Source organism: Dermacentor andersoni, chromosome 6 (assembly GCF_023375885.2).
Source record: "Dermacentor andersoni chromosome 6, qqDerAnde1_hic_scaffold, whole genome shotgun sequence".
In the NCBI taxonomy this organism is placed as follows: domain Eukaryota; kingdom Metazoa; phylum Arthropoda; class Arachnida; order Ixodida; family Ixodidae; genus Dermacentor; species Dermacentor andersoni.
In genome coordinates this window covers 155,234,181-155,306,269 of record NC_092819.1, presented here as the reverse complement: position 1 = coordinate 155,306,269, position 72,089 = coordinate 155,234,181, and the positions used below count along the sequence as shown (strand labels likewise).

At 44.8% G+C, this 72,089-nt stretch overlaps 1 protein-coding gene and 1 long non-coding RNA gene across 2 annotated transcripts; one reads left to right on the top strand and one right to left on the bottom strand.

Moving 5' to 3' along the window:
• Nucleotides 1-27,362: 27,362 nt before the first annotated feature.
• LOC126523749 (astacin-like metalloprotease toxin 4) lies at nucleotides 27,363-36,135 on the bottom strand. The gene is made up of 2 exons (XM_055066967.2): nucleotides 35,932-36,135; nucleotides 27,363-27,871 (listed from the first exon to the last, which is right to left on the bottom strand). Exons 1-2 carry the CDS (start codon nucleotides 36,125-36,127, stop codon nucleotides 27,648-27,650), a joined length of 420 nt encoding a protein of 139 aa, XP_054922942.2. The 5' UTR covers nucleotides 36,128-36,135; the 3' UTR covers nucleotides 27,363-27,647.
• Nucleotides 36,136-43,711: 7,576 nt separating this feature from the next.
• On the top strand, nucleotides 43,712-49,994 carry LOC140218837 (uncharacterized). The gene is made up of 3 exons (XR_011895026.1): nucleotides 43,712-44,404; nucleotides 45,459-45,539; nucleotides 47,836-49,994. It is a non-coding gene; the product is annotated as an uncharacterized lncRNA (long non-coding RNA).
• The last annotated feature ends 22,095 nt before the right edge of the window (nucleotides 49,995-72,089 follow it).

Below are 72,089 nucleotides of genomic sequence, written 5' to 3'. Positions count from 1 at the left end.
TTTCATCCAGCTGACGTGCCCACGCAGCTTTTGTACGCTTTGTTTGGTTGTTCAGGCATTTGTCTTCTCTCTTCTCATGCTTTCTGGGGATGTAGAGCCCAATCCTGGACCTGGGGCTGCGACTGATGAACTGTTAGTCGAACTACTTAATGCTCAGAAGAAAATAGAAAACGGTTAGGTGAAATTTAAATGAAACTAAAGGTGGTTGAAGAGTCTGCATTGGCCATTAAAGAAGTCAGCAAAAATGTCTCTGACCTCGAGAAAAGGGTGGAGAGGTTGCAGGACAAATTTGTCGAACTAGAAGATCGTTCCAGGAGGAGCAACCTCCTGGTTTTTGGGGTCAAAGAAACAGCTACCGAAACTCATGATGATCTGAAGCAAGCACTGTTAGAAGGCGTGTTTAAAAGCATTCTCGTTGTGCAAGTTTCTTCGGCTGAACGACTGCATAGGATTGGGCGCAGACACGGTACTAGACCACGCCCAGTCATAATCAAGGTTTTCGACCACCACGAAAAAATGGCCGCACTAAAGAATTGTTTCAAACTTAAAAACAAAAATGTACTAACTAGTGTGCGACAAAATTAGGATTAATGGCGAGCTATTCCGATGGGATGGCACAAGTGACAGAAGGATTCCCACAGGCAGACAAACTGAAGAAAGACCCCAGTGACAATGAATCTAAACAGATGCCCAAAAGCCCCTCCGTTTCATGAACCTAATGCACGTAGCGTTTATAATAAAGCTGATGATATTGAAAGTATCATTTTAAGACACAATCCACATATTCTTATCATCACGGCAACTTGGTTTCACCCCAATATCTCCAACGAGGAAGTAACACCACCAGGTTACGGAATTCATCGTAAAGATAGAAGTTATTTACCAACAGTCACTACTAGAACTATTTACCAACAGTCACTACTGGTTTCTAGGTTACCTGATATACCTGCAATTGAGTGCGTGCTCATTAAAGTATATTTCGATGGGCACACTGTAATTGTAGGAGCCTTCTGCCGCCCAAACTTCTTTCTCGAGCTTAATGAATCCCTTTGTTCTAGCAAAAGCTATTTTGGTAATTTCTTAATGGGTGGTGATTTCAATATGCCTTCAATCGACTTGAGTACTGATTTTCCTGAGCCCCTTTCAAGTCCTGCTGAACCTTTTGTTGACCTCGTAGTATTCCATGATTTGGCTCAGTTAGTAAAAGAACCCACGCGCATTCAGAATGATACAGCTTCAATTTCAGATCTATTCCTTGTAAGAAATTTAGTGCTCAGTCGTGATACTGAAGTACATATTTTGGACGGAATATCTGATCACAAAATGATATTGTTACGAATGATGTTTATTTACAGGGTGAAACGGTGAAACGAGGTCCGAGAGGGAAGCTACAGGTCAAGCCCAGCCGACGCAGAGTACCGCGAGATCACGCGCGCACACTCTACTTCTTCTTTCTCTGCCTCAGCTGTGCAGTGCTGCGACATTTTCCCCGGGGGCAGACGAAGCTCGCTGAGCGAGTTAAAGGGACCTGTGATGGCACTGCTTAAGTCTGCCACGTGAACAACTTGCGTCGCCCGTGGACGCCGATTGCTTGCCGTCACTTTGTCGACGACATAGTTCACATCACTCAAGCGGCTCAGTATAACGAATGGTCCGGTGTAAGTGACGACAAACTCTTGCGGTACAATCCCTTTTTGGGAACAGGTGTCCACAACCAAACATAATCACCGAAAGTAAAGCTGACGAGGATATGCCGCGCATCATAGCGAATCTTGCTGTTGCATTGTGAGGACGACGTCCTAAGATGCGCCAGTCGACGTGCTTCCTCAGCACGACACAGAGTTTGGGCGATGGAAGGATCTTCTTGGCACAATAAAGGTAGAATAGTGTCCAGAAAGCTCTGGGGTGCGCGGACGTACAGCAAAAAGAACGGCGAATATCCAGTAACTTCGTGCTTTGCACTATTGTACGCGTACGTTACAAAAGGTAAGACGGAGTCCCAATTCCTGTGGTCAGCAGCGACATACATTGATAACATGTTGGTAAGCGTTCGATTCGTCCGCTCCGTGAGGCCATTGGTTTGCGGGTGGTAAGGAGTGGAATGACGATATGCAGAACCACAAAGCCGTAAAAGTTCTTCAACGACGTCGGCGGCGAATTGCCGTCCACGGTCACTGATGACAACACGGGGAGCGCCATGGAGTATGACGTGATGCAACAAAAGTGAAGAGACATCTGCTGCAGTGGCAGATGGAAGTGCTGCCGCTTCCGAGTAGCGAGTAAGATAATCTACGCATACTATAATCCAGCGGCAGCCAGCTGACGTCTTTGGGAGCGGGCCAAGCAAGTCGATGCCGACTTTTTCAAAGGGTAACGTCGGTGGCTTAACTGGTTGTAAATAGCCTGCTGGGGCCGTCGTCGTTTGCTTGTGGCGCTGGCAAACAGTACCGCTGGCGACATACTGTTTCGTTGTTTTCCAGAGCTTGGGCCAGAAAAATGTCTGTCTAAGTCGGTGTATTGTGCGTGTAAAGCCAAGGTGCCCAGACGTGATATCATCATGCATGGAACGAAGGACAGCAGGGCGCAGGTTTTCGGGCACAACTAGAAGCAATGGGGGACCATCAGCCGAGTAATTTTTTTGTAAAGCAAACCATTACGAAAAGTAAACGGTGTTGTTCTTGCTGGCTCACGTGCAGCTGCCCGTAGGGATTTCGAAGTAGGGTCGCAACGTTGCTCGCTCTCGAAGGTACGCAGGTCTGGAAAGTCGGAAGAGATGAAAACTAGGTAAGCGTCGAAGTCATCATCCTCAGCTTTAGTGCGCGGTGAAGGGAGACGGGATAGGCAATCAGCATCCGTGTGACAGCGTCCGCTTTTGTAGTTAACGGAAAAGCTGTACTCTTGAAGGCGCAAAGCCCAGCGGGCCAACCGGCCAGACGGGTCACGCAGCCCAACCAGCCAACAGAGTGAATGATGGTCAATCATTATCGTGAATGCGCGGCCATGTAGATACGGATGGAACTTCTGAATGGCGAAGACGGCTGCTAAGCACTCGAGTTCAGTAACGGTGTAGTTTGTCTCCGCTTTTGTAAGTGTCCGACTAGCGTAGGCAATGACATGCTCACGGCCATCGCAGAGTTGAACAAGCACAGCGCCAACATTCACACCGCTGGCGTCAGTGTGCAGCTCAGTTGACGCCTCCGGATCAAAATGCCGCAGTACCGGTCCAGAAGGCAACAAAAATTTCAGCTGTTGAAACGCCGACTCGCAGTCAGCAGTCCACAAGTATGGGGTGTCTTTGTGAAGGAGAGACCTGAGGGGAGAGGCAAGCTGTGCGAAATTCTTGATAAAGCGTCGGAAATATGAGCAAAGGCCCAAAAAGCTTCGCAGATCTTTCACCGTTTGTGGCTGTTGGAAGTCGCGAACCGCTGCTATCTTTTCAGAGTCTGGTCGTATGCCGTCTTTGTCGACCAGAAAGCCTAGTACAAGGGCTTGACCCTCGCCGAAATGACATTTCTTCGAGTTTAAAATAAGGCCAGCTTGCTGGATACAATCAAGAACGATCGACAGGCGCTGATTGTGCTCGTGAAATGTCCGGCTGTAGATAATCACGTCGTCTAAATAGCGCATGCAAATTTCCCATTTGAGTCCGCGGAGCACGGTATCCATAAATCGCTCGAATGTCGCTGGAGCGTTGCATAAGCCAAAGGGCATAACGTTGAACTCAAAGAGACCGTCAGGTGTCACGAAGGCTGTCTTCTCCTTGTCTGAGGGGTGCACGGGAATTTGCCAATATCCTGACCGCAAATCAACAGAAGAGAAATACGACGCGGAGTGGAGGCAGTCGACGGCGTCCTCTATTCGTGGTAGGGGGTACACGTCTTTCTTTGTGACGGTGTTTAGGCGGCGATAGTCCACACAAAATCTCCATGAGTTGTCTTTTTTCTTGACTAGGATTATAGGAGCAGCCCAAGGGCTACATGATTCCTGGATCACTCCTTTCTGTAACATTTCTTCGACCTGCTCGGCGATGACTTTTCTCTCTGAAGGTGAAACGCGGTAGGGCTTCTGACCAATTGGCGTTGCCTGCCCTGTATGGATGCGGTGTTGCATAGGAGACGCCGGTGGTGTATGGGACGCTCGTTGGCCTTGAGCAAAATCAAACACTGTGGCGTAGCGAGCGAGCATAGCTTCCAGCAGACACTGCTCACTAGAAGACAGCGACTTGTTAATCATGCGCTTAAAGTCAGCAGAATTATGATGGTTGGAATCGGGGTTGGATTTTTTTTTTTCGGCAGTTGAGATTTCGACCGTTCTGACGCTGACAATGGCTTGTTCATCAAAACTTGCCAGTTTAAGTCCTAGCGGCAATGTTATGGATTGGGTTTAAACGTTCACTGTCCACAAACGAGTACAACCATCAGTGGTAACAACGAGGGAGCGAGGGACTATCGCATTTTTCTTGAGCGCATTGTTATAATCGGGCTCGGCTAAACCACAACAAGAACCTGTACGAGGGCGAGAAGTATTGACAGATACAAACGTTGCAGTCTTAGGGGGCAAACACACATCTTGTGACACGGAGAAAACGTCGGCGGCATCACTGGTGCTATCTGTCATTGAAGTTCGCACGTCGCAGCGAAGAGAAATCGCGCCACTTCCACAATCCAAAGTTGCCCCCCACTCACGCAAGAAATCAATTCCTAAAATAATGTCATGCGTTGTACTTGCAAGCACAGTAAATTCACTTCTATATGTCTGCTCCCCTATCGTAACTGAAACAGAACAGACCCCAAGTGGGCGTAACATTTCCCCGCCAACTCCACGAAAGGTGGCGTTCCGATCCCAAGAAAACATAACTTTTGGTCCAAGACAATTTTTGAAGGACAGGCTCATAACAGAAACTGCCGCCCCAATGTAAAATAAAGCAAAAGCACTCACATTGTCAACTAAAACACACACTTTGTTTTTAAACAATTTTACACAAGGGGGTCGTGATGAAGATGACATATTGCGGCCTCACCCCCGTCGGTCGCACCAGCTAGTTTCCCAGCGGCGGCGGTGATAACGAGCGACGACGAGGTGATGGAGAGCGTCGTTGTCGTGTCGGTGGTGGTGTGAGGCTGCGATCGGAAACGGGGGAGTCACTGCGGTTCGCGCGTCCTGGCTGCAGCCGCTGGAAGGAACTGGGATATGGCCAGGGCTCGTCAGCGTACACGCGGGGTGTGTAGGAATTAAACCGTGGAGCACGCTGCTGGCGGCGGTGGCAATACCTAGCAATGTGTCCAGCCACACCGCAGCTGTAGCAAATGCGGGAGTCGCGGCTTGTAGCGGGTGACACCGGTGACATGGGTGCCATGGGTTGAAATGTACTCTCAGGCTGGTTGTAGGAGGGAAGAGCCCGCGGAACAAATCGTTGTGGTGCATCTTGTCGGCGTTTCAGACTTGTCGGTTGCGGTGGCAAGTTGCTGCTCCCCGTACGATCAGCATAGGTCCCGCGAGGTTCTCGGAAACTCTGAGGTGCCCAGGTGGACGGTGGCACACGAGAACGATGATCAAATTCACACTGATGGCACGTATGAGCATCGTCAACGACTTTAAGGCGTTCAAGCTCTTCTTTAATCACTTGCCGAATCACCGAGGAGATGTCGTCGTGGGTTGGGACGGCCACACTTGCAATAGTAGTAACATTGTCCAGTCGTCCAAAATTTGGCCCAATCTTTCTCATTTTCAGCGCTTCAAACGCCCGGCAGTGTTTCTTAAGATCAGACGGAGTACTAAGATCTTCCTTCGTTATAAGAAAATAATAAACATCTTCAGCGATTCCTTTAAGCAGATGGCCTACTTTGTCTTCGCCTGTCATAGTAGCGCTGACGATTCCGCATAATTTCAGAACAGCCTCTATGTACGTTGTACACGTTTCGCCAGGTAATTGAGCTCGTCGGGATAGCGTCGGCGCAGCCTTCTTTTTCTTAGAGATTGGGTCCCCGAAGCACTCTACAAAATTATCCCAGCTCGTTAGAACGCTCTCGTGGTTTTCAAACCAGAGGAGCGCGGTTCCAGCGAGAAAAAAACCACGTTATCGAGCTGCTTCGTAGTGCTCCAGTGGTTGTGGCGACTCACTCTGTTGTAGTGTTTGAGCCAGTCGTCGACGTCTTCGTTGGCCTTCCCCGAAAAGGCGGCTGGCTCTCGCAGCGGTGTCCAGTAGCCAGCCTGACCTGCTTGATTGCTGTCTGGTCCGCTGCAGGTGGGGTCGTCATTGCCTTCTCCGGAATCGGCCATGTCCGCTGCTTGTGGTCGTAAACCGGCCAAGCGTATACTCCATCGGACAGTTGGTAGAGCTGGGTCGTCCAGGATCGTCGAAGATTTACCCCGCACGTGCACCAAAGATGTTACGAATGATGTTTATTTACAGGGTGAAATGGTGAAACTAGGTCCGAGAGGGAAGCTACAGGCCAGGCCCAGCCGACGCAGAGTACCGCGAGATCACGCGCGCACACTCTACTTCTGTCTCTGCCTCAGCCGCGCAGGGCTGCGACAATATCTTTAACAGTTCAACTTGGCCGTCCGACTGAAACCAACAAATAAAGGTGCCTCGTTCCAATCTTTGCCTCGCTAAGAACGTTGACGTATTGGACGCTATGGATAGTTCGCTGGATGATTTCATACTTCTTTCTGAATCGGGCACGTGCTGCGTGAACGAGCTGTGGTGCTTCTTTAGGATTCTAGTCTTAAAATGCGTCAGGGACTTTGTCCCAGTGATACTAAGCATTCAACAGCGCACACGCCCATGGATTACAGAGGAGATGCTGCGGCTGGAACTGTAGGCTAAACAAATAAGAAAATAGCACCATTAGTGTACCACAGAGGGCAATTCCAGTAAATTTTTCAACATACGTCTGCAACTAAAGGCAAACAATACAAAGCAAAGGAATACTATCAAAGTGTATCTTTGAAGAATTTTCTGCTGCCTTCCCCGGCAAAGTTCTGGCGTCATTTTTCTTCGAAAAAGCAACCCTTGTACAGTTTCTGTATCGACGGGGTTACCGTAACTGTTAAAGTATGATAGCAAATTTTTTCAATTAATTTTTTTGTTCGGTAATAACGGATGATGACGGTCGTAAACCAAGCTACCTTCCAGTTGATTGCGCGCCAATTGCAAATATCTCAGTGACCGAAGATGGCATTTTATCTCTCTTGTTAAACTTGAATACAAAGAAATTGCCTGGAATGGACGGCATACCTACTGCTTTTCTCGTGAGATGTGCCGAGTGGTGCTCAAAATATCTGTGCATCATATTTAGCAAGTATTTACCGCGTGCAGAAGTTCCGGATGACTGGAAGTACGCAAAGGTCACCCCGATACCCATATCATAAAACAGGTCAGTGATCACTTCGTACAGATCAATTTTATTGTTGCCCACACCGGCAAAAACCCTTGAGAATATTACATTTAATCATATTTCGGTCTTTATGAATGACAACAATATAATTGATCCCAGGCAGTATGGGTTTCGGAATGGACTGTCTACAACAACACAGCTACTGGAAACTATCCACGAACTCGCAGCAGTTCTAGATAAACAGGGCCAACCTGATTTAATCTTCATAGATATCGAAAAAGCATTCGACCGTGTGTCTCAGAATAAACTGCTGTTGAAGCTACAAACAATACTTAAATATGATTCTTTGATTTCATGGATTTCAGCATACCTCTCGTTAAGGCGGCAAAGTGTGTTTATCGACGGCGCGCGTTCTGGATCAGCACCGGTTCGGTCGGGCATACCACAGGGGTCCGACTTGGGCCTCTCGTTATAATCTTTGTCAATGACTTAATGAAGAAGTAAACGTGAAAATACGTTTATTTGCAGACGACTGCATACTATATCAAAAAGTTAATAGCGTAAATGATCAGGTCCGCTTGAATTCTTCACTAGTCAATGTGGAAGCGTAGTGTGCCACATGGCAAATGACTATTAATGCAAAGAAAATAGTTGCTATGTCAGTAACACGAAAACACCACCACTTAAAATTTTCTTACAGTTTCAGTGGTAATAATATACCTACGGTTAGTAGCTACAATTACGTAGGCCTCGTAATTTCATCGTACCTTAGATGGAACGGTCACATATCTCAAAATTCAAAAAAGGCATTGAGTCGTCTTCGTTACTTGAGAAGGTCGCTTCGACAGTCCACACAATAAATCCGTCTTTTTGCGTACAAAACGTATAGTAGGCCAATTCCTCAGCAGGCCTCGGTAGTATGGGACCCACCCTGAAGAATAATACTCAATTGGAAAACATTCAAAGAAAATCTGTTAGACTCGTATTTAACTGTTATAGCTGGCACGTATCTCCGACTGTCGTTATTAACAAAATTTACCTGGAAACATTAAAGTTAAGGCCATATAGGGACCGTGTGAAATACATGTATTTACTTTACCCTGATATGCTGGGGATAGATAAGGATATGTATATTAGTTTAGTCACTAGGCATGCAACACGATCTAATCATTCGAAGGAAATAAAGCAATTTTCTTGCAGAACAAACGTATTTAAAAACACGTTTTTTCCGCGGGCGATAGGTGAGTGCAATATGCTCTCTGCCAGTACTATGGAATGCCCTACCGTCCAGTCATTCTGCAACCGCTGAATAGCATTTAGACTTGGTGTTATGTGTATGTACGTGCATGTATAAATTTAATTTTTCTTTTTCCTTTTTGATTTACAATATGCGCAAGTGCTAATTTCGTTTGCTTGTCATTACTGTTTGTAGATGTTTCCGGCTCAACCTACCGAGTGTGCGCGATGTCTTTCAGCATGCCAGTATGAATGCGACTCCTTGTTATCAATATGCTGAGTACAGCTTTTTCGGTTCAGAGAATATCCGTATTTTAAGATATATTGAAATTTTGTGATGCTTTTTATGTTGGAATTCACTGTACGGCTTGTGCGGATCAGGGAATATGTCTTGCAATGTATTGAATTCTTGTAATGATTTTTGCTGTTAATTTTTTTGTTCATCTGCATATCGCGCTGTCCACTCCTGCCCAAGGCCAAAAACTAAGGCCCGCAGTATCCTGTAAATAAAATAATAAAATAAATTCTGATCAAGAAACGCCAATGTATGAAAGCCTCTAAACCTACAGCTAGAATAGAACTGTCAGAACTTTCCAAGTTAATCAACAAGCGTAAGACAGCTGGCATAAGGAAGTATAATATGGATTCAATTGAACATGCTCTCAGGAAGGGAGGAAGCCTAAAAGCTGTGAAGAAGGGACTAGGAATAGGCAAGAATCAGATGTATGCGCTAAGAGACAAAGCCGGCAATATCATTACAACTATGGATGAGATAGTTCAGGTGGCTCAGGAGTTCTATAGAGAGTTACAGAGTACCAGTGGAACCCACGACAATAATGGAAGAGAGAAAAGTCTAGAGGATTTTGAAATCCCCTAAGTAACACCGCATGAAGTAAAGAAAGCCTTGGGAGCTATGTAAAGGGAGAGGGCAGCTGAGGAGGATCAGGTAATGAACCGGTTATACGCGTACAAATGATTTTTTCTAAGCATTTGGAAAAAAAATGGAAGACCGGATATTGCACTGTAGTTTTTCATGGACTGATGATTGCCACCTTTGTGTATTACAGAAACCCTTGCTACCTTCATTTCTTCGGGGAAGGACGTAGAAGTTAGTGCATGGTTGAATGTATGCTTTAGCACGGAATAGATACATGCAATGACGTATTTTAGTGGCTTTATCTGCAGGTCATTTATATCTTAGGCCCTGCTGTTTTGCAGGATCATTAAGGTTCTGAAGTTTTCAGCTTCATCGGTTGCAGCTAAAAACAAGCCGTCACTAATGTTGTAATTCAAAAATTGCGCATGTGACATGTTAGTAGTTCTCTTGTTATAATCAGGCACTCCAGCATTCATAAAGTATGCGTTGAAGTGTTCAGCTAGATGTGTGCCAGTGATACTCTGACCATTGACTGTAATACTTTCTGGAGCGATAGGCTTCTTGTCTCGACCCAAGACAGAGTTCATCACCTTCGAAGCAGCCTCTGGGCGTTTCATAGTGATATTAGAGAAAAGTGAATGATAATAAGTAACTTTAGCACGGTTTAGCTCACTGTTTCGATTATTTCGTAGTGCCTTAATTTCTTTCAGGTGTGACGGGCACCATGTGCGTAGAAATAGATGATAGTTTTTTTGTAGCATTACTAGGTGTTCGCATGTAACCCATGCCTTCCTTATCTCTTTAGATTGTTTAAGGGTTTTAAATGGAAAATGCTTAGCGTACATTTGAATAACGGTTTCAATAAATCTGCAATAATCTTCATTTACGTCTCTTGTACGCATAACATGCGACCAATCGCACTTAGTTTTTTCATGTTTGAATGACTGCAAGGCTGTTGCAGATAAGTGCTGAACAACGAGAGGCTCGGGTTCGCGTTTTTTCTCACTTTTATACTGTCAAATACAGCAAATACGGGTTAGGGGCCGCTCAGACCTGATGCTAATTTTCTCGCATGTTGTACAACGTCAATCCAAATAGATCGCGAAGCTTCGGGCGAAAAGCGGTTCAGAACATATTGCCACTGACATCAGCAAGGGTAGTTATGGGAACAGCGATTGAAGAACGACTATGTTTGGATGGAACAAACATTGCGAAAGAAAAGAAAGTGTTTTTTATTTAATGCGAGATACAGTTAGATTCTTTCTACGAAAATAAAGTTCTTAATCAATTTTATATATGCGTAACGAGTAACGAAAAGACAACTCTTTGATTTTATCACAATGAATAAATACCTTTTTACAGCGCCCATCGTGACCTCGAGGTGTTGGGGCCGCTATCGCTTGCAAACCAATGCAGCTCTTGCAGTGTGCAGGAAGTCACACTCGTAATGTTTGCCTGTTACAATACGCCCCCTCACATGTGCTGCATTGCGTATCGACGTTTGTCTCAATTAGGCGACGCGAGTAGCTTCATCGTTTCTCAGCCTGTTCAGTCAAACGTTGTGTTACGACCGCCAGATAATTGCTTACTTTAGTCCTTCTCGTGCCACTGCGCAGGACAAAGGGCTTGGCGTCCGACGGTAAAACCAGCACTCTGCACCTAGAGCTTTCGTCGGCCTCCAAAGAAAGTGTGTTCAGTTCAGGAGTGCGATTTCGACACCCGTATGCCTGACCTTTTCTTGCATCGCTTTCCGCACTGAAAGCTCGAAACCCCCATCAAGTCGAATGGCGGAGTATTCGAATTCACAGCTCTAATGGAAGGCCACGGAAACAAATTTCGCGCCTTACAGAACAAAATGGCGTCACGTTTATTCGAACGGATATGGAACACTTCCGCCAGAAGTGTTCCCTCCATATACAGATGGCGCTAAGCCCCATGAATAGCCGAGGAACCGCCATGTTTTGAACGTATGGGCTTCTATGGAAGCCTTCGCTACCAGTTATAATTACCTTGTGTAGTACTCTGGTTTCGACGTTCGTAATTATTAAGTCGAGAGTTGACGCGGTAGTAAATGTAACTTGTGTCGCAGTACTAATATAAATTAGTGCGACCAGCAGAGCTAGGAATACTTTTGAAAGTGGTCGTTTCGCGTGTGTTCTATATAGATATTTATGTTGATGTCACCGCCACTAATAAGGTTGCAATTGTTTACTGAGATGTAATCTAGGAATCCTTCAAGGTAAGTAAAAAAATTATGCGTAGTGCCACGTGGTGGGTGGTATACGACATTTGTGAACTTTGTGTTGTCCCGCAGTGTTGGTATTTCGTAGTCATCAGTAACCCTGCAAAACTATGACACTAAGACATACGCTGGTCCTTTTTTAATATATATAGCGACGCGGCCACCTCGCTGTTGCGGCCTATTGACAAAGAAATTATTATATTCGGGCAAATTCAGCATAGTGCATCCATCATTGAACCAAGTTTCTGTGCTTAGTACAGTAGAAAACTGTAAACTAAATACAGTTACAAAATCCCATATTTCTTCATGCTTAGAAGAAGCTGAGCACGCATTCATGTGCAGAACAGAGCGAAGATTGACGTTAGCTGGGTTAATGTGACGTGGCAAGACAAAATCGTGATAATCTATTTTTGGAAGTTTCATGTTTCTGAGTAGCAATCAACATCTAGAGTATATTGTGAAGGTCAGCCTCATCTGCGATCTGAATCATGACTGCGTCATAAGACTGCCTCGCAAATATCCTGCCACCGAATGTCCACGCAGACTTCCACTTCTGTTCATGTTTACGTCTGATAGCTATGCCCATAAGCCGCTTCAGAATAGGGCACAAATGTTCATTAACGAAAACGGCATTCGAGCAGTTAAGCCCAACTGCAAGTTAATGAGCTTTGTCTTTTTGGCCTGTCTCAGCGTTATATCAGGTTTCGCGCGTGATTTAAATTGGATATTAATGATTGTGTTATCAGGATTTCTTTTCGGCACATGATGGCAGGATTCAATATCAAAAAGTGCTATTGGTTCGCCAATAGCTGTACCTAAAGTCCCTACATCCACGCGCCACCGCCACTCTTTCAAGTAGCCACAACCTTCGATGTGCGGCGCCTTTTCCCCTCACACGAAATCCAATTCCAGCCTTTCCGGTTTCAAAATTTCCCGTTCCGGCGTTTCCACTTCCTGCAGTTGCGCTGCGGGAATTTCCGCTTTGACTGCCGATGGTGAGACGCCCGCGCCTGCTTAACAGCCGGAGCTGTTAGCAGCACTAAGGGCAGCCATGAAATTGAAGGTAATAAAGAAGCCGGAATCGTTTAACATGGCCAGAGACTTGGGCCTCCAAATTGCCGAATCGAAGAGAAAGGCGGAGAACATTGAGGCGATCGATGCGATTGGAGCAGACGACGATGAACTGAAGGAATGCCTAGAGAGCATTGCGGTTAAGGAGGATGAGCGTAAGCGCCTAGAAGAAAAGGAAGAGCGTAAGCGCTTAGAAGAAAAAGAAGAGCGCGACCATGCCGCACGCGACGCACTCACAATGAGGCGCCAAGAGATCGAGTTTCTGAAGGCTCAAAATACCAGATCTACCACAGAGGCACGAGAAAGCGAGCGCTCAATGACAGACTTGATGGCACCCTACACAGTAGGAGGGGACATGTCTTTTTCTGATAGCTTGAGCGCGCGTGCGAAAAGGCAAAATGCTCGAGAAGCGCGTGGCTGCAACGCTTGCTTAGGTTGCTGCCGCGTGAGGTAGCGGATATCATTGTCCGCATGCGGAAAGAAGCAGCGGAGGACTTTGATAAAGGCAAAGCGAATCTGCTTAAAAAGTATAAATTATCAGCAGAAGCATTCAGACGAAAATTCAGGGAAGTCGAGAAGACCAAAAGTGAGTCATAGTCAGATTTCGCATGCACCTTGGAGGTAAACCTGAAAGAATATCTCATAGAAGAGTGTGCACTCCGCTATACAGAAATGACAGTGCAGTGCGTTGATTTAGAACAGTTGTACCGCCGGCTGCCAGCAAACATCAAGTATTGAGTTCAGGATGGGCCAGGTGTGGACACTATCACGAGAGCGGCCCATCTCGCTGAGCAGTACGTAACTCGCCGTACGTTCGAAGGCAAAGATGAAGGCTATGGAGGAGATGAATGAATACAGGCCCGACAAGCCAGAGCGATGGTGCAAGTGGAGTCAGTATGAATCAAGCTTCGAGAAGAAGACGACGAACCTGCTGCTAGCCTGTCTGAGTAGCTCTGCCTACATTTATCGTTAATTTCGTTATCGTCAGAACGGTTCAAGACGTCTGTCGACTCGAAAAGGTACCTTCCGTATCGGAGACCAACGGGTGCTGCGCACCCGCCGCCTCACAAGGTACTAGAAGGAACCAAGCTGGCACCGACGAGCACCCCGCCATGACCTCCCAAGGGCTGACACCGGGTCAGAAACGCCAGCTGGTTTGTACAAGCTAGCCTGACTGCAAGCGACAAGACACTGGTGAATCTGAAGACGAGTCAAGTATCATCGAGGACGACAACGTGGCGAACCCTTCAGACCTAGACATGGACGAGGGTGGTTTCCGAATTGTGCGCCATCGGAAAGACAGGGCGAAGGGCATTCCAGTGTTAATCACTGCAGCATCCGAAAGAGATGATTTAAGGCAAGTAAACCCTATTGTCCCGTATTCTGAGATTGAAACGATTCTCGGTGGAGCACCAGTGAAGAGCCACTTCACAGTACAAGAAGCATTGCTCTTAGATGTAGAGACAGAAGGACAAGCCAACGTCCTTCTAGAGACCAAGAATATCGGTGGCGTAGTCATATCTGCCCGTGTCCCTCACAGTTATATGAAAAACACGCGAATTGTTAGAGGAGTCCCTAAATGGTACTCGGATGAAGAGCTGCTCACCTACCTGAGACCTCAGGGAGTATTCCATGCAAGAAGAATCATCCATCGGGTCAAACCCTCATCATCTGAATGGGAGTCAAGGCGCACTAACTCTATGGTTCTAACATTTGCTGTAAATTCTGAATGCCCGGAGAAGATCAACCTTGGTTTCACCAGACACGAGCTTGTCGACTACGTGGAGACACCACCACGCTGTTTTAAGTGTCAGTGCTTCGGACATATCGCGAAATACTGGCGTGGGGAACAGAGGTGCAAGCGCTGTGGGGGACCTCGTGACTTTAAGACATGTGCAAGTAAAGACAACTTTGTGCGTGCAAATTGCGGCGGTGACCATCCTGCTAGCTACGGTCGATGTCCTGCACGGACAGCTGCTCAGCGAAGAAATAAGTTGTTTGTTCTGTTTCCAAAGAGTGCAAGCGCACCATCGAGCACGAAAAAGACGTCCAGAGCGCCACAACTAACTGGTTTGGAAACAGTACGCATCTAATTTCCCGCGTCTCACACGGTAAACGAAGTTATTGAGCCAACGCAAACGGTCCCAGCCGCTGAGAAACCTGTTCGAAAAGAGTCCGAAAAACGCACCTATGCGGCCGCAGTAAACCGATCTCAAGTACCACTTGGAAACAGTCAGCAGGAAAACTGCCAGCATGTGATACGGGCTTTGTTCAGGGCACTACGTTTCCACGTCGCGAAGATGCCTGCTAGTTCAACGAAGGATATGCTGGAAGCAGTGCTGGCTCTTGAGTCAGTAATACTCTGCTCTACTTGCACATACCCTCAGTAGCATAATAGCAATTTCTCGCCCACTTCGTCCATTCCGTCGTCCAAAAGTGCCCTTGATTATGCAATGGAACTGCGCCGGTATTCTACAGCGTCTTTCTGAACTCAGCCTTTTCCTTCGAGACATACCTATACCAATTCTAGCACTCTCGGAGGCCGGTCTTCCAAATTGAAGGGTGATCCCAGGGTACATCAGACATGGAAATCCGAGTATACCGTCATTTGCAAATGGAAGTGCTATGATATACATCAGGCGAGAAATACCTCACGTCACCTTACCAGTGCAAGACCTTTGTTCTACCTCCTTGGAAGTCGCCGCTGTGCAAGTGTGCCTAGGCAAACGAAAACTCAGTGTGGTGTCGGTGTATATAGGTCCGTGCAGGAAGGTCTCCATGGAGGCATTTATAAAGGACCTTTGCATTCGTCGCCCCTCTCCTAGAATAATTTGTGGCCACATTAACGCACATCATTTGCTTTGAGGAGATAAGACTGCAGATTCCCGACGCAAGGAACTTGTCGCAGCCGCGGATGCTGCTGACTTATGTATCGCGAACGATGGCAAACCGACTTTCTTCGGACAACCAGATTCATGGAGTGCCATAGACCTCGTGATCCATTATACAGACCTTGTCATATCGTCAACAACGGCCCCAGACAGGATAGGCAGTGACCACTTTCCGATCTTCACCAACATCACCGGAATTCACACTGCTGGGCGACAATTCTGTGCTGTGACACGCTGGGACACATACAGAGAAGTGTTGGATGAATCCCCTGGTGAGCTGTTCGCAGATATGCTGCGGAGCAAAAGAGTGGCTACCTCAGTGTTGAAAATGCCAGATCATTTCCCTACTCCTGATTTGAAACTAAACCTCTGCGCAGAGCGTAGGAGAGCGGAGCGAAAACTAATGAGAAAAACGGGAAATGCATCTGCCAAAACTGAATACAACAGGATAAAAGCTGTAATCCGTGGTCACACAAAAAAGGTTAAGACGAGTTCAATGGGCTGCTTTCTGTGATAGTTTATCGGCGTTTACTGCCATGACAAGCATATGGGGAGTAATGAATAGCCTATCCGGAAAGATTCGCCTACATAGGCCATTCGAAGCACTTGCTTTAAAGCAAGGAAAAGATTTGCAAACCCTTGCAGAAGATTTTGCAGACGTATACATATCTGGCAGATCAGCAGGAGTATGGTCTTTCGTGTGCAAAAGGACATAAAAGACGGCACGTCTCCCTTTAATGCGAGCTGGCGAAAATAGCGTAACTATTCCACGTTGTTCAAACTGTTGGGATTGAGTGAAGAAGTTATTTGAACATTCGCCAGTTAAAGATGGCTTGTTGCTACTCCTGTCCCTTACTAAACCGTCAGAAAAGCCACTGGGCTTGTGCAGGTTACCTATGCAAAAACAGAAAACACAAAAAGGAAATTGATGTCCTCGCAGGGAACCATGATGCGACAAGGCGCCTGCACGAAACAGCGCAAACCTAGGCTAAGCGAACTTATGGATGCCAAGCCTGCGTCTGGATATCCTGAAACTACAATGATTTAGCATGCTTGCATGATTTCTTTGAAAACACCCTTTTCAGACTATGAGGACTGAAGCGACAAATGGGCATTTTTGCTTTTCCTATACCACCCCGGATGAAACCACGCGGCACTCACGCAAAAATTGCACGCCGCATGGGATGGAGGTATGCAGGTCGCTTCTTTAGATTCTGCGGGCGCCATCTAATATCGGGACAGAAGTTCTTGAGCACCTACCAGTTGCAGCAAAACTGTTGACTTAAAGTCTAGCAAAAATGCGATTGCCTTTTACGCACAGCGGACATCAGACCAACGGTTCCCAATTCGCGCTCGACGGTGAAGGGTACTATCCTGGTCTTGCTTTTTTTCTTTTGGTAATTCTGTTTTCGTTCAGTAAACAGCGTGCGCCGTCGCGCGAATTTTGAATATTAAAGGTTCTTACGCGACGCGCTGTAAAATAGGCGAACTTAAGGCGATGTTCTGAATTGATGGCATTGCTTACACATATTTTGACAACCACTAGAGAAGTTACTGCGCCATTCTTGGGCGTAGTCGTCCAAACTAGAACTGAAAATAGCCTCTTCTTGTTTTTTTTTTCCGCTGTCTATTTTTGCATCAGAAGATCAGAAGAACACGGTAGTAGCCTTCTTTCACCGGAACAGTGAGTACCAACTTCACCAAGATAGTGAATAAGTATTTAACAGAGATGTATATTAATTAATTTCTATTTAAAGTGAACGAGATGAGCTAGCTGAATTCTTGGTTGGCCGAGTTACTTCAACATCTTGCGTTCAAACTACCCATTCACCCTTTACCTTTTCAGATTCATGGTGGTTTCGCACGAATATCATAAATAATTGCAATATTTCGTTGGTGAAAACGTATTCTTTAAAACAAAAGGCATGAGACTTCTCGCTACCTGGATATTCTATGAAAATTTATTTCACCACAATATTCTGGATGGTCTTCGGGGCTAAAAGCGGCTCTAGGCAGCTTGACTGAGTCCCTGAAGACCTTTACATCGGCAGCATACGACATTCACAGCACATATATGCATATCGGATCATAATTAAAACCTATGTGAGTAATGCTTTAACAAAGCTTATGTGGGGATCACGTGAAGTTAACATGCAGAGTTACGGTAGGAGTAGCATTAAATGTTTAATAGAGCATAAACAACATCGTGTAAAGAATGTTTACCGCAAATTCACCAGAATAAAATTCTGGTGAATAACAGATTTCGCAAACAATAAAGAGTAAAAATAGCACTCATAATAGACATCGCGCAACGATGACAAGATCGAAACAGAATGCAATAAGTACAGGATAGGCAAAAGCCACGCAAACAAGACACATGCACGCGATTCCAAAGATAGCTATGCGACAGCTATTCACAACGTTGCTGTGAAGAACTGTCATAGCTGCCGTTGTCTAGCAGTAGTTAGTTCAGGAAATTTGTTTAAAATGGATGGTATATTGAAGTGGAGTGCCTGTGAGTTGTAGGTGGTCGGGTAACGAGGAACAGACTATGTTAAAGTATGTCGCGTCCGCCTATTAGGGCGATTAGGTGTTAGGTTTGATATTGTTACGAAAAAGGGAGAAGCGTGCATCTATTCACAGATGACTTTTAGTGGCGGAGCCAGCAAGCGTAGCGCAGCGATAACACTAAACTTCATATGTGACTGGGGTTACCTGGCGAATGATGCGGTAAGGGCCATATCATCGCGAGAAGAGTTTCTGCGAAAGACCAACGCGCCACGTTAGATACCAAACTAGCACAAGAGCACCTGGTTCCTAGTCTACGTCGGGATTCCGCTGGTCGTAACGGCACTTCGGACCTGTCTGTGAAGCAGAAAGACGAATGCGGACAATCTAGCGTGCTTGGGTCGCTGTGGCTATAACATCCTGAGTGTACTCTGTCGGCGAGTCGAGTGTGGTTGAAAGGAGAGTCTCGATAGGCAAAGCCGGCCATGGCCGAAGAGGAGATAAAAGGGTGAATAGCCAGCTGTGTCATGCCACGAGGAATTGTAGGCGAACGTGACAAATGGTAGATCAATGTCCCAGTCACGATGATCGGAGGAAACATACATTGCTAGCATCTCAGGTAAAGGGAAGCTGAGGAGTCCGTCGAATTCAATAAGACGCTCATATACGGATGCGGGAACCTTATAAACCATGAAGGTAAAATTTTGGGGGGGATTTTTCACTTAGGAGCGACGCAATCGTCGGTTAAAATTGCGCTCTAGCTCCGCCCCCCGTCGAGCGCCGCGCGCTGCTGCTGACGCTGACGATGCGAGCGGAGACCGGAAACGGCGGCGTAGTGACTTCAACACTGGTGTTCCGCTCCTTCGCAGCCTCCACGACCATGCCTGACCGGGCTTATTTCTGCGTGCGGGCCGTCCTAATCTGCTTCGCTCGACCCTACATTCCTTTATTTCTGTGTATATAGGAGTGGTAGTTGTATAGGAGTGGTAGGTAGTGGTAGTTGCTGTGCACGGTATAGTGCACAGCATCAATTGAACTTGTAGGCCGATCATGCCGGCGTTCTGCGCAGCCTGCGCTTGCTCGAACACCAGCGGCCGCGACGATGTTCCGATGTTCCATTAGTTCCTGCAAGACAAGAAGCTTTCTGCTAAGTGGGAGGCTGCTGTGAAGCAAAATAACTTCAAGCGCTCAAGAACAAGTGTTGTGCTCTAACCACTTCCGTGACGATCACTACCGGAGTTTATCAAGAATGCGTGCTTTCGGTTCTCCTAAACAAAATAGCACGCTGAACGGAAGGTGCATGTTTATCGTCCACCCTTGACGCAGGTTTCATCGCCAAGCTCCGCGAATTTTCTATTGATACGTGTGTTGGGAAACAGCCTGCATGCAGCTACCATAACGCAGTGTAAGCGTAAAGTTTGCATGTGTTGGAAAGACTGCTCACGCCAAGACGCTGCACTCCCCCTTCTCTCGCACACATAAGAAACCGACCATCTCACGTCTGGAGCACAGGAGAGATCCCAGAAACGTTGAAGACAGCCTGGGTGGTGCCAGTGCTCAAGTCCGGAAAGGACCCTGGAAACCTCACCCCATATCGGCCAGTATCGCTAACATCATGCGTATCAAAGTTGATGGAAAGACTAATATGTACGAGGTTAACATGATATCTTGAGCAAGGAAATAGACTGCCATCATGTATGACCGGATTTCGTCCACGGTTGAGTGCCCAGGACAGTGTCTTGGATCTACTAAGCCACATCGAGCACCATCGCGTAGACGGCCTTTCTACACTCGCCATCTTTATGGACGTTGCCAAGGCATACGACTGCGTGCTTCATACAGGCATCATCAACGAACTCCGAGTCATGGGCGTCTCGGGAAATGCTCTTCGATTCGTCCATGAATTTCTCAGTGATCGATGTGTCCAAGTTAAGCTCGGAAGTATAATGAGTGACAAGCGACGAATTTCCCTCGGCGTCCCAAAAGGAAGTGTCCTATCGCCCTTGCTTTTTAACGTTGCCATGGCCAGCCTTCCAGATGCCCCGAAAGTAGGTCGGACGGCAGTTAAAATGTCCATCTACGCAGATGACATCTGCATTTGGATCTCGGGGTACGAACACAAACGTTTGGCCCGGATAGCCCAGGCCGCAATCTCCACTATCGATCGCCCCTTATCGACGCTTAGTCTATCTTTAGCAACAGAAAAATCTGCCTTCATGCTTTTCCCGGGAGTGAGACGCAAGTCAACACGTATGACACTGAATATCAGAGGGCATTCAATTCTTCGTGCAATTCATGTTCGATTCCTGGGCGTCACCACTGACAACAAGCTACTATGGCGTGGTGCGGTCGAAAGTGTTGTGGCTGCATTAGTGCAAAGAGTCAACGCACTTCGTCGATTGGCAGGTGTGACTTGGGGAAACAATCCTATATCCATGCTTAAACTGAACGCAGCACTGATCACAAGCCGCATTCTCTATCAGCTCCCTCTGATATCACCGTCATCGAGTCAATTCGAGCGCTTGGAGGCAGTGCACAGAAAGGGACTTCGCTTGGCGATGGGAGTTCCAACGGCTGCTTGAAACAAGAAAGTCACTAATGAGGCAGAGTCTCTTCCACTCCACCTCTTGGCCAATCAGGCCTTGCTGACGCAGCTATTAAAGCTGGGTGAGTCACGCGCAGGCGCGGCGCTTCTCCGGCGGCTAAGAGCAAGAACTCGCTCACATTTCCATGCGGCGCTGAACACCTTCCGATTTTTAGGATTGGAATGGCCTAAACAAAGTCGCCTTGACCCGCCATGGTCTTTTTAGGACGTTACCTGCAGCCTCAATGTACCCCACCTAACGACGAAACGCACCATTTCAACTGCCGAAGCAAAGTTTATTGTGCTGGACCACTTGAGCACTGTATTTCAAAGCCATCTACAAGTGTACACAGACGGTTCGATGTGCGCACAAACAGATAGCTGTGCAGCGGCATTCGGCATACCGTCCCTTGATGTGTAATGCTCTGGCCGACTAGATCCCGTAGTTTCCTCTACAACAGTAGAAAGCGCCGCAATCACCGCGGCTTTGCGGAAACTATGGGCCTTTTCTGCACGAGATGTCGTGGTGCTGATGGATTCTAAGTCAGCATTACAGAGATTACATCGGGGCCTACCTCTAGAGAAATTTACAAGGCAGTCTCTGGCACTGATTGACGACCTGACAAGCAAAGCATTTAACATAAGGTTTCAGTGGATTGCATGACACGGAGGAATTGATGGAAACGAGGAAGCTGACGCCCTTGCACGCCTAGCGCTGACATGTGTCCCAAAAGTGAAAGCTCTAAAAGCTTTTCAAAACCCTAACGGTGCAATCCGCCTTCACTTTAGAGAGATACACAAGAATCCACACGAATCCTGTGTGACTCATGGATTTACATGCGAACAAGCGACGCTTTTATACCGCATCAGGACCGACTCCGAGTACACCCCAGCTTTGTTATTCAAGACTGGGCTTCGCGCTTCCCCACTCTGTGTTTTCTGTGGTGACATTGTCGAAATCGGACATTTCATTTGGCTATGCCCGCAGTTTGACACAGAAAGAAAAGCGATGTTCGACAACCTAAAAAAAGAGCGGTCTTACGCACAGGACCTTTGAAGACGTTGTTTTCCCCGGAGGGCCCGCGGCATTCAGGAAGAGAGCGCAACGACTGCTGATAGCCTTCCTGCGAGACACGGGGCTCATCGACACCTGGTGACACACCCCTGCTCTCAACTCGAAGGAGGATCAGGCGGAACCATTGCCGCCTATGTATACCAGGCTAACCCCGCCTGCTTCAACCGCCACCACCATCATCAGTATAAATCAAAGGAAAGGTCAGATTCGGTGAAAATTAGCGACGAGAACAGCAAGGAAAAGGAGGAGTCACTAGAACAAAGGGCAGAAAAGCAAAAAGCAAAAGCTTTTGAGGCAAAGAAACCAGTAGTTTGCTACAACTGCCAGCAAAGAGGGCATATCTCCGTGAGGTAGAAAAATGCTAAACCAGTGTTGATATCACTTAGTAGTTAGCAGGAAAATCTGAAATCGCTAGAATGGTACCTTCGAGACCTTGTGGTAAACGGGAAACCGTGTCGGGTGCTTCGCAACTCGGCAGCCACAGTGGACGTAGTGCACCCGTCGTACGTGCAAGAAGGCCAGTTCACGGGAGAATGTGCCTGGATAAGGCAAGCCGTAGAGCCCTCCAGGCCTCCAAGATAGGCGTCGAAGGCCCTTTTGGAATACCGGACACTGAAGCCGCCGTCTCAACACATCTCCCGCCGCAGTATCTGTATGTGTTTTCTACTAAATCCGAGGATGACCAGCTCTGGGCCGTCCGGCAAGCTGAAGATGCCGTCCGAGTCCAAGGACTTCGAGCCGCCACCTGATGCCACCACAACAAAAGCTGCCCGACCATTCATTAATAAAGTTTCTTCTTTGTCTTCGCTGCGAGCCAGGGGAATCGTGTTTAGTGAGGCGATAGTACAAGCCCTAACTCGTTCCAAGGCAAAGGAGCTCGCGCCCAAGGCCGTGTACGAATGTCCAGTGGTGGAGGAACCAGGTTTGACAGTGGATTCGTCCACCAGCACTAAACAGGACCACCCTATAGGGCAAATTGCGGAAAGTACACTAGTTAATGGAGAGGTCAGGAAAGCAGCGGAGCCTGAAATCTCTCGAGAGGCAGAATGCGGAAGAAGGTATTGAATGTAAGCACTGCAAGATTGATTGCTGAACAGGAAAGAGATTCCCCCCTGCGTAACCTAATGCCAGACGCGAAAATTGGTGTGATGAAACAGAACCTACAGTTCCTCAAGAGGGCAGGCGTCCTCTATAGAAAGTACGCCAGTCGAAAGCGAGTGCAATTCGACCAACTCGTAGTGCCGCATCCCTATCGTGAGCAACTCCTGCACCTGGCTCATGGGGGCTTTTGGATACGGCATCTGGGCATTCGGAAAAGAAATGACCGCTTACTGCAGAAATTGTACTGGCCTGGCTGCTTCCGGGAAGTGGGAGCATTCGGGAGAAGCTCCGAGACGTGTCAACGCATAGGCAAACCAGGGAGAAAAGGCATACAAGAATGCCACGAGGACTGGTGAACGACTCCAAGGAATTCACAAGCTACGAACCAAGGGTTCGTCACCCCCGACGGAAATTATGCTCCTTAGACGCCGATCCTTCGCCCAGTGGCTGCTGCCCCCTACACGTCGGTATCTTCCTCCCCCGCCGGCGATGCTATTACCATTGGCCTGCAAAACCTCGGGCAAAAAGGATGCTCAAAGACCATGCCTAATCGAAATGGAGGATGAATCTCTAATTTGCTATGGTTGACTCGAGTGGTTGCCGGTCTGGCAGGCGCCCCGTTGTGATGACAGGCCCCTTTGTGTGTGAGACTCCAGGCGAGAACCCTTTTCTCAAACTTTGTTACTCCAGGGGAGATCCCTTTCCTCGAACTGTCCGACTTTAGGGGAGACCATTTCCGCGAACCAAACAGGACCCGCGGTTTGCCACCAGAGGAGGCAAGCACGAGCAGCGTCACCTGGGAGAAAGGATCAGCCACCCATCCCCGACCAGACTTCGTGGGTTGCCGCCAAAGGAGGCAAGCACGTGCAGCGTCACCTGGGGGAAGGGATAAGCCGCCCATCCCCGACCAGACTCAGTGCATGTCGCGTGACGTTGACAGGTGTAAGATCCCGCCTATGATTTTGGTGGGCCTAATTAAGGGGCCCGAAATATATTTTTTCAATTCATTCGTTCTCTTCTTTTATACCCTTCACTAACCATTGAATAAACAGTGCAAGTTTCCTACTAGAAATCGTTTCGTCCCTGCCTGGTCGCCTTGGTCTAAAGGACGCCTGCAGCCTGCCGACAACACCACGCTACCCAATAGCAATGGCGGCGGAGCTTCGAGAAATAGGCGTCGCAACACTCTGAACCGGAAAATGCACCAATTTAACCAACACTTTAGCGAGCACGACTCAGTGCCCCGTGATGGAAGGAAAATTAATTATTCCATTGAGTGAGCGAGTGATTCATTAGCAGTTACACGCATTAGAGCGTCACACGTAACCCACAAGAAACTGTCGTCTAACAAGGGATTATCCTTGAAGCCAATGTTCCGACAAGTGGAGTTTTAATTGACCAAGACAAGTGCCCAATTGTCGAAAACTTGGTTCCGGCGGCGTTCCCATGTTCGACAAATGTATCGCAGTTCAAGCCTTCATCTTCTTGAGAATCTTCATCTTCTTTGCGTTACGCGTAGCCGTATCCCCCCCCCCCCTTTTTTTTCGTTAGTCTTCTTCCATATCGCCCTTCGTGTTAACTTGAATCCTGAGTTTCTTGGTATATAGGGCCGCTCACCTGACTTCGCCAGTTTCAGCTGACAAGCGCAATGCATACAGTGCATGCTAACGATCCTGTCTGGTAAATATTAAATCACTACGCGTCGTGGAAAGAGGCGAAATTTCAAACAAAACGCCTATTGCCCTTCTCCTTGCGGGCGCCGCGCTCACTACGTACGTACGTCGCCGGGCTGTGATGTCACTCTCGTTGACATGTGGCCTCGATAATTATTCAAGGCAACTACAGTCAATTGTTTAATCGGTTGCTTCAAGTAACGAATTCAAGTTTAAAGGAATAATATGTCATACACACGGAAGGTCATCGTATATTTTTGTTTACTTCGTAACGTGTAAGAGGGAGGGTTTGTCTCTTCATTCCCGTGTTGTGCAGTCGAGCCGGCAGAGAGCAAAACCGTGTAATTTTCTAGCCTTCCAGTGGCCAATCATGCTCTGTGATCCGCTTGAGCCTGCCTCAGCGTTTGAGTAGCACTGACCGATACCACTGGTCAAGCGGTCTCGTCCGCAGAGCCCAAAATCATGCACTGCACGGAACGAAACAACCACGACACTTCGCACTCGAGACGGAGACCAGAAGTGCCGCGGGCAGCAAAAAGCGAGAGGAAAAAAGAAGATGTGTTCGTCCCTCTTCGGCATGAGAGAATACAGTGAAGGAATTTCATTTGGGGGGGGGGGGGGGGCTAGGTATGGGCAAGTGAAGACCTTGTCTATGCTGTCGGTGGCACTCGCCTCCCGAAGTCGTGGGTTCGCTATATCAAAATATTTCTACATCGGTTGTCAAAAAACCAATTCGAAAAATACCTGCGGTAGAACGCTTCTTCCAGGTTACACTACTACTTCCAGTGTATAACCGGAATTCCCAATGTGGCCTAATCAGGGGTCATTTAAACATCTATGTAGCACCTCGTAACTGCTTCCAATGCCTTCCTCGTCCACTTTTCCAGCAAAAATTCCTTGGTTTCATAAAGAAACTCCCATTAACCCGGGATTGTTAACGTCAATACTTACTAAGTAATAGTTGGTGTAAAGAAATTTTAACTTACGGTGACCATGACCGGACGGAGCTGTAGACGGTGTGGCAGAGTTGCTGTCACGAAGGCCTGTTTCCTGTGTCATTAGAGTGTGTGCGCGCTCAAATTACGGGCTGAATGCACCTTTGCAAGTGTATACAAGCGGCGTCCAATCGCGATACCTTGCGCTGTATTTCGTCGCTTTCGCAGGGAATTGCAGCGCAGTTATTGCATATGCCGCAATTCTACGTTACGTAACCACATACTAGGTTACATTTCAGTGCTTCTACATTACAGTTGCTACGAACAGTTGGCACGTCTTTCGCTATTGAAATGAAAATGGCTACTGAGCCTGACACGTTAAACTTTCACTATTTTTGCTTGAAGAAGTAGATCCTGAATGCGCAAATGCGAATGCGACTTGCATAGATTTTTCATGACGTTTGCACGACCCACGTTCCCCGACCATTACGTATAAGAAGTATCCGATTCACTAAGACCGCTTATTTATTTAAGTTTTGTGCCTATGGTTTTAGTTCGAAAGCAAACATTCATAGTCCGTGGCATCAGCAACAATAAAAACAGCAACAAAAACTTAAATAGCTCATCTCACAGGCGTGCAACTAGGAAATCTCACAGTGCTAGATTTCGTCGAGTACTTTAGTCGGGTGCTTCAATTTGTGTCTGAATACGTGGTGCCTGCATTTGGCAGCACCTGCTGGCCTCGAGAGCAGCTATGGCGAGTGCGAAAAGGCGATCACAGCCGCAAGTAGCAGAGCACGGCCTGAAGCACGTTGTTCTGCGGCCACAGACCGTTCTGAATGTTGCCTCCGGAGTCGCGGAGCACATGACCCACGCATGCTAAGAGGAAACCTCATTTGCACGACCTACACGAATGGTCGAACACATGAGAAAAGTGACACTTTTTAATACGTGAAGCCTTCGCCTACGATTCAAACTAATACTTTCAAACTATTCTTCAGATTTCGCGTTTGAGTCTTTGCGTGGGTTGTTGAGCTATAAAGCGTGACAGCAGTAACATCTAAGCAAATTTGTTCTTGATCTATATATATATATATATATATATATATATATATGGGTGTGTACATGTGTGCGTGCGTCCGCGCGTGAAAATTGAGTGGAACTGGGGGATTTCACGTGACACCAGCCGAAATGTATTGAGAGGTACTTCGTAATGGAGGCCTCCGGGTTAATTTCGGCCATCAGGGGATCTTTAGCGTGCCCCAGATCTACGCGGCACGGGCGTCTTTCCATTTCGCCTCCATAAATATGAAGCCGCTGCGGCTGGGATTTCATCCCGCGACACCATATCGGCTAAGCAACCGCGGCGGGTGGTACGTGCGGGCGTGCGTGTCTGTTCGCGTATGTTTGCTTCTGCGTGCGTTCAACAATCCTCAGATAATATGCCAGGGTTGTTGGCTGAGGTGGTTTTATTTCTGCTCAGCTGTGACAACATAATGCTCATCGATGGTGATGCCTTCTCGATTCAAAAAGCGCCACAAAAATGCTCGAAGGGCAAGCTCCTGCAGCCGACGATAGCCCTTTGCCGTGCGTGCCCGAAAGCAGTTGCGAAGTTTAAGTACTAAATATTCCTAATAATCCTGCCTCCACGTAGTGCACTGCAGTCCTGGTTCCTGTAGTGCACCCCGTACCGTGCATGGATTGCCACTCTCAAGTTACTCCTTCACGTAGGCGGAGTTGATAAACTAAACATGTGCATGAGCAAAAACAAAACGAATACTATACGTATGTAAAAAAAATCATCAGCATTGACTCCGGTAAAACAGAAACCGACCAGTCAAAAATATTTATTCTTCAAGGACGTGTTCGTGGCATAGTAAAACACTCAATCGCACTGTATTCTCACTGTTGGGTAGCGCCTCTTATCGTTAAGGTGTCGACCGTGGAGTGCGGCCCACAAGTACCGCAGTTTTGTCTACCGATAGCCACTTCCTTCTCATACATGTTCCCGTTGTTCACTTGGTGTGGCGCCTTTTTAAAGGCATGTTCGTGCCAATTCTTTGACGAGATATACTATTTGGTAAAAGACATCACGGCACAAGATTCAGACACCTCTATGTACAATTGTACAGGGTGTTTATGCGTATAACATCCAGCCTGCTTAGCCCGGTTTTCTCGTACACATCCGTGAGCCGAGTGCCATTCTTTGCCAGCATGGAGGGGAGACCGGGACCTTTGGAAAATGAATCCGAGCCATACAGCATAATCGAGTCGTAGTCGAATTCTGTCAGCAAGCGGATCTGACTAGGCTTCACCTTCCGGAACACTGGCAGGAACTCTGCGAGGCAAAGGAAGGGCGGAAATTCATTGAGCAAAGAAGAACAGGGCCTGCCAAAGTCATTATTGCATTTTCATTGTAGCAATACCAGGATATTGACACGAAATACCACGAAACATCCTGATTACGAAGTGTGCCCTAAGTTTCTTTTTTCCTTTTCGTAAACTTCTAGCTTGAAGGAAAGAAAAAAGGCTTTCCGTTTTGCTATATGGACGATAGGGGCGAACAGATAAATGAAGAATAGATAAGCAACAGAGACGACGAGTGTCATGACTGTCCTGTCAGTCATCCCGTCTGTGCTTATTTCCTGTATGTGTTTCGGTTTACGCGTGTTCGCATGTCGGAAAGAAATATTTGACACAAAGCACAACAATAAGTCCTAAGATGCGATATTTTTATTTCTTTTCAAGTTGGGTTTAATTTTGCTGTGCCCTTCGTCATAATGAACACCCTAATCTGGCGTGAACATTGTTTTATTAGAAAACGAGTTTGATGTAACTCATGCAATATACTTATGACTTAACCTAGTATACTCGCCGTCTTTCATTTCTTTTTTTCTCCTATTTCATTTTTCAGTTCTGTGCCAATACATTTTTTTTGTTTGAATCGCTTCATTATTCATAGACCTTCATGGGGAGCCACCACAGCTTCTGAATGTTCGTTTCGGAAGGAAACATTTGTTTTTCATTTATGTACTATACTAGTGAGTTGCACTGTGACTGACAGTGCGAGTTCGGTTACTTTTTTAATAATTTTCTTCACTTGTATAACAAAATTAGGTACTTAGTAAGGTTCAATCCTTTCTTTTTTATGACACTAATGCACTTCTTTTTTTCGCGATTTCCCCGAATACCTGAGGAGGAGGTGCCGAGTCAGAAATACGGAGCACCAGCTCTCGAAATCATTTGGCAGCTTCGCCAACGATCGAAACTTTGAGATCATCAAGGGAATTCTCATTAAAGAATGCTAAGGAGTCAAGATCAGGACGTTGAGACCACCAATAAATGTTTATTGTTTCTTTCTTTTTTACTCTCTCTCTTTCGTACTGTTCTAGCAGCGAATGGAAATAAAAGGGGCAGGAACAATAGCCTTGCTGTATTCCACCTCTTATACTTATGTGCACACGTGGAAGTAATTCGTGCAATAAACCTTTGATGTTGTCACTCTACGTTTTCTTATAACACAAAGGTGACGAGGGCCTAATATCGAGTGTCACTCAAATTTCTTACCCCGCTTCACAAGGGCGAATGCTCGCTCTCACCTGTGAGCAATAAGTGGTTCTGCCAAAACATTAAACCATACGTAAGGTTCTCAGTACAATGCTTTGCATTGCTAGCAGACAACAAATCGGGCGGTGTTGCATGGCAAGACATCTGCGTACTAAATGTGCTCCGCATTTTCTTTTTTTTTATTTTAAAGGGACAGTAAAGCAATGCAGGAATTCATTTGGCTTTTTAGTTTATTATACCACCAATATCTGTAGGCAATCTCCCTGTCGCCATACAAGCTGCTGCTTCTTTCAAAAGGACAGTGTGAAGAGCATGTTGGGAATCCACATTTAAAACTATTGACAGCGCTTGCCCGCGAGACAGCGCTTCGCGCGAGACTCAGAGCGGTATTGAGACGGCGATGCTACTGGCCATTCTGACCCGGGTTCGATAGTTTTCGGACGCCAATGGACAAGCAGACGTGATGAGTGGATTATACGCAACTCCGGGCCTCTCGGTAAGCGCTGAAAAGCTTTTCCATTTTTATTTTTGCGGACAAGTCTAAAGTGCTTTTCAAATTCAGCGAAAGTATATCGTGTATCTAGGCGTGCTCAAGACCACGTGCACGCGTGAGTTTCGGGAAACAGGAGGTTAGGGCCAGCAAGAATTGACGCTATGCCGTGCAGCCTATGACCATCAGCAAAACCCACAAAGGTCGGACAAATCAGCGGATCTTTTAGGCGCGTAGAACCCTCTAGGCCGCACTTCTAGACGACAAGGTAGCCTAGCCGCCTGGGGGATTATCTTACTGAGCTATGTCTTATGCTCGGTTGCGGTAGTGGGAAGTTCAAATCCATCCCCCTTCTTTTCTTTCTTTTTTTAGTTGACCATGGTGTATCGGCGTATGACCTCCTCCAGTGCACTACATCTGCAAGCTTAGAGTGGTGCCTGATACCGGCGAAAGATGCCGGAAGCGAGTAGGTCTATATTATTCCAGGAAGGCCCAGTAAGCTTGAACAAAGGCATTTCCTCACCAGAACAGGAATTGGACTCCCTGAAGCAGTATTCGGCCACAACCTCCCCAATGATATCTACAATTCACTCAAGGACCTCAGTCCCAAGCAGCTGCGGAGTAGCTGTCGAAGGCGGCGGTCAGACCTGTAACGCAGCAGAGCGTGCTAATAATCTCTGAGACCGGACAGGCCGCCAATAGAAACTGACCCTGTTAACCGTTAATTGCCGTACTCTGTCGACTGAGGCTAGCTTGGCAGTAGTATTCCAAGAAGTATAAGACATTGCTTGGGATATCACCGGCCTTAGTGAGGTTAGAAGAACTGGAGAGGCTGATACGTTGCTGAATAGCAGCCATGTCCTCTGCTATACAGGTCTGCCAGATAAGAAGCCATACGGAGTGGAATTCTTAATCCATAAGGACATAGCGGGCAACATTGGTGAATTCTACAGCATTAACGAGATGATAGCCGTAGTCATAATCAAACATAATAAGAAGTATAGATTAAAGTTAGTACAAGCCTACGCTCAAACATCCAGATACAATAATGAGGATGTAGATCAGTTTTTTAAAGATGTTGCATTAGCGATGAGAAAAGTGCGAACTAGATATACAGTATTAATGGGTGACTTCAGCGCAAAAGTGGGGAAAAAGCGGGCGGAAGAACAGGCAATTCGCAACTGCGGTGACTATTCTAGAAACGCTAGAGGAGAGGTGCTGGTAGGATTCGCAGAAAGGAATAAGCTGAAAATATTGAACATCTTTTTCTGGAAGCGTAGCAACAGAAACTAGACGTGGAAAGCCCTAATGGTGAAACAAGGAATGAAAGTGATTTTATACTTTGTGCCGATTCCAGCATAGCGCAGGATGTAGAAGTGATAGGTAGGGTAAAGTACAGTGATGATAGGTTACTGAGGGCTAGGATTCACCTGAATTTGAAAAGAGAAACAGTAAAACTGGTCAAGAAGAAACAGGTGAATTTAGAGGCAGTAAGGCTAAAAGCAGACAAATTTAGGCTGGTACTCGCAAACAAATTTGCAGCTTTAGAACATACAGATGATAATGATGACATAGAGCTAATGAATGAAACCGTAATGAGGCTGGCTTCAGAGGCAGCAACTGTAGTGGGAGGCAAAGCACCAAGGCAACCAGTAGGCAATGTCTACCAAATAACAAAGGGCCTAATAAATAAACGACAAAAAATGAAAGTGTCGCACTCAATATAGAATTGGCAGAACTGTGAATACTGATCAACACGGCAAAAATAAAGGATATTCGAAATTATAACGTGAGAAAGAGAGAAGAAGCCGTAAATATTGGGCGCAGCCTGAAACTGGTGAGAGAGAAACTTGGCATAGGACAAAACAAGGTGTATACACTGACAAATAAGCAGTGTAATATCATCGGCAATCCCGCCGATATAGTAAAAGCAGCGGAAGTATTCTGTACTGACCTGTACAGTACCCAGAGGAGTCAGAATACCTCAATTAAAAACAGTAATGAACAGGGTACAGGAACTCCTATAACTAGCGATGGGGTCAGAATGGTCTTGCACGACATGAAACAAGGACGAGCGGCAGGAGAAGATGGAATAACAGTCGATTTATTCAATTATGGGAGAGACAATATATAAGCAAAAACTGGCTGTTCTCTATACGAGGTATATATCAACTGCAAGGGCCCCAAAAACTGGAAGAATGCAAACATTATACTTATACACAAAAAGGGAGACATTAAAAAAATTAAAAATTATAGGCCTATTAGCTTGCTCCCAGTATTAAATAAAATATTTACCAAAATATTCTCCAACAGGATAAGGGCAACACTGCACTTTATTCAAGCAAGGGAACAGGCGGGCTTCAGGAAACAATTCTCTACAGTGAATCACATCCATGTCATTAATCGGGTTATCGAAAAATCCGCCGAGTACAATAAGGCTCCAAATAGCTTTCATAGATTACGAAAAAGAATCTGGCTGAGTAGAGATACCAGCAGTCATAGAGGCATTGCGTAATCAAGGAGTACCAGACCACTTACGTAAATACCTTGGAAAATATATACAGAGATTCCACAGCCACCTTAATTTTACACAAGAAAAGTAGGAAGATAGCTATAAAGAAAGGAGTCAGACAAGGAGGCACAATCTCTCGAATTTCTATTCACTGTGTGCTTGGAAGAAATATTCAAGGTATTCAATATTCAAGGCAACTTGTAAGCCGATCATGCCGGTGTTCTGTGCAGCCTGCGGTTGCCCAAGCACAAGCGGCCGCGATGATGTTCCGATGTTCCATTAGTTCCCGCAAGACAATAAGCTTTCAGCTAAGTGCGAGGCTGCTGTGAAGTGAAAGAACTTTAATTGCTCAAGAACAATAGTGCTGTGCTCTAACCACTTCCGTGACGACGATTACTACCAGAGCTTATCAATAAAGCGTGCTTTGGGTTCTCATTCGTGTTAGCACGCTGAACGGAAGGTGCATGTTTATCTCCCACCCTTGACGCAGTTTTCATCGCCAAGCGCCGGGAATTTCCTATTCGCACGTGTGTTGTGAAACAGCCTACATGCAGCTACCATAACGCAGTGCAAGTGTAAAGTTTGCATGTGTTGGAAAGCCGGCTCATGCCAGCACACTGCACTCCCCCTTCTCTCGCACACATAGAGAAACCGACCATCTCACGTAGCCGACGAAATTCGCCGGTTACGAGTAGCGTGCGGATGGCACTCTGTTCTATACTACACGTGCTACAACAGCCAGCAAACTTTTCGCGCGTTGCAACTATCTGTGTAGATTGCCGACAGCTTTGGGGCAGCGCACAAATGCCGAAGATCGCATCACCGCTTACGTTCTACGAGGAGGCCTGCAGGAACATAACACTACAGTTGTTGCCAAGGAAACGTACTCACTGGATGGCTGAGTGCAGCTTAGCAAAAAACATACTCGCCAAGGAACATTTCCAACAGAAGGATATGCGTGGAAAGCACTGCTTGCACAAGTATATTTTTTTTTTTGCTTCTTGGAGAGGCCGGCTTTTTCAAAATCGGCTCGTACATGTAGAGAGTAAAGTATAAACATCATGCAAGTGATCTTGCACGCGGCAGCGACAGCAACAAGCGAGGCGATGGCTGTCACGTTCACTAGTCGCCTACAAGCCGAACTGCACGTGAGCGACGGCTTTTAGCCACGACTTCCCGGTATGAGGGCAGCGATTTACGCACCAAAACTAGCGTGACGCGTGCTTTATCAACTTAAGTTGATGTGTTTTACTGTAAAAAGGAGCATAAAATATTTCTGAAGGTCTTGCACTAGGTTCTTATTCTTGAACGTGTAAAATTCAATAGTTTGCTCATTCCGTGCGACAAACAGTAGTATTTGATTTAGGTACATCAAGTTTCGGCTTCTCACCATCGGCTAGTCGCTCATAGCACTTCCGGGCAACGAGTGACGAGCTCTAGATTTCTGGAAACGAGCAATCGAGCGACAACAACGAGCGATCTGTTCAAGCGACGGCCTGTTTTGTCGCTCGAAGCTATCGTACGTGGCCGTCGCGCCCAAGATCGCTCTCGTGGGGCTTGGACTTAACGCCTAACTCCTCAGAGAATCGCAAGCTCTCGAAATTTTCTATGACCATCTCAGCAAAACAGCACCAAACTACTTTGCACCGTGCTTCATGTGTAGCGGCAGCAGTCGGGCTGGACGAAGACCGTTGTTGACGTCACGAGGCGCCCGACCAATCAGAGGCGGAAACGAGGCGCGCTAGCTGCCCCGAGTCTCCTGCTGCACTTTTCGTCAAAATAAAATCTGTTTGCGCTTTCTTTCGCTCACTTTCGATGCGATATTTGAATTCAGAAGGTTGAAAATCATGACGTACTGCTCTTAACTCATATTTTCTGGAAAAGCTTTCAGTTTCCCTTTAACAGAGAGAGTGTAAGAGTGGGGCTGAGGATTAATATGTAGAAGCCAAAGATAATGATGAACAACTGGCCAAGGCAACAAGAATTCAGGATCGTCAGTTAGCCTCTAGGGTCTGTGAAGGAGTACGTTTACCTAGGTCAACTAATCACAAAGAACCCTGCCCCCGAGAAGGAAATTCGCAGAAGAATAAAAATGGGTTGGTTCGCATACGGCAGACATTCTGAGCTCCTGGCTGGAAGGTTACCGTTATCATTGAAAAGGAAGGTATACAATCAGTGCATCTTACCAGTGCTGACACATGGGGCAGAGACTTGGAGACTAACAAAGAAACTTGTGAACAAATTGAGGACTGCGCAAAGAGCACTGTAACGAAGAATGCTAGGCAAAACTTTGAGAGACAGGAAGAGAGCGGTTTGGATCAGAGAGCTTACTGGTATAGACGATATTCTAATACACATTAAAATAAAAGAATGCCGCTGGACAGGTCATCTAATTCGCAGATTAGATAACCGTTGGACCATTAAGGTGAGAGAATGGGTACCAAGAGATGGGAAGCGCAGTAGAGGACGACAGAATACTAGGTGGTGCGACGAAATCAGGAAATTAGCGGATGCTATTTGGAATCGGTTGGCGCAGGACAGGGGTAATTGGAGATCTAGGAAGAGGCCTTCGTCCGGGAGTGGACATGAATAGGCTTATTATTATTATTATTATTATTATTATTATTATTATTATTATTATTATTGTTGTTGTTATTATTATTATATCATTAAGTGGAGTAGTAGTATTTCTGGAATGTAATACCATGTAATTACATTTATTAGGAATAATCGTAAGCTTGTTAGCAGTAAACCAATCAGAAATTTTGTCTAGTTCGGTATTCATTTTTTCTTCTACGTGTGACATATTTTCACCAGTAATAATAAGGGCGGTGTCGTCACCATACATGAGCATTTCGGCAGTAGTTAGTACTTGTGGTAATTCTTTAATGTATAGCAAGTAAATCAACGAACCTAATACCGAACCTTGTGACACACCTGTTTCCGTGGACAGAAGGGAAAGAATAACGTTAATCGTTACCATTTGTTGACGAACTTTAAGGTAACTCTAAGAAATGCGATATCGTGTTGCGGAAGCCATATTTACGTAATCTGTAAAGTAACATTTCGTGGTCTACGGTATCAAATGCTCTTTTGAGATCAAGAAAAACTGCTACAGCGAATTTATGTGGAAGGGCGGTACTTAAAGTTTGACACACTGTGAGCAGTGCTGTGTTTGCAGAACGCATGGGCCAGAATCCGTGTTGATGTGCTCATAACACATGATATTTGTCCAAAAATAAATGCATGTGTTTTGCGAATGTCTTCACAAAAATATTCTTAAGGACACTGAGATATCACGCGATAGCAAGAAGGGTCGAACCTGTCGCCCTCTTCAGAAAGAGGGGTAACATGGTCTATTTGAAATGTAGTTGGATATTTTCCAGCACGTAGTACCTGTGTAGAAATTCCGTTAGATATATGTAGTGATTCGGGCGATGCATTTGTGACGGAACATTTCACTGACACAACATCGGCATCAACAGTACGAGGCATACTGCTTAACTGATTTAGCACGACATGAATCAACGCCAGCTAATTCATTAGTGCGTGCAAATTATTACAAATTTCGTCCTGGCGGGATTCAATACGTTGCAAAGTGGCAAGCGTGAGGTCTAGCATACGTGGCGTGACCCTGAATTAGACTCGACATCACTGCATAGAAGTAGGCACAGCCGGCACATAAATAAAGAAAATAAGTTTTTGCAGCGCGTTCCTAACGACAGCAGGTCGCTGAGGCACGGCGCCGCAAAAAAGAATCTAGAAGACCCAACAATGTAAACTTGTGGTATTAGGCTCGTTTCAATGTTTAACATAAATATACGCTCACCTTCCAGAATATTTTCTGGGAAGATGTCGATGTAGTTGTCCCTGTCGGGGCGCGAGTGCTCATGAAAGAAGCCCACCGCGTGCAGCAGCTCATGCGTCACTGTGCCGTGGTCGAGGCAGCCGCGGCCCAAGGACAACGGTTGCTGACCGCCACTGCGGCCAAGGTACGAGAAGCACCTGTGCGAGGTGCACAACATCTCCAGACAGGTAGGTGGTGACGGCAAGGACGGCACTATATTCAACGCTTAGTACAATTGACGCGATATGCATCGCGCCTCGTTTAACACCAAACGTGGAAGAACTGCAACATTTTAACAGTGCAAGAAAGGCCTGCAGGGAGGTGGTATAATACGCAAATAAGCCCCCGTGCGGGCAGTGCTTGTGAGATCGATCTGCTTTGAGCCTTTCATTCAACTGTCTAAAACAAAGCACGAGCATGCCACAGAAGCATGCCACCAACGACACCCCTGAACTTAACCTCTCGCTTCCCGAACACCGTCCTATGCCCGTCTTGTTTACTTGTTTTTTCCAGAAAACATGCCGCCAACGTCCACCGTCCCATGCCCATCTTTTTCTTTTCTTGTTTTCCCCCTCTTTGTGTCCCCACTGTTGTTTTCAGTTTTTCCCCCTGATTTGCTTTCTTTTCTCCCCACGTTCCCACTCTCCCGCTCTTATCCACCCGTCTTAGGAACCCCGCTTACAGACGTCAGGCGACAGCGCTCTTTATTTTTGAAGTCTCTCCCTTTACAACCAGCCGCCACCCACAGCCGCATGTGACGTCACTGTACTAAGCCTTTAAAGCTAACACGCCGAGGATGACGAGGCCGCCTTTGACGAATATAAGTCCTCCTATCGAAACGTTGATTAGCCTTTCTGAGGCACTTTATCCCTGTTTAGAACCTTAATACCACAGTATTTCCTAGTGAGGGAGTCAGGGAATTTGCCATTCTCTAACGTGCACCAAAATCTAAGTGTACAGGTGTTTGTACATTTTGCTCTCTTTAAAATGCAGTCACTGTGGTCGGGATTCGATCCCACCGCCTCGTGCTTGGCAGCCCACAACCATAGCCAGTAAGCAACGACAGCGGGATATGACATCGCCTTCTCAGCGCCACAATATGGCCAACAAACGCTGGTGATCACTCTGACGCCTCCAGTAGGTTGTCATAGCGCAAACTGTAATGCTTATATGTGCGGGTTATATTTCTGCGCCGTGCAGTTGATGAAAAAAACTTTTGCCTCAAGCATTTCTCCAGAAAATTTGAGTTAATTTTTCTTTTTTCTCTCGTTTGTCACCTAAAGCTTACTTCTTAGTGCGGCTTGCAAATTAAATACTGCTTTTGAATTGAACCGTATTTTTACGTGCTGTACCAGTTGCCTAGTCCATCAATAATACGAAGGGTTGTGAGAGCAGCAGCATTTAATACGTTAAAATATAAGTAGTAGCCAAGAAAATTCACAACCAAGGCCAGAGCAATTCAAAGTGTAAATGAAATACCCGATTTTTTCAAAAAGAAAATGAGAGAACCACAGAAAGTAAATCTGCTTCAAATGACGGAAACAAGACTGAAAATTTACAAATGGGGCAAAAAAGTTACCAGGAAGGAACATCGACGAGATAACACAAAAGTCAGTGCCTCCCCATTTGAGGCTCGACCTGTCCTCTGTAGACGCAAGCATAGAGACGCAAATATTCGCGACAGGGTCAGTCATGCCTTTGCTGCAGCAAAGTAAGGAAACTATTTATCTCGTCGCAATCGACTGCATAGATATTCATCCAGCAAGGACACTAGAAAACATGTACCTTGTAGGGAAGAGACTGATAAATACCGGAGTCATTGGAGGCATAGGTTCTAGAGATAGAGGTTCCAATCAAGAGAGAAATATCAAAGAGAGATACACCGACCGCTGGACTGCTTTGCATGTATGTAATACCTGATCATAGCTTAAGCAGCGACTAGCCTGCTTAGTCACCCCCTACCACCATATTGATTATAAATAACAAACATCATTATAATAATTATCATCATAACCGTCATCATAATCCTGTCTGCTCGCTCCTCCTTCTGTTCCTTGCATTAACCCCACCTTTCTTACTTGTGTGTGCCGTTATATCCGCACGTTCGAGCACCATTATGCACATAAATGTAAAGGGTGTACACGGCTCCAAGCCAAGAAGTTAGAAGCAGTATGCATACTTCTTACTGCGCTATGCCGCTCCTGGGAAATCAAAACGTGCATGGGCAGCCAGCGCTTAAGTTTCGCTTGGCAGCAGCAGCGCCATAAAACACACAGCCCAGAAAGCGCAGGTAACAGCCTTCGACAGGACATGCTCTGGTTTCGCGTCAGTAAATTAACCGCGTACCTTGCGCCACATGTGCGGAACTCCTGACCTGACTGGGCAACGGCCTGCTACGGCATACCGTAACGGATATGGGTGGCAAGATGACCAAGAGAACATCATACAAAGCAATGCCGTTTACTCATCACTCCGCGGTGGTCGATGAGTATACTCGAATCACTACTAAATTTCCTGTTGTCATAAATTCAGTTTTGGAATTAACAATGAGTCAGGGCAAACGTCTTGTTATTGATTTATTTCAAGACGGATGGATTTGAACAGCAATAAAACGCAAAGCGATGACGGCGCTTACCCTTTGCTGTATATTAGGCGGACGTAGTCTGTCTGGTGGTCTCGATTAACAAAGCGTAGACACGTCGACGTCTCGATATGGTCCATGGAATCCCTTATTATTTTGACATTTTGAGTTGTGCCTGCGAGACGAGGAACAGTATGCCTGTGCCGGTTAGAACTAAGAATTGGTTTCAAGCGCCGTTACACGTTTTTTTTTTTTGTTTTTGCAATAGGTCAGGATGTCCCAGGAGCACCGAAGGGCAAAAGACAATTACCCCGGCAAACTATTTCACTGTCATATTGTAAGTGATTTGCGTACGTAGATCGACAAACAATAAAGATACTTTCCTATTCAGCGTAAAAAATTTGGGAGATCAATGAGTGTACATGCAATAGTAATGCGTTAGAATTAATTTACACCTTTTCGCCTATTTCGCACATGCCCGTTTTGTGCGGAGTGATGAGACAAACACTGACTAAACGTTTGAAATTAATCTTTGCGCTGTCTTTATACGGAGTATATCGGACACGTCGGACGACCATATGCCATCAACTCCCGATTCTGGAGAAGGGTTCTCTGCGCATAGCCACGAGCATGTATTTGTGGTCCGACAAATGGCAGGTAAGGTACCTTACGCAAATTGTGGCAGACGTGTTGTGAAAGACTATGAGGATGCACGCGCTTCACTTGTTGGAGACGGACCCCCCCCCCCAGGGCTTGGCAAGACGAAGATCGACACTTTCATCGAGCACATGAACGAACTTGCGGTGCTTGATTTCTTGGTTGAACGACGGCCGCACGTTTTCATGATATAGGTTCCGCATTTTTCGGTAGGTGCTCTAGGACAGCATCACTCGTACGACTCGTAAAAAGCGCGGCGCCCATCGTTACTTTTATTTGTACAGCAAATAGAACACAAACGTTGCCACAAACACCTCTATGGGAACGCGCGACACGTTTCCCCATTTCCCCTGGAGCGAAGGGCGTTCTCGCTGTTGCGGCGTGTGTCATGAGCCTAGCGTCGATTCGCTAAGCTCTTCGTGCACTAGACTGCGCCTAACCGCTGCGCAAGCATCAACGCCAAAGCAAAGACGCACCCATATTCCCTTCAGCAGCGTAGAAGCAGTTTCTATCCGCATACCCTTCCAATGCAGATCGCATTGCATATCTCTACTTACTTCTTCGCTTGCCGACGCGTCAAATCACAAATTGATGTCCATTCAATATACTCCTTTGGATACATAGCAGTCGTACCGGGTGGAAGCTCCACAAGAAGTTCGGCCAAGAAAAGCTATGACTCCGCCCGTTCCGTCCATGGTTCGCTGCGCGCCAGCACGTTCACTCGCGTGAGCATGCACGCGCGCATTCTCGCGACGGGTTGCAAAGAAAAAACCCGAAAAAAAAAGAACAAAAATAAATATGATCCAGAACAACTCATTAGCAGCCGTATTCCACAGCGTGTTCGTTTCCAATGATTAAAGCTTGTTTCCTTCAATACTGAGCCTACTTAAAAACAGTTGCCAACAACTGCAGGCAGAAAATACCGAACTGTATCCTAGTGCGAACGAAGCCAGTGCAAGAGTGCATCTCCAGCTTCGACTACGTTGACTGCTATTTATGGAAGGAAGTATAGCTTAAGAATTGCTTTCTCCTAATTCCTGGCACTTTCTTGACAAATATTAGGGAAAATCCAGCCGCAGTTATGTTCATTGAAATATCATGGCCGACGTTGAAATACATAAATGGGATAAACCCAAGCTTAGTGCACAAAATTGCACCGCGAAGCTTAGCACGGTTAAGCGAAATGAGTGCCTAGTATGGTGACTACACTCTAAAAACTAGGAAGGGTATCGCAGGAGTGAAGCTGCCGGTTCACTCTTCAAAGCGTCGTTTTACTCTCGCAAAATGTCGAGGAGAGTGAAATGCATTGTTCACTCTGTCACCAAGGAGAGAGTGAAATGTGCTTTTCACTCTCCCCTTCAGAGAGAGAGAGTGAAAAGACTCTTGCGACAATAGAAAAGAGAGACTCTTGCGGCAATAGAAAACAAAACGTAGCGTAATCTTCTGCTTCAACTATAGGTGGCTGGCCCCGAACATGGCAATGTATCATTCATGCACGCTGAGCGAAGAACACATCGTTTTGCTTCTAAGAGAACAGGCCGCCGCAGTTCAAAGGAACGCGTAGCGAGCGCTCTACTTTTTCACTCGGAGTGGCTCCACCGCGCGCGCGCGCGCTCACGATCGCGGAACAACACAGCACTGGAGAAAGTAGATCCATCCAGCGAGCAAAGGCCAGCCGAGGGAGAACGTGTGGCAGCCATCTCGCGTCGCCACGAAAACACGACAGTCGTTCGTCATGCCTTGGATATAACAACAAATCCTCCACGGTAAGTGAATTCTAACTTAGGTGCACATTCTCCGTATATATCATGCTATCGCCAGGAAGTCGTCGCTGCGCTTAGCCGACGCGATTGACAAAGGACTAGGCGTACGCGCTGTCTCTCGATGTCAATCGAAAAAGCCAGTCGTCGCGATAACTGCATGTGATTTTATAACTTTGCCGTTGTCCGTAAGAGCTTTAAAAATCGCAAACGCTGCCAGAACTATGGTATGTTCAATAAGACGCCAGGCGAGAGGACGCTTAAAATGGTTAGTTCACCAGCCCGTGATTCCGAGCCTGTGCGGAGCGTGATTAGCGTGCGTTTTGTGTGTTTTAATTTATTCAGTTTGGCAGTCTACTGTGTACGGAACGCTGTTGAACTAAGGAATCACATAACAGAAGGCGTCATTTTGCTGGCAGCATGCTTTTTTTTTTATAAGTAAACCGCGCGCTTGACGGTGTCTCGCGCAGGGGGAATCTGCGACCACTGAAGTTACGTGCAGCACCAGTGCTAGTTAGAAACTTTGCCGCAGGCATTCAGCTGCATGCTGCAAGAGGTCAGTTGGGCGCGTTATCTTGAACTTACTGAAAACGCATGAGGAATCCATGTTTTATGCTGAAAAAAGTATAAACCCCATTTAAGCGATCTTGCGCGCGGCAGCTACAAGCGACGCGACGGAGATGGCTGTCGCGTTCGCTCGTCGCCTACAAGTCGTACTCCGTGCGAGCGACGATTTTGAGCGACGCCTCCCCGGTGTTGCCGGCATGAGGGCTGCAGTCACGCGTGACGCGTGCTTTAGTAATTTACGTTGATGTATTTTACTATAAAAAGTAGCATAAAATATTTCCGGTGGTCTTGCAGTACGTTCTTATCCTTGCACGTATAAAAATTGAATCATATGCTCGTTCCGCGCGACAATCGGTAGTATTTGAGCGATGTATGTACATCCAGTTCCGGCTTCGCGCTATTGGCTAGTCGCTCATAGCACTTCTGGGCGACGAGCGACGATTTCTAGATTTCCAGAACCGAGCCATCTGTTCAAGCGACGGCCCGTTTTGTCGCTCGAAGCCGTCGCTCGTCGTCGTCGCGCACTAAATCGCTCTCACAGTGTTTATCCCTAAGACCGAACTGTTTTTGCTCATGTTGAAATGGTGTGATTATAGGTCTGGTTTTGTCTCCTGTTGCGGTTTTCGTGCACGGTGCGAAACTGAAAGGATGCTTATGTCTACGAACTCGGTGAATTGTCGAGCAGCTAGTTACGCATCGGCATCGAATATAACGGCTGCTGTGTGGAATTACAATTGCAGGGGCGCTTTGCATACGCTTATTGTTTTGGACATGCCTGTGCATTTGCTAATATGAGTTGGCGTGTCAGAGTTATGTCATATGAACAGCTAAATCAGCCTTCCTCTGGGGGTTACAAGCGTAATGTGTGCATTTTGCTATAGCATGGCAGATCAAGATGTGTTTATCGCTTGAATATTTTTAGTAGAGAAATAAAATATCAAAATAAAATGTTGCTTTAATTCCGTGTTACCAGTCTGTCGTACACAGAACAATAGGTTGGTGTAATAAACTAATAACTGCGGTTTAACTGCAACTTTTACATGCCTACAAGAATGTAAAATGCTAGATTTCAAACTGCAGCAGTAGTCGGGTCTGTCAAAAATGAACTCCACTGCGCACCTCATGCATGAAAATAAGTTCATGCCTTTTAGTAAGCTTAGATGCAGGCTGCAGTGAACTTGTTAGTATTGAAATGTGGGTAAGCTTGCCATAACAAGCCTTGTTGCCCTTTTTTATAGGCACATCCATATGTCCATTGAGCTGAAGGACAATATTTTCATCCCTACTGAGAATCATGTTTGCAGCTATAATCCTCAAATTATGGCTTCAGCAGTGGCACAACCAGGGATGGTGCGGGGGGGGGGGGGGGGTGCACACTGGGCACGTGCTTAGGATGTGTCACAAGTGGTGTTTGCGATACACCAGACTCATGACAGACCTATGACGTCTGAAAATGACCAATATTCTATTCATTAGCAGGAGTATTCTAACATTCATGAAAAACAAGGATGAACTGTGGTTTATTTGTTTTTTTGCTTAAATCTAAAAATTGAAGTTAGTTTAGCAGTTGACTGTTGCAGTCATTTGGATGTTTTGCATGCATTTCACTAGGAAGACTAAGAGCTAAGACTTTTTTATTGCCATGGCCTTGACTGTCTTGATGTTGTTTTGCACCATGCCCTTGTGTTGACTTTTGCATACGATATTTTTCAGGCACCCGCTTTATATAACGCTAGAAGGCAGCGGCAAGGACACGAGGATGTGAAAGAGCCAGTGCAGCGCGACTTCACGTAGTGCAGAGGAGCCAATGCCAAAAAATCAAAATACATTGGCATGTTATTTGGACAAGAAAACTAGTATGTGGGTATATTGGGTGTACCATTTGACCAAATGTCAACAAAATCAAGATACAGTATGTTACACGAAGATGAAAATTCTCACGTGCTCCAGGCAGTCATCTTAACATGGTATACTTATGTAATGTCTCTGATTGGAAAGTCAAATCAAGTATGCTCTCTGGAGACAAACACATAGCAGCAAGTGTCATTGAAAAGTTAAAAATGTGTTTTAAGAAAGCTGATTAGTTCTGAGAAGTGACTGCTTTTTGTCTTGCCTCTCAACAGATATATCCATGTGATAAAAAAATAGTGGTACAATAAAATTGCATATTTGGTTAGCGACATGATACATACTTGCAATGAGCACGGTGCCTGTGTTTACTATAAAAAGCAACAGCCCATGCTTGGTTAGGTTAGGCCCACTACAACATGCAGGCATGGGTGATTGGCGCTTTTTTTATTTCTGTCGTGAGGTTTATTGACGTGCGTATAGGTGCAGTGGCACGCAGTATGGCTAGTACAAAAAAGGGGGGGGGGGGGCAGATATATGTAGCTCACTGTACACGACACAGGGCAAAGGAAATCCGTGTTCAGCAACTATGTTAAATGCCATGTACGTAAATTTTACAACGCTACTCGTTCGAAGCGCGCACAGGTGCATATTGAAGAAAAGTTTCCAGGGTAGATAATTTAGTTCGTAATTTACACTAATTTTGCTCTAACCACGAGACATAATAATTTGAATATACTGCACGGAAAAACCTAGAGCGAATTAAATTGTGTGTCAGCTTCGTGTGTATACATATAGTCTTTCCTATGCATTAGGTTTTTTGCGTAATGCATTAACAGTTGACAGCCTATCTTATGATGTGTACTCTGTTTACATTACAGTTGTTTATTAGTTTACTCGTTTGTTTTGCGACTGATGAAATGCCGGCATATATATATTTTCAACATTTGACATAACCCTGTATGCCTTGCAGGGACAACCCAGCACGTGCATTTCTCAGCACCCAGTCAACTGCCAAAAGTGACTCAAACACAGGCCACCAGTAAGTGGACATCAGTTGCAATTTCACATTATGCAGTTGGCGGCTGCCTTGTACGGAGGCTTTTTTTTTTAATGAGATGGTGATGTCGTTCTAATGTACATTTTGACCACAAAGGTGCGATCATGTCTCACAGAGGCATATATGGTTGCTATTCTCTGCGAGGACGTGTTCTCGTGTTCGTGAAGCATTTGTGTTTGGCAGTATTGTCGCCCAATGAGTCGGATATAAACACTAACTCACCACTGCCAGCAAGTAGTTGCGAGAAACGCATTATGACGCTGTAAAGTTATTTCATTAATTCGAAGGAAAGTTTTGCAGCAGGAAAAAAGGTTGCTATTCCAGGTAAACATGTCTTTTTCTCGCAGGTTATTTAGCCAAACGGTGAATGCATGAAATTCGTGACTTATGAATAGATTTTAATTTATTCTTTAGTAATGCTTCTAAAAGAGACTAGAAATAGCATGTGACTACCTCTGCAATCAGCAGACCATACACTTACAGTCATAAGTGGCAGTTCCATGCAGTCTCGCACTTTATATAACCTTTCCTTTCAGCAACATTGGAACTGGTGGCTGCGTTTTCAGAAGGAGAAGTGCACTTGACACTGTATATGTATGTGTGAATTCGGTTTTCTTTGTATGTGTCGGCTCACTGACAAACAGTGCAAAAATCTGTTGTACCATGAGCCTGACGACGCCTTCTGCTGCTAGAAATGCGGCACTTCGTATTTTATAGTACTGCATCACATTTAAATCAAAGCTACCACATAAAATGATCAAGAAAACTAACCGCTGTTATAGCTGTTTTCCTCAAAGAACGCTTGTCCTTTATGGGCTGTGTTAATCTGAGCTCTCCACCGATGTTTCAGTAGTATTATCCCTTAGTGAGTGAGAGATTGGGGGCAATTAATCGTGTTAGTGTTTAAGTGGTGTCCTAATTATTTGCATTTGTTCCAACAAAGTTGTCTAGATTACTTTATTGTGTAGTGTAAAGCTTATGAAACCATCAGCAACTACTGAGTTGCTAACACGCATATGGATTTGTCACTATACAGGTGGAACTCGGCTGTACCACTGCAGTGCTGCGGAAATTGCCTTCACCAGCGGCTTTGCAACAGCTGTTTCGCAGCATGTCTGTATGTGTTAATTTATAATTATGTTGGGATGGGCTAGTATTATGGACCACTGCTACTCTGTATTGTGACAGATCCATATGATAAGGGATGTAATGGGCACAGCGAAAACCTTTGAATTTTTTACTATGGTACATAAACAGGCTCTCCTTTTCGTCACTGGAGCAGGAGAGAAGGGCATGCAGGCACTCCTGAATGTACATATATTTCAAAACATGAGAGAGACACACACACACACAAACTAAAGGCAGGGACGTTCCATCTTTCATCTTGAATTGAATTGTGCAGCGCAAAAATACAACACAGACCACAGAGAAGCACACATGTTAATAGGTTTGATACACACGTTAGTTCAACAGATTTGATACTTCAAGTGTGCTATTTTACACAAGGGGGAAGGGAAAGGGGAGAAAATCTAAACAAAAAGTGGAGTGGAAAAAAGGAATCGTGCCAAAAAGCATGAGAAGCATCGCGCAGCCAGGATCACCAGCAGGACATCTAAAAAGCACTCTGATAAAATTACATACAGGACAACCTTACGTATAGTTTGTTTCAATCAACTCAGATCACATGCAGCCATTACTGCTATCAAGTTGTTTCCTTATGTCATATGAGGGAATGATGTGGGCCCAAAAAACTGTTTAGAGCTGAAGGATTATGTTCCATTCTAGCCTCATTGCCTGCTTTTTTATCATATTGTTATCAGCTGCTTATGTTAGGGACAAAAAGTAAGAGTACGAACTGTTTCCCGATTCGCCATTCCACACAACATGTCTTTGTGACTATATGTACATGCAGATGATCCATAGTTGAAAAATATTCAGTACAGTAGAATCTCATTACAAGATGCACTTGGTTGTAAGAGACATCTGAAAATGGTTTGGTTGGTTTTCCGATGTTTGCCACGTTAACAATACTGTATACAAGAGACACCTTTGTTACTAAGGATGACTTTTTAAGTATTCACTACTTCGAAGGGACACAACCCAGACACATTCACTTTGTGCACCTTGTGTGCTCCGAAGGGCGTAAAGATCACGCAATCCTTACACAAGTCAATCGCGCATGTCTCTTTTAGCATGAACCAGAAAAGGAGGGCAACGAGGACAGTGCAGGGCAGAAAGTGTCGGCAGTTGAAGCTGACGAGCGCCTAAGAGCACCTCAAAGGTACTGCGAGCAACAAGGCTTGCAAAGTGAAGTGTTTAAATTCCAGAAGTTGGGAAGGAAGCTAACACAATCTACAGTCACTAAAAAGCTGTGAATGTCTTCTTTAAAGGGCCCCTAAACCACCGAGGTTGAAATTTAGTTGCGGTGTTGCAGTTCTACACAATAAGGCAATGAACAGGTAGCCACGAGAATTTTTCGAAACGGTGCAGTAATAGTGGAGCTACGTGTGTTTGATTATCGAAAAGTAGTCCCCACTCATTTCACTCTTTCATCTGGTACACGCCATAAGGACAGTATCGTCTTTTCCTTGCCTAGTACACCTCCAAATGTTACGGGACAGGCCAACACCAACGAGCTCTGTTGCTGCCGCGCTGGCCCGTCGTCCTGCGAGGGGTGGCCCTAATACAACGGAACTGTATGGTGACTCGTGTTGAAGAGCCTCATAGGGAGACCCTTCTGTTGGCGTTTGTTCTTTGCCCCCATTGGCTGCCCACAATGGCATCGCGCGCAACGCGACGAGGAAGGAGTGTGTGTATTTGCTTGCAGGCCTTGCCGGCAGTCGTACACTTTCGTTTGACCAATCGACAGCACCGGAAACTGGTGACATCATCAGAGACAGCCTGGTGACGTCAGGACAAACTGGGGGGTGCAGGATAGATCCAGAGAGGCGCACGGGGTCATATTCTTCATATTGTGGTGCTCCGGCAGTGCTACGCACTCTGGCATTTGGCTTCGTCGATCGTGACGGCATTCTGATTTCGATACGCGTGTTTACTTGAAATGTTCAAAAAATGTCGAGAAGTGGTTTAGGGGCCCTTTAAGCCACCCTGAGCATTTATTCCTTCAGATGTATCAAAACATACTTTAGTGATGATGCATAATAAAGTGATCTAGTCTGGCTCCTCAGTGTCTCAAAATTTTTGGTTTCGAGAGACATGTTTCCCGTGCCTCTTGAATATCTTCTGATGAGGCTTTACTGTAATATACACAAACAATTGTGTAACTCCTCCTGCAAGTATTATTCATTAAGCCCGGTCACTTATGTGCAAAGCTTGTGGTTAAGTCTTGATGTCCGTACTTTTTAGAGCTATGTTTATTAATTCATGCTGTTCTTATTGGTTCTTCGATGCAGGAGACAATGCCTACGAAATTATTGGCCCTGATCATGAGATCAAGGGGCAAACAACATCTCTGTTGCAGAAGTGAGCCCGATACCACTTGGAAGTTACCATGACAGATGACATGGCAGCAATAGATACAGAGACTGCCATGTCTACTGCAGCTGCAACAGTGTACGAGGCAAGCAGCAGCGCGTCAGCATCAGCAGCAGTGTCAGAAGGAACCACACCAGGCCTGGTAGAGCAACATGTGTGCTATCACTGACTTTTTTTGTAGTGGATACAACTCATTTGCTCAACATACAAAAGCTTTTCACCACGACTGTGAGCCAGTGTTATTGTGCAGCAAGTGCAAGACTAAGTTAGGTGTTATAACACAGTACAAGCATCACTTTAATATATGCAAATGCAAACATATTACAGTTGTTGCCTCCCCAGCCAGCCCACATAGTGACAACAATGTGGAACACATGGTGGGACACACCTCTCCCCCATTACAAGATAGTAGAGACTGTCAGTGTTGTTGCTAGATTGACTGGTCTTTGTAGGCAACTAGAAGGACAACACAGGTGTCATAAGATTGTTGTTGATGTTGTTGTTGAAGAGGTAAAAAAGAAGTTTGATGCAGCTGAAGTGCCAACTGATATTGAGCAAATCAAAAGCAACCACCTGAGAAAGCAACACTTTTGAAATTTGGATATCTATGTGCCGCCAACTCTGGTAAGAATGGCATAGGACAGAAGTGTGATGAAAATCACACAGACACTGCTGTTGCATCACTGGCCACAGTGAGCAGCGACTTGTAGGGCAAGAGAGTCAACTGAAACTAACATTATGATATAGTGTCATGCTCCCATGTGACCACTTTTCAAGTTATTTTGCAAGATACAGCTCAACCTCCAGAAACGAGACTGCAACTTGTCTGTAAAAAAGCTTTCACAAAAAATTATTCATAACACTATTAACATAGCAGTATCTTTTTTTTGTGTCGGTTCGAGGTTCCCGGCTGTCCATTAATGCAAAAATTGAGGAAAAAAAGAACATGTGTCGTACTTACACCTTTTTAACAAGTACGAGGGGGACAGAACTTTCCTAGTCATGCATCTTCATCATACTATCAAGTTTTTAAATGCCTTTTATAATTATTATTACCAGTTATATCTGAGTGCATTGTATGCATGTAGCAGGTGTAAAATCAGGTCTGTTGGATCAGATGCCTTATCTGCAAGCGAGCCCTATATTGAAGAAATTTGAATTAAAATAGTTACGTTGGAGACGCAGTCTTTCAGCACTTTATTGCCTGTGGTTTAAGCATTGCTCAATACTTTTGTGGGTGGCCATTTCAACCGGCACAGCACTGCGCTTTGCCACAGTCACATTTGTCTTCAAAGCGGTGTTTACCATTTGTGTTGATCTGTTTGTGTATGCATAGAGCAGTTTTTAATTTATATTTTTCTGCATTCTTGTGCTTGCACTAAGCTTGTATAAGGCAGTTACAAAATGTGCGTCACTATAACGAACTGTTCTGTTGAGCTTACACTTGCAAATAATCGTGTTCAGATGGCCGCACTTCTATGCGGGTGCACCGCTAGCTTTGTGTATGTTCTCATGTTTGTATAAAGCTTATATAAGCTAGTTAGAAAATGTATGTCACTAAGCATTGTGATATTCTTTAAAGAACTGCTTGGTTGGTTTTACACTTGTGAATTAGTATTGAGGCGGTGGTATTCCCATGTATGCCCACTGCTAGCTTTCTGTGTCCTCACGTGTTTGTATTAAGTTTCTACAAGGGAGTTACAGCATGTACATCACTAAGCGCTGTGATATTTTTTAAAGAACTGCTTTGTTGGTTTTACACCTGTGAGTAATAGTACTCGGGTGGCACTAGTCATGTGTAGGTACACAGGGACCATTTGTATACATTATGCTCATGTAAAGCAGTTACAAAGTGTATGTCACTAATTACTGTGATATTTGTTGAATTGCTGTGATGGTTTTACACATGTGAATAATAGTGGTCAGGACACAGTACTTGCGGTGTATAGTTGAATTTATACACTGCCAAGACATGGGCTGTATACGTACCAAGAGAAATGTATGTCATTATATTGTTGTGATTATTACTGTTTGGATTTTATTAAACTGTAATAAAATTGTTTCTTGTATCTATTGAGGTATGGCAATTTGTCATGCAACCAAACTGAGGACCTGCACTTGTGCATACAAATAAACAGCTAATTTAAGAGTATACTGCTCATATTCTGCTAAACCAGTTTAACAAATATTGTACTACAATGCTGGAAAAATGACAGAGCTGACTTGGATGTACAGAAAAAGTTCTGCACTGGCTGAAGGACTGCCCCACACTGGAGTTCGTAATGTTGCGTTTATTGGAGTAGAACAGAAAGTGCACTTCTATTAAAAATGCGACAGTAGGTGCAGAAACATAAGGCAGACGAGCGGATGTGGCACATTTTTTTCAGGGCCCTCCATGCCTACTACTGCATTTCTAGTCTTCCTGTGCTCTGCGTTCCCTGTTCAGCCAAGGTTTTTACTCCATGACAGTTGTTCTACTGGGTTCGTAGCAATATTGAAGAAAAAAATTCAATGGTTTTCAAGGACTTTCGAGGCCCCGACACAGTAACTTCAAGGACCTCGTGCAATGTGTGTAGTAGTTTGGACAGGCAATAACTTGTTCAAGAACACTGTTAACTTTAATGCAAACAAAAGAAAACAAAAATCGCATTTCAGTGATTTCAAACATTTGAAAGACTGCTAATTTGCCTTTCACCGCCCACCACAAAACGCACACAAGGAAGGATTTCAAGAAAGCGCTCAAAGTTTTTCTGCAATAGCACAATTAACTACTTGGACCTGCAACGTTTGCAGTTTTTGAATACTGTTTGGTTTGACAGTGTATGTGATGTCATCTGTTGCCTCAGCTTTTTTCACCATCAAATAAGCAATAGTCATTTCTAATTTCTTTTTATTGTGTCTGTCGCTCTCAATTTTCTCTTCACGGCTTCTCTTCGAATGCCTCAACTGTTGAGCTTCCTGCTTCTGCTACTCCAAGCACATTTGTCGCCGGTTCCATGTGCATAAAACTGGTATCTGCAGCTCCTTTGTAATTTCAACTTTAAGGATGTCGCTTTCCTTCTATTACCTCCAGAGACAATTTTCTGTGACATGCGAAAGAGTGTCACAGAAGGGAAAAAAAGCGCTTGGCAATGTCTGCTAAGTCTAGCCAAGTGTACAAGTTTAAGGACTTTCCAGTACTTCTAAAAATTCAAGGGTTTTCAATGCCTTGAAAATGGCATTTTAGAAATAAAGGATTTTCAAGGATCGCTACAAACCCTGGATTCTAGCACCTAAATAATTTTACAAGCTTATTTTGGCATGGAGTTAGGAAATTCATGCTTTCTAGCTAACGCTGCACTATCTCTGTACAGTGAAGCCACGAGAGCGCAACTATTTTGGAGGAAAGAAAAATACTGAAAGCTTTTAATACCACTCTTCTTTTTTTCTATGGAGCTTCGTATTGCCTAGTTAAGTTTACGAATGTGCCTGGTTTTGGCGGGCGTTTCTTCGACATTTTCTGGAAGAAGCAGATGTCTAGCCCCGTATTCAGAAATGTATCTTAACACAAAGCTCATGCTTGACTTGATATAAACGACGCCTGGTGCGAACGTCCCCCAAGACGCTCACTGCCTTTCTTTTGGTGCGTTCACGACTTGCGTCGTTTAGATCAAGTCAAGCATGGGCTTCAAGTTATGATGCATTTCTGCATATGGGGGTAAGCGTGCACAATTCCGGGCAACGCACTGTGCCATTGACATTGAGAGAAAACGGGGAAAACAGAGTTAACCACTTATGCTCCTAAACTTTCGCGTACCTGTGGTGTGCGTGTATCGTGGAAGAAGAAACAGCGCAAACACAAGGACGAAAAAAAGCATCAACCACACCAGCGCTTCGTGGTGTGGCATGTTTTTGCGTTGTCCTTGTGCTGCGCTGTTTCTTCTAAAATGCTCAACCAACTAGCCGGCAAGTCCATCCTGTGCATATATAAATTGAACACACGCATGAGTGTAGATGGTCTTCGAAGCTTTTAGAACGAGCACTGCCACAGGATACGAGCAGTGCACGCGTAACAAGTGGACACATTAGTCATTTAAACATGCGTGCCAATGCATTTGACGCGGCTATCGGCATAAGCAGTCTCCAAATGCTGGAATGCATGCGCTTCAAAACGCTAACGATCCGCTGCTAATGCAGGACAAGAGCTCACAGCGGACTGAACCAAACTCTAAACTAATGCACTTGAAAAGAACGCCTACACGGCAGCGTGAGGCACGTCGAAATGCCTGGTACTGGCGTCGCAGTTGCTCACCAGTATACGCGCGAATTAAATTCACATATGTGGATGGTTGGCGCAATACTTTGTATCCGCGTATTTTGGAGAACATGGACTGGAGAAGCACTCGATCATGAGCTGAACGGCACATTTGTTATTTTCCTGCGGTGACGACAAGCCGTGAATAGTTCTCACGTTGTCGTCTACGTTGTCTTCCTTCGTTAGTCGTAGCAAGGAATGGAAATGATGCAAACGCACACGTATTCCAGTACACAACAGCACAGCACACTGCAGAGAAACCCCACCCACCACAGCCGATTCATCAAATACGTTCGGTATATATATAACCTCTAAAAGAACACTACTGGGCGTGGCGGCGTTGTGGTGTAATGGTTATGATGTGTGTTTTCAATTGTACAAATGCGAGTGTACGTGGGTTCGAATTCACATGATGTATAGAGCATTGTGATTCTTGATAAGTATGTGATTCCCTTGACAATTGTATTCTAATTAGATTGTGTGACTTCTGATTGTGAAATTTGCGAAGATATTTGCAGATTAAGTATTAATTCGCTTTTTTTTCTCCTCAGTGGCGTTCGTGACGCTTACGCATAGGCCGCTTCAGAGCAGTCACGCCTCACGGTAGGCAGCAAATAGCCACGAAAAAATGACTTTAAAATCCTGCATAACTTTGCTCACGCCTATTCTGAAGGCCGCTTGGAATCGGGCCAGTGTCTCTGAGGAGCCGCCTAGGGAACAGTATATCAGCGGCGCTAATTTGGTCAGATTTCCTGCCTGCATGCGTGACCAGGACTTGGCTAAGAGGGTATTGGGAAGAGTACTAGCACTCTGTTCTGAAGGAGTACAAGCACTCTGTTTGGGGGAGTAGAAGTACTCGGTCTGGCGGTGTACTATTAACCCTGCGGGGAGAGTATTAGCACTCTGCGGAAGAGTACTAGCACTCCCTGTGGGAAGAGTATTATCACTCTGCGGAAGAGTACTAGCAATCCCTTGCGGTGGAGTAACAAAACTCTGTCAGGAGGAGTTGACCTACTCTCTCTCAAAGAGGGTCGATCTACTCTCGAAAAGAGAGTGAAATATGGGACAAGCAGCTACTCCCTCAAAGAGAGTGCCCGGCACTCCCTTAGTTTTTAGAGTGTAGTACGGTGTTTATGAGAATATTGCTCCCGAAAATGCCTACAGCTGGTGTTTTGAAGGTGTTCAAAGATCTGTTTATCAAGTGCTTCCTATTTGTACAAATCTGTATACAGAAAAAAAAACAGGTAATTATGAATCAGTATTGAAAAAATTTGCAAAAATCCGAAAAAATGTCGGTTCAGAAATTCTATTGCTGGCAAGGATACTAGCAATGTGCACGAGATCACAACGTGGGAACAAACTTCAGGGCTAGCTGAAAAAGAAGAAAATAGCAAATACAATAGCCTCTTCGTGTGAGCGCAAACGGATTGTATATGGAATATTATACACCAGTTTTTATATTGAGTAGATAGATCATGTGCGAATCCATGTAGATTATTCCAGAACATCGAATAACAAGTTAATCACCGATATTGCACTAGGGAACGTCTTGTCAATAGGTGTGCATAGCAACTGAAACAGCAGTTACATATGCGACGCAAACAATATATATATATATATATATATACTGCAAGTATAACATGTTCTCGTGTTTCTCGTGCATACTCTAACATTTTTTTAAAATCTTGCCCTAGCGAAAGCAGTCTTCCCATGTCGGAGGGATGTTGCCAACGTTCTTCCTATATTGAAAAACGGAAATCAAAATGTGCTTCCCAGTTATGGCCTTCTTTCCAGACTTTTTTATTCGGTAAGGTATTAGAACAAAAATGTATTCTCCAGGCTCAAGAACTTTAGCACTTAAACGTAGCATTTTGACTAACACGCACCTCCAACAGATGTAGCCCTACTAAAGTGAAAACAATTATTTTTTAAAGTCAGGGGAAACAAACATACTGTTTTGAGTTTCTTCATCGACTTCACAACAGTCTCCTGTTCTCTTTTCGCACAAAATGACTTTAATCAACCTAAAGTCTTTGAGCTTGCGAGGGCACACGCACACAACTATATACATCGTATCAGGGGTCCTTCATCGTACACGCCTTTACTGTACGCTAAATACTAATGGATACTAAAGTACTAAATACTAATACAAAGCACTAATGGAACCTCAGAAAAGCTCAAAGAAAAATATATTAGCGATTACTATCTCTAATACTAAAGTGATGTTTTTTTTCATGCTAAGAACAGACCACTCGACGGTAACAGTCTTACACTGTATGATTCCTAATCAATTCATCCACTGAATAAATTAAAACCATGACGTGTCATACCGACCCGTGTACTTGTTTATCTTTTTCGGGTAACCGCTTTTCAGCGTCTAACAAATGCTATCGCTCACTGCGAGACACGCCCACATGTATCGGATGTTTCACGAATGTTATCGACTGCTCTGTTGTCACCGAAGCTTCTGTTCTCTTTGCATGTGCAACGAGAACTGCATAGAAATTTCTCGAAGACACGCGGGAACCACCGATTACTCTCGAAGCTTCGATGAGTAGTATATAAAAGTCGACGCGCTTGACCGGCAGATTAGATCTTCGGCGATCGCCGACAGTGATCGCCGCTGTCGTTGTGATTTGAATGTAGCCTGTTTTTGAGGGCGCGGGTTCGCCGAATAAAACACTAATTTCGCTATTCGCAGTGTCGCTGCTTTCTTAACCGTCACTACTACGGGTCAGTATATTACCCTTACAAAAGAATTGTTGAAAGTTGTTGAAATATCATTGTTCAACGTAAACAAATGACCTTGAAAGATTATTGGGGAATTGTTGAAACATCATTGAGGAAATTGTTGACAAGTGTTGATTATTGGCTCGCGACATTGTGACATTTGTGACCTCTCAATTTGAATTATCATTGGCATATCGTTGAAACTATTGAAACGTTGAAAATTCACAGGACAGAAATTAAATACAGAATGGTTGCCCAGGTGACATAGTATAGCAGAAAAATATTTTAAGCTCTGAAGGTTCAGCTGATCGCCTGTAAAAAAACAAACAAATTCTAATCTTTCGCAAGAAGCTTCATGTTCAAGGAAAAATACAGCTTTGGTAGTTGGCCAAAAAATATGTGATACATAATTGGATTATTACTACGTGTCTGATATGCATGTGTGAAGTTAAAAAAGGGATTATTTTTAAATGCGAGAAATTATTTTTTGAAATTTTGTCAGCACCGACGTTTCTCGGATGTGCGCACAGCTTGCCGGCCGGGAATGCAGACGACAAAGCTGGCTTCGTCTGCAACACAGATGACAGAGAAGCGCTGTTAGGGTCTGCATTTTATTGCCAAGTGACATGATCTAACGCAACGAGGCTTGTGTTTGGTGTGGGCCAGATAAACCATACAGTCATTGCACATAAAATATCAATACGAGGTCTGTTAAAGAAAGTATCCGACCTTTGGCTGAAGACAAAAAAACTGGCATAACTGAAGTGTTGGAAACCTCATCACCCTCAAAGTAGTCTCCTTGGGACTCCAGCCACTTCTCCCAGTGGTGCTGCCATTGTTAGAAGCATTCCAAGAAGGCCTCTTTCCGAATGGAGTTTAGCTCAGCTGTCGTTGCAGCCATAATGTCATCTCTAGTCTGAAATCGTGCTCCTTTCAATGGCCTCTTGATTTTGGGAAACAGCCAGAAGTCGCAGGCGGCCATATCAGGAGAGTAAGGAGCCTGTCGAACTACACGAGTCTGGTTTTTCACCAAAAAAGTCTGAATCAAGTGCGAGAAAGCATTGTCGTGATGGATGCGCCAATTTCCTGTTGACAACTTCGGTATCTTGCGCCACACAGCATCACATAGGCCATGGAGGACATCCCTGTAGTAGTCTTTAGTGATTGTTTGACCCTGTGGTGCGTATCCGTGGTGTACCACACTGCGGCAGTCAAAGAAACCAGTCAGCAACACTTTGACATTGCTGCGCACTTAGCGGTCTTTGGTTGGTGACGTGGAATGCTTCCACTGTAACGACTGGGATTTGGTTTCCGGGTGGTAAACATACACCCAAGTCTTGTCACCAGAGAAGCCTTATGGTGTTCATGAAGTTGGGGTCACTGTTTGTGTAATCTAGCATGTCTGTGAGACTTCAACACGGGGTTGCTTTTGCTCCACCATGAGCAGCTTGGGAACGAATTTCGGCGCAACTATCTTCATGGACAAATCTTTGGTGATAATGGAATGTGGATAAAATGTGCTGATGCCCACCTCTTCCGGAATTTCTTGGATAGTCACACGACGGTCCCGCATCACCACGGGGTTCACTTCGGCAATGGCCTGGTCATTTCGGCATGTTGATGGCCGATTGGAGCGTGGCTCGCTCTCCACCGATGTGTGGCCATCTTTAAATTGGTTGTACCACTCCTTAATCTGTGTGCTGCTCATAGCATAGTCACTGAAAGCAGTCTGAATCTCCCGAATGGTTTCTACTTGGCTGTCGCCCAGTTTTTGGCAAAATTTGATGAAGTAGCACTGCTCCAGTCGCTCCGCCATTTTCCTTGCATTAAAAGACTGACGAGAGCACGGTGTACTACGTCATTCAAACGCTGCGTCCCAGCAATTCACGCTATTGGCAGGCGGGAAGAAATTCGTGAAAGCGCACAAAGGTTCCAGGGCGGCTGATGAAAGCGTGCTTGTTTCATATTCATCAGGTGTTCGCAAAAAAAGGTCAAATACTTTTCTTACAGGCCTCGTACGTATTAAATACGTGAGGGGATCCTGCAGTGCTAAAAGATATGTTTCATGCAGTTTACAAAAAGAAATATCATCTATTATGTAGACAGTAAATCCAGAAAGAGCACTGATATTGTTCATACAAAGCATTTTAAAGGGCATGTCGCATTGCAGTGCAACATAGAGGGAGCAGGACACTTTGTGCCCTGCTCCCTCGAGCCTAATGATGATGCAAGTAGAAAACATCTTCAGAATTAAGACTGAAACCCTACATGAGTTCGAACAAATTCTTGTGATGTTGTTTGCTACCACTGTTTCAGAGCCGGAACATCCTCATCTATAAACGTCATATGTGCCATGTTCAGTCTGATGGGGTCAGACACTATTGGCGACCACTTTTTGCGTTCATGTTCAAAAATACGAGCTGAGACTGCAGCTGCACCGCTTGACGTCACTGGCCTTCCTAATGATAAAAAGGGTGGTCAGTTTGTTCAGTAGTTTTTGTGGCTAATTATATTAACAATCTTTCCTTGCTAGATGACATGGCTTCATATATTTATGTTATATTTATGCTGTATGTGTGATCCACAAATGAACATTATAAAAAATCATTTATCGCAAGGACTAATACCTTTTTATTACTTCTCACATGCATAGCAGACATGTAGGGCTGTGTAATGATAGGTGACATATACTTTTGTGCCAACCACCAAAGCTAATTTGTTGACTTTCAACACGAAGCTTTCTGCAAAAAATTTGAACTTTGCAGTTTTTGTAGCTGATCAACTGAACCTCCAAGACTTGAAATATTTTGCAGCTCTCCCAAGTCAACCAGCCTGATTTTATATTTATTTTGTGCCTTCTGTATTTCCCTACGTTAGAAGAAAATTCAAACTTTGCAAATTTTGGCAGTCACACCACTTAAGTCTCTTGACATGAACAGCTTCTGAATATCTGGATCATTTAATTTCCCTTTCAAAAGAAACGTGTATCAGTGCCTTCTAGCTTAGCTGGGCAAGAACAATACATTTTTGCCAAAATTCAAAAAAAAATTTTGCGAAGGAAAATAAATGCGGAGTAAGAGTTCGGAGCTTCAACTATATCTGTGATGGTCAAAAAAACCGTGGGTTGGTTGCCCTGGAATGACTCAAGTGTATGTATGAAAGCAAATTTTCTCAAAAATTTTCTCATTGTACCTACTCAAAATCAAGCAAACTTGGCAAATGGTTTGCCATAATGGAACAGTTATTGACAAAATTGGGTGGTTTGGCATGAAATGAGTTAAGACACTTAAAAATATATTAATAAGGAAACAATATCATTACTGGAACCACATCGAAAACTAACATAAAAATGTAGGGAACTATAACAAAGCACAGCACTTTTATTCTGGATTCAGCAATCCAATGTGGGCTTCTCAGGAGACTAGCATAATTAACATAAATAAAATTAACATAAAAATGTCAAGGCATAGAAAAGCACAACATTTGTATGCTCATTTGAGAAATCTAAGTTGGGCCCTTCAGGAGACTAACATAAAACATAAAAATGGCGAGAGTTACAAAAGCACAATATTTGTGTCTTGGTTTGAGCTGTCCAACTTGTGCTCGTCAGAGGCTATTGGTCCCATGCGAGAAGCGAGTCCAGAGTTCTTCACCTAGGGCATGTTGGTACCAGGAAATTTGCGACACGTGAAGCCTGCAAAAACAACAAGCCTGAACAAGTTTTAAAAAGCAACTTCCACGTTCAAAAGAATGGCATGCAATATGCCCTCGTTACAATGAAATTGATGTTTGTATTTGTGTTGCTTTATTCCAACTTTCCATGCGTACAGCTTTACAGCATGACCAGTTAAATTGATTCAATGTGGCGCAGGACTCCACTAAGTGTCAAATGCAGGAAAGGGTAAAGAGGAACAAAATACTGTAGCAAGATATCTTTATGAATATCCTCAATGCTGAAGATGTGAACTTTGCTTGCTGAGAAACAAAATGGGGAAAAAAATTCATGTCGTTCATAAATAAACCTGAACTGACAACTAAAATTATTTCTTGTAATTTTCGTAATTAAAATGTGCAGCAGTTCACTGTGCTTTTCCATGCTCCAAATACAATACTGTCATGTCACTACAATTGAGTGTAGCTTCATTTGAAGTTAGGTTTCCTGAGTTCACATGCAATCGGAATGTATTTCTCGCCTTACAATGATTTAGGACTTTCTACGTTAAAGAAGACACGGCTTACAGCGAAGTACGTTTTCTGCCTCAACGACTGAATTACTGTTATAATGAGGATTTTTGAAATTGATGTTGAAATTGATTTTATTCATTATAGATTACAGGTTATAAAAACAAATAATATACAGAAGGAGGTCCCATAGTCAATGACTGTATCGGGACCTCCTGTTGTTTATAAATATGCGCTTTCTAAAGCAACAAATTGAACTACATTAAAATCATATATAAGCAAACATGGAAGAAAGTAAGTACTGGAGAATGCAAAACAAGATTACGAGTTAGTTACAAGAAATCTAACGAAGGAAATTATACAATTGCAAGGAGCAAATGCAGTAAAACCAAATGAGCTAAATGAATTGAACAGTAACGGAAATTTTACCCAAACATGCAATACATACAAAAAAAAATTTAATATATACATGACCATAGTTGTGCTCCAAGCTGCTTAGCATGACACATGCAGAATGTGACAGATACGAAGAAATGCTGTCTTTTAAGAGCCATATGCCATAGGACTGACTTCTTTAACCCTTTTAGCGTTCACTGCTGTACATCTGTGGCTGTGACGGAAAGTTTTGAAAAAAAGTGCCTTTTCAAACAAAGTGTTGGCTAGCATCTCACTGGAGGGGCTGCAATCTTCTGAGACTTCTAGGAAATATTCTTCTAGTGCTATCGCTCCTTGGGTTTCTCCAAAACTGATTTTTCACTTAGCTCCTTGGTGTCTGTCATTGCAGTAATTTTGGAGTGTTGACACATATTTTTGTAACATAACTGCGAGTCGGCCTAGTTGGAAGAGATTCATCTTAAAACTTGTGCGCAAACAAACAGGGAAAGCGCTCGTCCCTTTGTTGTCCTTATTCTTCGTCAATGTTTGTTTGCGCACAAAAAGGTTTAAGATGAATGTTTTTGTAAGTTTCATTAAACAAAAAAATTATGCTGCTTTGTCCTGCACAAAAAAATAAAACCTGTAAGACTGCAAATATTGAAATGGTATTGCCACTTTATCGTTATTTAAAAAAATTATTTAACAGTTGATATTCTCGGAAAGTCACTCTGAAGAACTTAAATCTGCAATAAAATTATTAAGGATGCGCGAAAAGTGATTTTTGAGACTGAACCGCATAATGCCAGAAGCAAATCAAATATTGCATAGCTTTTGAATAATGAACAGCTGATATCACAATTATAGTACGATGAGGTTCACATCCTAGAATTTTTAATGTTAGCAAGTTTCTGTCATTGTTATATTATGAAGAGCTGTTTATTAAAAGCACAAATGGAGCACCAAAAAGTTTCTTCACATGCACAGGACTCTTCAGTAAGCATAAATGATTGCTGTACAGCCTCTAAAGTACAGCTACTTAAGTAACGTAGCCTGGTCTGCTATTCTTACAAGTTCTTACGTTTTATGTATATACTATGTTATTGGAGTCGAAAATTTACCGTACTTTGGCTCAAATTTCATGTTTTATTGGTGTTTCGAAATATTAGAATAATACTCGCCCCTACAAATAGTGACCATTGAAAGAGTAAATTGAATAGGACACTAATAAATTCGAAAGTTTTGAGTATTTGCACACCACAAAAAGTATATAGCTCCTAAATTAGGGAGGCATATTTCTCCCCAAAATCTGATCCTGAACGGGCTAAACAAGAGTCACGGAAAAGTCCATTCATCTTTTTGATAAATTTAAGCCCATAATCTACTTGGCAATGGTTCATAAAAACCCTGTTAACAGGTAGGTGAAATAGGGAAGCAGGAAACAATTCTAACAATTTCAGAATGGGAGTAGTGGACATGTTCGATGGTCTGTAAGGAGCTTTATACATTAGGCCCCAAGAGCCTATTCTCAGTTGATTGAAGTATATGGGGAAAAGCCGCATAAATATTTTTTTCACATATTAAAATACAAAGTGATAAAGTGCATGTAAATAAATACGAGTCATAGGTTAGGTGCTTAGAATGAGGAAGCATCCACTAAGCACAGTACTGTTGACAGTGAAGCTGGCGACTCTGTCCCTGTTGTTTCTTTGATTGAAACAACCAAAAGAAAATTGCCACACCATACAGGTTCCCTCTGCTGAAAGGCTGCTGTCTGGCATAACATGGACCTCCTTCGAGATAGGAGAAACTTTAATTGTATGTGGTCTGTTAAAATTGGTGAAACTGTTTCACATCTCAGAACCTGGAGAGGTGTTTTGATTTCTGCAATTTGGTGAAGGTGCTCCTGCTCGAGCTGAGCAGTAACCACACTTGAGCATAGCTTCTCCGCAATTCTTGCATTAGTATAACACTTTCAGGCTACTTAAACATGTCATCCATGCCAATAGATTTCGAGCGTGCTTCACAGACAGCTATTCCTTGAAATGACAGCCAAGTAGCACTGCTAATGCTCAAATACAGCTCATTTTATGTGGTGGAGCTGCTAAAAACATTCGGCAGTCAAGGCAGCTTTTAAATTTTAGAAGCCTTTGTCTATGGCGGCATTAGTCACTTAACATCATATGAACTGTCATTCCAAATGGTAGGTTATTGTAGCACACAACTGCACACACGGGCTACTTGAAAGTCGTTTGTTATGAAAATGGCAAGTTCATCACTTTAGAAAAAAATGTGAATGTAAAAATGCAACCGGAAAGGATATACGGTACTTGCCTATAACAGCACTAACCCTGGTGTGGTTAAGAGCCTCTTTTGCCCCTTGGTGTTATTTCCAAAGCCCAAATGGTCCATGAGCTCCTCATCTGTGAACACATGGTGAAGCACGGCCCTTGCAAACTTTACTGGTCCACCATGGCAGGCCATGGTGAGCTGTGCCAGGATAATCTTCTCAATGTGCACTCCTACAACCTATATGAACCTGCATGTTTAAGTAAATGTCAGCAAAACAGTTTTAAACCTTTCAAGCACATTCACACAACAGCCCTACTGCAAATAAATTACAAAGGTACCTGTTGCAAATCTAGAATGCTAACCTTGACTTCTTACTAGCTTCTTATGCTGTCTGGATGCCACATGTTTCAAAAAAACAATCAAGCACAAACAAGAATAATAAACCAAAGTATCCAAACATCTAGTACTTGAAAAAGGGGAGTACCAGCGAAACACAAATGACACGCACACAAGGAAAAGGCATTAGACACGGACGGACGTTGGGACAGACCCGCGTCCGTCCCTGTCTAACGCCTTTTCCGTGTGTGCGCGTCCTTTGTTTTGCTGGTACCCCCTTCTTCAAGTTCATCGTGCCCCAACTGGCCCAAAAGCTTGCGCTAATGCACATCTAGTACTATTTATTGTGATTACCATTCTTAGTATACCTCATATTTTCAGGTGTTTGTCTCTATTTCCCCATGCAATTGTGTCAATAGGTAGCCTATGGCCTAAGGGGGAGATTGGGCTGCTATGTTGAGGGAAGAGTTCAAAACCAACCGTCGGAACATCTTGGGTGACTGGGTATGCGATCCTGGACATATGCCACTTTTCAATGAATGTCTTTCACGCCATCTTGGGCAACTGCTGCTGCTTGTGTTGGCAAGCAGCATTATGAGCTCGAAGAGGGACATGATTGTCGATCATTGCTAAGATTACCACTACACATCACGTTCGCTTGCTGTGCTCCAGAAGTAATTTGTGAGATTCCACTCCACTCTACAAAATGTACATAAGCCGCAAGGACAGTATGTGCCAACTACCACCTCAAATAAATTAATCGACTTGCAAAGCACAGGCTGCACAAGATCATGGAGTGAACTCAGAAGTTTGTGGACAGTCAGTTGATGTCCATGTCAGGGACCACTGGGGAGACTCGGTCATTTCCTTGATGTGCATCATCGTGCCGTCACACATTGTACTACAGTTCTGTCTGTCTCGTTGTACCACCGTTCTAATAGTCATCACGTATCACCACAATTCGAAATATAGACACTTATATCTACTTTTTATTTAATCTTTATGGAGGATACTTTGAGCATGAATTTTTGCAGAGATCATGAATTCTACAGCTTAAAAGAGCACTAAAGTAAGATTAAATTATTTAAATTCTGGCGTTTTAGGTGCCAAAACGACAATATGATGTTTAGGCACGCCATAGTGGGGAACTCTGGATTATTTTTTACCAAATCAGGCTGTAAGGTACATGGGCAGTTTTGTATTTCACCTCCATCAAAATGCCGTTGTTTGATCTCGTGACCTCGTGCTTAGCGGCGCTGTGCCAACACCCCTAAGCAACTACAGCATGAAAGCACTAAAGAGAAAAATTATTTTAGATGCATCTGTAAATGACCTTCCTACAATTCAAGAGATTCACTCGTACCGTGACAAGAGGCTGATTAAACTGTAAGAGCAGCAAGAGGAAAGATTGGTGGCAGTGCTGCCTTGAAGTTACCACACCAGCTTGCTGTGACGCCATGGGTTTGATGATGTCTGTTCGGGTGTAGCAATTTTTTTACGAATAAAGATGTTCTTCATCGTATTTCGAAAACCCGAAATAATAAGCGTCAGGAACTTTTACAAAACCAATACAGCCCAAGTTTGAAGAAATGCTTGGAATCCATGATGTGACAATGAGGTGTCAGCACGAAGATGTTGGGGCAATACTCAGAAAATTGATCATTGAGCTTTACTTTCACTAATAATCAAGCAACTACCAAGAAATTTACAGAAGTAGATATTTAAAACGAAGCTTTATTTTAAATTCATTTAGGGTGTCATTAGTGTCCCGTTCATACAAAACAAGGAATACACTTGGCTGCGTAATAGGTTAACATGCATCACTGGTTCTCATTAAGGTAGGATTATCAGTATGGCGAAGGGCATGCACAGGCTGCTCCTGAGGGGAGCCCTGCCACTTCCCCTCAACCTCCCAATTTCCAATTTCTTTATGAGCAGTGAGGCAATTTCTGCATCTTAACTAGATATAAAGCAAAGAAGATTCATGCCATGCTGGCGACAGTATGTGGTGACCGGCACTTCACACCGTCCAGCTCGGCATCAATCTTTTTGGAATTTGGGCCTTAAAATGCGCAAAGCCCCGATCACTGCTCGTTCTTCAGCCAACTTTCTCAAAGGGTGCTGCTCTAGCAGTGCACTGCTGTATGACATAGGTCATATTGCCTTCGTTCTGGTAAAACTAGAAAGATGTGCACTCATGTAGACCACTAATGTCCACACAAATTTCTGAACGCCCCTCTCATATAAGACATATACACTGGAAAAGCCACCTTCTGCGTATAATATGCTCACAAGTGACACTGTAACTCACTACCAGTCCCGGTGCAGTTGCAAAGCCTTCCAGCCGAGTGCTTAAAAGCACCATGTCTCCTAATGAAGGCACTCTGCACCGATTCATCACTGGAGCAACTGCCTTGCAGTCGCATCAGCAATGTTGTCCTTTTTTCTGCTTCCTGCAATACATTTTCACGGTATCACTGTATTTGATCATGGTGACTGTACAGAACGGATGGCCAAAGAATTCTTTTTACCGTTCCAGCTGGGGCGTCTCCGAGCTCATTTTGAATCTGAAAAAAGTTGTCAGTATTAAAACGTGAAGTCATGATGCAGCAAAAGCGACAATCAAAAGAGCTACATGGACGACTACGCTGATATAAATGGACGGATACAAATGACTAGTCATTGAATACACTAAAGTGTGGCCGCTCTTGCCAATGGCAGTGTGAGCTTGTCAAATAATTAATTTCACATTCCTCTGCTTATTTTAAAAATTATTTCCACGCATCTACTTAACTGTTATGGCAACATATTAAAGGCAGCTCCTTCATATAAAACCACAGTGTTACATTTTTTTACTGCCCGTCTACCTGAGGCTACTGAAGTTTTGCTTACTCTCAAAGAAAGAATTTCACAGAACTGCTCTTTCAACAAAGCGTTATTCCTAGCTTGTGGCAAAGCGTCGTCATTTAGTTCACAACGATGCGCTCCCCTTTCAATCTGTTCACTCTATAGTGCTCGGATTCAAAGCGAAAATAGCTTTTAGACATAACTAGCTACTTCTATGGTCACAAGAAACAATCCTAAATATTGATGTTTACGTTGCCGTTAACGTATACATGCCGCCTCGGAACACATTGGGACGACAAGAAAAATATGCCAGGCATCTCGTTCCTTTGCTGATTTAAAAACTTTGTTAAATCAATCAGTTACTGAAGTGCGAAAAGCTGCAATTTCACAAAATTACATTATTTTGAATGTTGTAGGACCTGGAGTGCCATGAAATCTGCCTTTCCGTGAATGCAAAGAGCGCCTACGCGAAGCCGTTTGGGCGAAGCACTCGATGGCGTCGAACGGAGAAGATAAAGAAAGAAAGTTGAATGCGCGCGAACTGGTGGAAAACAAAACACACGCGGTTGGCAAGGTGTATAACTCGATGATTTCGCAGCACTCTGTGGCATCCCCCCTATTGTATCTCACGTATCGCATAGAATCGCATGTACACCCTTGAAATCCTTTCTTATTATTGCTCGACAGCCTCCTCTGTGCTATCCTATCGCGCAAACTTCGGCCGCACGGCGTGTCAGCGGCCTAGAAGCAGCACTGGGTCACTCGATCCTGAAGGGAGCAGAACAACAGAATACCCATTCGCCGATCCCACCGCCCCCCGTTGCTACAAGCTCGCTCACACACCTTGTACTAACGTGGCGCAAACGAAATATCTTCGATTGCAGTACAGATCGGATGGTTTCACGTCGCATTGTTTTGCGCTCATTAATAGGGCTAACTTAATCAGTGCTCGAACACCATATCAGAAATCATGGCGTACAACATGCCCTGTTTTAGTTGGCACCACATAGCTGCCTTACGTCGCCACAAGCGGAGTGTAAAGTTAAACCAGTCCAAAACACCATTTTATATACCACAAATCTAGTGCTGTACAACCAATTCTCGCAACGGAAGGATAGTACTAGGAATGAAAACTAGAAAAGAGGCGCGCGGAAGACACGCACAAGCGCTGAAATCATTTCCGTGCTTCCGTTCATCGCGTCGCAATGGACGAACAAGGGGAATTCGAAACACTCACTCACCCCTTGATGTCGCTGTCGGAGGCGATCATGGTGATCTTCGAGGCAACAAGCCCATAAAAAAATTGGCTGAAGGATTAGCTTGGTTAAGCCTGGAAGATTGCGATAGCAATACCCTTGGCTGCGCCTTGGTTCGGCTGATGGTGTGGACATGGTTGCCCTTTGTTAAACTTATGGCTATACATCATCCGACATAGCGCAAGGCAGCGCGCCGACCACTGCGAGGAGCCGAGCTGTAGCCCCATTTATCCTCCTAGCGTGACGTCAGACCAGCGAGCACCCTCTCTTGGTAGCGCTGCAGGAGCGACGCGCAAGGCTTCGTCTCCACCATCGATGCCGCTAGCTGGGGCCGCGTCTCTCGGTCTGGCGTGACGTCACACCAGCGAGCGCCCTCTCTCGGTAGCGCCGCAGCAGCGGCGCGCAAGGCTTCGCCTCCACCGTCGGTGCCGCGAGCTGGGGCCCCATCTCTCGGTCTGGCGTGACGTCACACGGTCAGGTGACGCGCAGCTGCGTAAGGAGGCGCCACGACCACCGATGGGCCGAAATTGCGAGCAGTATTGCTTTCGCAATAAAAGCGAGCAACACGCAGGAATATTCCAAAGATATCACAGCGAACCACACAAAGAACGCAGAAAACGCAGGAAGCTCTCAAGCAAACGGCGTGCACGAACTCGCCGGAATGCGCCCAGCATCAACAGCGCAAACGCGCAATCATATATGTACACTCATAAAAGTACACGCTTATATAACCATAAATTGTACCATTTGATAACAAATTTTCTAAAGTCAAGTTATTACTGAACAATTGTTGCGATTTGCAAGTGTATGAAAGTTTTTCGCTTCGCTTCTTTGATGAACTACTTTCTTTAGCGCAGTAACGCAGTGCACCGGCCGGAGCTAATGGCATGCGCGGGAAAAGGCGCCAAATTCAAACGTCGAAAACGCCATGCTAATTTGTGCGCACACAGTTTTCGTCGTTTGGCTTTAAAAAAAACGTAATGCGTGCCGCAACCATGCGAACTGAACTATTGACCAGAAAAGTAGAGAAACGTCGCTGTTTGTGCTTCTTATTTCGACGTCATGGCAAACTGCAGGCGGTCTGTCGTCCCATTCTTTAAACATTTGTGGGTGTGCTTCTGCGCTGTGCGATTTGCCACCGAGAGTGTATAGCAGAGCAAATTGTGCTTGGTGGCCGAGCACATTCCCAACACGTTCGCCAGCACACCGTCTAGTTCACCGAAAAAAATTTGGCCTCCATGTGAAATATGAGCACCATGTCGTACATATCGGCCAAGCTTTTCGTTTCGTTCTGTAGCGCGTTAACGGGTAACATCTACGCGAAACGCAGTCTGTAAAAACGATGTCCACTCCTTTCTCCGCCGCACCCGCCGTGGTGGCACAGTGGCTGAGGTGTGGCGCTACTAACCCGAGTGCTTGGGATCTAATGCCGGCCGCGGCGGCTGCATTTCGATGGGGGTCAAATGCAAAAACGCCCGTGTACTGTGCGTTCGGTGCAGGTTAAAGGACCCCAGATGGTCAAAATAAATATGGAGTTTCTTACTACGGTGCAGCTCATAATCAAAGCGTGGTTTTGGCACGTCAAACCCCAGACTTCAATTTTGTTAACGTTCTCCGCCACCTTGACCATATTTAACATGGAGGCATGCAATGCCGTTTCCTAACACACAGCCAGGGCACTGGCCCCTGATGTCCTTTCTCATTAATAAAAGGTATAACTTGATACTTATGTCACCGCATCAATATGCTAAAACTTGCTTAGGTTTTTTGGCATGCATAGAGGGTGACGGAACTCACTCACCAAGTGAAGAATCGATGGTGTACGGTATGATTCCTTTAGGCCACAGTATGTAATTGTCAGAGGTTGCAGTCCGCTGCGCAGATTCGATAGTTTCATGCATTCCATTACCTCGAACATCAAATTTATCTACACTTTCTTACGTAAAAGAAAAACACGCCAAGCAAGTTATTTGTGTTGTGACCGCGCTATGGGAAGGCCATGTGTAGTGAAGACTCCTGAAGAACAGCGGCCGTACGAGGCACGGCTAATATCTCTTCTCACTGGTCCACTCTCTGGCTGCACGAAGTAGCGGCGCAAGCCAAGTCACAGGCCGTGAGAACGTCTCAGGCTAATTATTAGGCAAAGTGGCAACGCGAATTATTTCAGCCTATGCCGCAATTGGTAATCCTTGAACTTGTCGTTTACAGCTTCGCTATCCAACCACCTTCACAGCGTTGATTGGACACCAGTACTTGTGTAAAATATATTTATTTTTATTTTATGTCGCGCCAATAATTAACTTAGGAGTAGCCAAGCGGTTGAAGGTACATTTAACGCACATGATATAATGAAGACCAACGTTCTGGTACGGCTGCTTATAACTTGTTCTAAGAAATAGGCTCACGCCAATCTCGTGGAGTCCTTCCATGACGATGTCTCCTTCAAAGTACCCAGCTTGCATCGCACGAACCCCTGCGTGCAAAAAGTGTGCCAATATAAAATCGCGTTATAGCAAGAAATTCAGAATGTATTCCAATGTTTCCAGTATGTCTCTGCGTTTGTCATAACTAAGCTGTTTCCTCGTCATACTATCATGTGTGGCGTAATGGCGTTTTCCCAAGCCGGCGCATGCCACTTTTACCCTTACGCCCGCTCTCATTCTGTATTCTGTTAAAAGAGAGAAATAAAGATTATTGTTGTTATATTAAAAACATCGCTATCATTTAAAACAAATATTTCGCGATAGGCAAGCAGCTTTCTATAAGTGAGAAAATTTCCTTCGAACACATACCTTATTTTGGCGAAAGACAGGAGCATCTCTTGCCTGTGCAAGTAAAGGTTGCACCGTTAACTGCCTGACATATCGACAGACTTCTTTGAGAAGTTTCTATATAAAACGTGTTAGACCATTATTCAGCTAAGCTTTCAGAAGACATGCGGGTACTCCTTTCCGGCGACTGTATATAAATTGACTCCCGGTGTTTTTTGGCCTCTCTCGACAGAAAACCTGTCCAGGAACAAAAGCGAGACGTGTCTATGTCCATTTTAATTACGCATGCAGGACATACTGCAGTATTTGGTTCAATGAATTGTGAAATAAGTGTCAAATCAACATGATTGATGATAAGGCGCGTTTGAACAATGCGAAGTAAGTAGCTTCCACAGCATGCGCTTCCCAGTACACACTATTGTTGTATGAGCTGCAGTTGCAAGTAAACGGCAACTGATCTCAGTGAGTGACGTCACTACTATTTCATGTGTAAAAGAAGAACACACCTAGCAATTAATTTTAATTTTGTTGTAATAGTGCTATATGAAGGTCTTCATAGCTAGGACTGCCATAGAGTAGCGTGAATACGATCAGCGGCGTCGGGAACAGCAACGCCACTATGCACAAGAGCATCGTGCTCAGGCTAGGCATGACGCAGCGGTTCCTGGGCAAAGTAAGCCGTGCAAAATTAGTATGCCTTTCACGTTTTAACTTTTAGTTAGATACTATACGTTCAATTGTATTGCTGTCCATAGTTTCATGTAATGCATCTCTCCATCGTTCAATGCTACGCCACTTCGGCCCATCAGATCATGTGATACCACAGCTTCGCTGGCGGAGAACCTTCACATATCGCATTGGATCAGAATTTTTCTTTCTAAACTGGTTCATTCCATAATGCATAATGAATAACCAAGTAGCAGCCACCAAATCCTGCCTCTACATCACTGATTGACTAAATCCGCTCACGCGACAGAATCACCGCGTCGGTACGCCGAGTGTACGTGATGTGGCCTAAAAGCACCGACCAGACCATTAGTAACAGGTATGCTGCATTCTTTGGCAGTGCTTGATTGAGTGCCGCCAAACCGCTTCACGCTGCGTCCCTGTCCTGACATATCTGATTGCGTTTGCCTTCTAAATAGACCTGAAGAAGACTCAGCTTTGCAACCCCATCAGCGCCATAACACACGCTTATATTATTGTTATTTGGAATCAAATATCCTAGGATAAGTTTTAATGCGATAGCAATTACACGTAAATTCCAGGTGCATTTTCCTCGTCAGCGTCGCCGTGGTGTTTCGTATAAAGTCCAAGTGCGATAACATCGTGGCCTCGCGCGTTATACTGTGGGTGCGAGTGAAAGCATGCGAGGAAGACTCGAGGATCTTGGCTCAATCTCGCGCGCCCAATGGAGGAAGGCTGTGAGGGAGGGTGGCGCTCCGTCTTCCATCTCGCGATACGCTTCGTGGGGGTTGTTCTACTCTTGCGGTGGCTGCGTATGGCATAGCTGCGCGCTACTGCGCACGTCCTACCTTGAAATCGATATGCGAGTGGTACAAAGTCTAGGGCCAAGGCGAACTGATAGCTTCGTGTGTGCTGTATTCCTACAGCCCCTTTTGCGTTGAAGCGAGGAACAGCAATACATAGAACCCAAGCCCACCCTGTTCCCGTCTGCCTAACGCGTGTGGCGAGCTTCGGGTGCACCCTATACTATTTGCTGACTGCTGCTGCCACTCTTCCTTACGCCAGTGTGCATGTTTGAGATGATATGCATCCATGTTTCCCTGCGTGGACGTGACACCGTGCTAGTTAATTAGTTAGTAAGCGAATATCTAAAGTTTAAGCAGCCGACAAAACTACTATTCTTAGTTCGTATAGCTGTCTAATAATTTGCGATCGGAATCAACGCTTCGCCTTTTGGGTGGCACTGTGACGTTATTAAGCTCACGAGTACGATACATGAAAGGTTTCAACAAGAGACGGGCGTTAATAGAGGCTGATTTTGTCGCAATGGTTGCTAATCGGAAAAGAAATTAGAAGAAAACGCAGTTCGATGCAGTGCAATCAGAGTTGAAATACTATTAATTGAGCAGCAGTCTGCAGAAAAAAAGCGCCGTTTCGCGAGGCGGAGACCTGTATTAAAGGCAAATGCAGGTAATTTTAGTGTGACAGACAACAGTGGGGAAGTGTCTCGTTGAAGGCAGCTCATTCTGGATTTTCACTGCCTTAGAGCTGCTGGTGAAATTAAAATCACAGTCTTTGTACCGATATCCCCCCTTGCTTAAGTATATAGGGTGTCAAAGCTAACGCTAGCCAAGCTGTTCAAAAAGAAAGACTAAAAAATTACATTGGAAGATGCGACATTAAGACCTATAGTGCTCGGTAGCGGGACCTATGCAGACCGAATACCACAGGTTTTGTAATCGTAACTTGCATGGCTGTATTTTAATGTTTGTTTTGCTTTGATCAGCTTGGCTAATATTAGCTGGGACATACCGAGAGTCCACTTGTACTCCGAAATTTGCCTCCACTTGCTTCCAAAACACTTGGGCAGCAGTTGACCAGAATTGCGGTGTATGGGGTCAATGCGGGAACCAGTACCGCACTTCCGCGGAACTTCCTGTGACTAGCTCAAAGATGGCTCAGAACAAAAAAAAAATATTGCCCAATTATTTCTGTTATCATGACGAAGACAGTTCAAATCGCCACGTAGCAAAAGACGATAGTCAACCGTAGTCGCTCGTTATTCTCCATTGGATGTCAAATAAAATTAATCGAACATGTCACAACCCGCCGCAGTGGCTTTGTGGGTATTGCGTTCTAATGCAACCTGCCTCGCGGTCGTGGTGGCTACATTCCGATGGGAGTAGAATGGAATCCCACCATGATCCCGTGGGCCCAAAGCGTGTGCCCAGCTTCGGGTGCTTTCTTTAGTGTACGGCGTTTCCCATATCCCGCGTACTTTGCGACGATAAACACGGTGATGTGCGCAAGGATGTTGAGAGCCTTAATAGATTAAATGGCTATCTCAAAACTGCTATCTTAAAATGCGTGCAAGAGGCCACGATTCCGCCCTACCTTCTCGCTTT

Coding starts and splice junctions, on each gene's coding strand:
- LOC126523749 (XM_055066967.2), bottom strand. CDS start 36,127: ATGTTGTGCACCTCGCACAGGTGCTTCTCGTACCTTGGCCGCAGTGGC. Junction 27,872..35,931: donor CCCAGAAAATATTCTGGAAG/GTGAGCGTATAT, acceptor TTTGCCTCGCAG/AGTTCCTGCCAGTGTTCCGG.